This window comes from Trachurus japonicus, chromosome 24 (genome assembly GCF_045865225.1).
Source record: "Trachurus japonicus isolate A0001 chromosome 24, Traja_1.0".
NCBI lineage: Eukaryota > Metazoa > Chordata > Actinopteri > Carangiformes > Carangidae > Trachurus > Trachurus japonicus.
The window spans coordinates 1,949,776-2,018,415 of NC_140930.1; the positions used below are offsets into that span (position 1 = coordinate 1,949,776).

The 68,640-nt window shown below is 42.4% G+C and overlaps 7 protein-coding genes and 2 pseudogenes across 9 annotated transcripts in view; 4 read left to right on the forward strand and 5 right to left on the reverse strand.

Annotated features, from left to right (window-relative positions):
• Positions 1 to 895: 895 nt before the first annotated feature.
• LOC146961100 (cytochrome P450 2K1-like) lies at positions 896 to 4,327 on the forward strand. The gene is made up of 9 exons (XM_085771214.1): positions 896 to 1,174; positions 1,302 to 1,464; positions 1,578 to 1,727; positions 1,816 to 1,976; positions 2,053 to 2,232; positions 2,611 to 2,752; positions 2,840 to 3,024; positions 3,364 to 3,505; positions 3,587 to 4,327. The coding sequence occupies exons 1-9, from the start codon at positions 962 to 964 to the stop codon at positions 3,751 to 3,753; spliced, it is 1,503 nt and encodes a 500-aa protein (XP_085627340.1). The 5' UTR covers positions 896 to 961; the 3' UTR covers positions 3,754 to 4,327.
• Positions 4,328 to 4,452: 125 nt separating this feature from the next.
• LOC146961101 (cytochrome P450 2K1-like) lies at positions 4,453 to 10,584 on the reverse strand. Its single transcript, XM_085771207.1, has 9 exons — positions 10,320 to 10,584; positions 7,003 to 7,165; positions 6,621 to 6,770; positions 6,380 to 6,540; positions 6,101 to 6,280; positions 5,490 to 5,631; positions 5,237 to 5,421; positions 4,952 to 5,093; positions 4,453 to 4,864 (listed from the first exon to the last, which is right to left on the reverse strand). The coding sequence occupies exons 1-9, from the start codon at positions 10,524 to 10,526 to the stop codon at positions 4,677 to 4,679; spliced, it is 1,518 nt and encodes a 505-aa protein (XP_085627333.1). The 5' UTR covers positions 10,527 to 10,584; the 3' UTR covers positions 4,453 to 4,676.
• A 4,837-nt stretch (positions 10,585 to 15,421) lies between these two features.
• Positions 15,422 to 19,357, reverse strand: LOC146961102 (cytochrome P450 2K4-like). Its single transcript, XM_085771209.1, has 9 exons — positions 19,133 to 19,357; positions 17,929 to 18,091; positions 17,542 to 17,691; positions 17,275 to 17,435; positions 16,996 to 17,175; positions 16,406 to 16,547; positions 16,152 to 16,336; positions 15,731 to 15,872; positions 15,422 to 15,643 (listed from the first exon to the last, which is right to left on the reverse strand). The coding sequence occupies exons 1-9, from the start codon at positions 19,337 to 19,339 to the stop codon at positions 15,456 to 15,458; spliced, it is 1,518 nt and encodes a 505-aa protein (XP_085627335.1). The 5' UTR covers positions 19,340 to 19,357; the 3' UTR covers positions 15,422 to 15,455.
• Positions 19,358 to 19,991: 634 nt separating this feature from the next.
• LOC146961103 (cytochrome P450 2K1-like) lies at positions 19,992 to 24,985 on the reverse strand. Its single transcript, XM_085771213.1, has 9 exons — positions 24,715 to 24,985; positions 23,709 to 23,871; positions 23,446 to 23,595; positions 23,196 to 23,356; positions 22,925 to 23,104; positions 21,875 to 22,016; positions 21,603 to 21,787; positions 20,296 to 20,437; positions 19,992 to 20,214 (listed from the first exon to the last, which is right to left on the reverse strand). Exons 1-9 carry the CDS (start codon positions 24,919 to 24,921, stop codon positions 20,048 to 20,050), a joined length of 1,497 nt encoding a protein of 498 aa, XP_085627339.1. The 5' UTR covers positions 24,922 to 24,985; the 3' UTR covers positions 19,992 to 20,047.
• Positions 24,986 to 28,727: 3,742 nt separating this feature from the next.
• Positions 28,728 to 29,924, forward strand: LOC146961104 (cytochrome P450 2K3-like; annotated as a pseudogene). The gene is made up of 5 exons (XR_015035268.1): positions 28,728 to 28,934; positions 29,023 to 29,185; positions 29,267 to 29,416; positions 29,502 to 29,662; positions 29,743 to 29,924. The product of XR_015035268.1 is annotated as a cytochrome P450 2K3-like (transcript).
• A 362-nt stretch (positions 29,925 to 30,286) lies between these two features.
• Positions 30,287 to 31,436, forward strand: LOC146961105 (cytochrome P450 2K1-like). The gene is made up of 4 exons (XM_085771613.1): positions 30,287 to 30,428; positions 30,601 to 30,785; positions 31,014 to 31,155; positions 31,240 to 31,436. Exons 1-4 carry the CDS (start codon positions 30,404 to 30,406, stop codon positions 31,434 to 31,436), a joined length of 549 nt encoding a protein of 182 aa, XP_085627739.1. The 5' UTR covers positions 30,287 to 30,403.
• A 3,406-nt stretch (positions 31,437 to 34,842) lies between these two features.
• Positions 34,843 to 43,814, reverse strand: LOC146961106 (cytochrome P450 2K1-like). The gene is made up of 10 exons (XM_085771222.1): positions 43,595 to 43,814; positions 43,259 to 43,421; positions 42,996 to 43,145; positions 42,747 to 42,907; positions 42,476 to 42,655; positions 41,414 to 41,555; positions 41,234 to 41,326; positions 35,731 to 35,822; positions 35,137 to 35,278; positions 34,843 to 35,055 (listed from the first exon to the last, which is right to left on the reverse strand). Exons 1-10 carry the CDS (start codon positions 43,799 to 43,801, stop codon positions 34,889 to 34,891), a joined length of 1,497 nt encoding a protein of 498 aa, XP_085627348.1. The 5' UTR covers positions 43,802 to 43,814; the 3' UTR covers positions 34,843 to 34,888.
• A 9,010-nt stretch (positions 43,815 to 52,824) lies between these two features.
• Positions 52,825 to 57,684, forward strand: LOC146961107 (cytochrome P450 2K1-like). The gene is made up of 9 exons (XM_085771210.1): positions 52,825 to 53,069; positions 53,433 to 53,595; positions 54,122 to 54,271; positions 54,362 to 54,522; positions 54,649 to 54,828; positions 56,621 to 56,762; positions 56,831 to 57,015; positions 57,219 to 57,360; positions 57,440 to 57,684. Exons 1-9 carry the CDS (start codon positions 52,863 to 52,865, stop codon positions 57,625 to 57,627), a joined length of 1,518 nt encoding a protein of 505 aa, XP_085627336.1. The 5' UTR covers positions 52,825 to 52,862; the 3' UTR covers positions 57,628 to 57,684.
• Positions 57,685 to 60,008: 2,324 nt separating this feature from the next.
• LOC146961108 (cytochrome P450 2K1-like) overlaps positions 60,009 to 68,640 on the reverse strand; it is a 14,960-nt pseudogene continuing 6,328 nt past the window's right edge. Inside the window, exons 7-10 of the transcript XR_015035270.1 lie at positions 62,145 to 62,253; positions 61,519 to 61,703; positions 60,251 to 60,392; positions 60,009 to 60,169 (exon numbers count right to left, since the gene is read on the reverse strand). The product of XR_015035270.1 is annotated as a cytochrome P450 2K1-like (transcript). The remainder of the gene's footprint in view (positions 60,170 to 60,250; positions 60,393 to 61,518; positions 61,704 to 62,144; positions 62,254 to 68,640) is intronic.

Consider the following 68,640-nt stretch of genomic DNA (forward strand, 5'->3'; position numbering starts at 1 on the left):
GAATTAGTCAGTCTTAGAGAGGCTATTTTTCGTTGAACTAAACATCCTTTCTAGAAGTAAAAATGTGCCACAGAGACCATTAAGAGGAAGTTGAGATATATGTACAAAAGTTTTTATATATTGTTTGGTTTTATTTATTGTCAGGATCTGTTTGTGCTGATTGTCCTTTGTGTATTATAACTCCTGATAATCATTCTTCACTCAATCCTGGCTGAAGTTATCTAAAGACAAATTCATAAACTAGCTAATATTAAATAGAGACTATTTGAATTCAAATTCAAATTTTATTTATTTTTATGGCAACTTTCATGCTAAAAGCAACACAAAGTGCCTCACAGAGGCTAAAGACAACAAAGAAAAGAAAGAGAAAAAACAATAACTGTACCTGAAGGTAAAATTCATTCGCTAATGTGGCAAGGTGAAGAGAGCCCGGGCGGGGATTGAACCGACACCTCCCAGGTAATAGTCATGCGCGCTTGCCAGTCACCCAAAGGGACATCCCCTTGGCCAAGTAGCCAGGGCACATGATCAATTGGAGGCATAGTGACAAGAACCGTCAACTGTCACACTAACATTGGCTTGATTCTGCTACACATGATGCTATAATTATCGTTACGTTTTTTTCTGTACAACTGTGAGCTGCATCATCTCCCCATGTTGCATGGAGATGATTTCAACTGGTCTCAGCACTTGTGGGCTTTTTGTACTTGTGTGGAATTATACCAAAAATGTGGTGCACAGGAGTCTGTGTATGTTGTAAAACGTTGGCTCAGAGTTCAGAGAACATTGACCTAGTTACTAAGCAGCAGGTTACCAGGGCTTGCTTAGATTGTCCCTCCCCTTGGGCTGTGCCTATACGAAACCACAAAAGGCATCTCTGTTCACAAAAACACCCACAGGGCTCAAGACGCTAGAAAGAGACCTGCGTGGTCAAGACACTAATACCCTCAAGACAATATTTATGAAAATCATGGGAATATTGGATCCACTCCTCCAGACTTCCAGTTCTGTCTCTCTGTTTGGGACTCTACTGATCCTGCTGCTGCTCTATGTTTTGAATTTAAGCTTCAGCTCCCAGGACGACAGGAAAGAACCTCCAGGGCCCAGACCACTTCCTCTGGTGGGGAACCTGCTGCAGCTGGACCATAAGGCACCTTACAAGACATTACTGAAGGTAAAGATGTTGTGTGTGTGCATGTGTGTTTATTTTAAGTAGTGTGTAAGGTAGAGTAGGTAGAAAACTCAACTCAACTCAACTGTCCCTTTAAGAAAGTAAATTTAATGTGTGCTCCTGTTCATAGTTTGCCAAGAAATATGGATCCGTGTTCACCGTCTACATGGGTCCAAAGAAGGTGGTGGTCCTGGCAGGATACAGGACGGTGAAGGAGGCACTCGTCAACTACGCTGAAGAGTTTGGAGACAGAGAGCAAACACGTATTATGCATGAATCTAATCAGGGACATGGTAAGTAAAGAAAAAAAAATCTTTATTTACCTCAGTGATGCACTCACAGCAATGCTGACGACCTTTACCCCTCAGTTGTATAGACAACTTTGGTTTTTCCTCCTTCAACTCAGGTATCATCTGGTCCAACGGGGATTCGTGGAGAGAAATGAGGCGATTTGCTTTGACCAACCTCAAAGACTTTGGGATGGGTAAAAAGGCTTGTGAGGACAAAATCATAGAGGAGTGTAACTATCTGACCGAAGTGTTTAGGAAATGCAAAGGTGAATGATTTATGATGTAATCAGCCATATGGACGACAATCTTTCTGACATCAATCATTGACTTGTTTTGCTGTTTCCCTTGTTGCAGGAAAAACTGTTGCAACAGCTCAACCAATCAACTATGCCGTCTCTAATATCGTCTGCTCCATGGTCTATGGCAGCAGGTATGAATATGATGATCCAGAGTTTACATCTCAAGTGACCCAAGCATCCAGGCGATTACAACTTATGGTCTCTTCTTCCATTCAGGTACAATAGGACATAAAGCACTGAGAATGAATAGAAGTGAAGAAGAAAATATATGAGTTTTTTCTGTCTTTGCCAGATGTACAACATGTTCCCATGGGTCTTTAGATGGATCGCAGACAGGAAGGAATTCCATAATATAGATTCTCTCATTATGAAACGCAACTTGGAGCTGTTCCGAAATCTGGAAGACACCCTCAACCCACAGATGTGCAGAGGCTTCGTGGACGCCTTTCTCGTCCACAAGAAAAAAATGGAGGTTGGAAAAATCTCTGTGATGATGTTTTGGTTTACAGAGCTGATGGATGGTTTGGTGTCTATAACAATCCATTATTGCTTTTAATTTAAGCATATTCACATGTTTTTAATGCTGGTTGAGCCCAGTACAGAAACAGCTGTCACTAACGTGGAGGCTCTTTCTGTTCATTTTGTGTGTTGATGTTGAAATAATTGAAGTACTGAGCCAAGGTAGTTAGGGGGAAGGAATTACCTGCGAGTACCTGGTACAGCTCAGTGAGGATTAAATACCCACAATTCAAACTAGTTATTTCTCGTGTAGTGCTATTGCAATGCAGAACTTAAAGAAAAAGAGGACAAACATTTGTTTAAACAGCTGCTAACGCTTTATCACCTGCAGGAATCTGGGGTTGTCAACAGTCACTTCCACAATGAAAACCTGCTGAAATCAGTTACAAATCTTTTTTCTGCCGGCACCGAGACAACAACAACCACACTGAAACTGGGACTTCTGCTGATGGCCAAGAACCCAAATATACAGGGTAAGGACCTTCAGACATCTGCAGCTTTCACACAATAACAACAAAAACAATGTTTCATGAGAACAAAAAGAAGTTTTGATCTTCTAGCTCAGGTCCAGGAGGAGTTGAGCAGCGTCGTGGGAAGTCGTCAGGTGCAGGTTGAAGACCGGAAGAACCTGCCCTTCACCAACGCTGTCATACATGAGACACAGAGACTGGCCAACATTGCTCCACAGGGACTTCCTCACAAAACCTCCAAAGACGTCACCTTCCAGGGTCACTTCATCAGAAAGGTTCAAACAGAGGCCAAGGCTGACTCTGAAAAAAGAAATAAACCTTAAAGTTTTGGTTAAAGATCTGAAACACTTGTCCTACAGAGACAAATAAAGTTGAACTTAGAACTCTGTTGAATATGACGACCAGGGGATAATGTTTAGCCTGGTTCATGTAAACCTGGGCATCTTCTCTAATGACTCTTGAGTGCAGCTACTGTTCTCCTGCTTTTATATCATCTTCATGTCCCCAAAACCTGGTGTCTTGTCATATTAAAACATTAGTGAGCAGTTTGAGGATGTTTGTCATGTTTGTCATGTTTGTCATGTTTTGACATGTTTGTCCTGTCTTGTCCACAGGGGACCCCGGTGTTTCCTCTCCTGTCGTCCGTCCTGTTTGATGAGACTGAGTGGGAGAGACCTCACTCCTTCCATCCTGCTCACTTCCTGGACAAAGACGGAAAGTTTGTCAAGCGAGACGCCTTCCTACCTTTTTCTGCAGGTTTGGCAGCTTCAACAATTGCTTCTGTTTTTCATGTCTGGTTTTCAGATGAGCTCCAGAGTTTCTTTTGTCCTGTTGCAGGTCGTAGAGCGTGTCCAGGAGAGAGTTTGGCCAGGATGGAGCTTTTCATCTTCTTTAGCACCCTCCTGCAGCAGTTCCGTCTTTCTCTTCCACCTGGAGTTTCAGAGGATGAACTGGATAAAGTAAATTTATGCCTCACCCTCGACCCTTTACATCAAAAACTGTGAAAATGTTCCATTCACTGATGTAATCAAGAAAATCTCTGTTAAATTGTTGGACATGTCTCTTTGGCTGCTTATCCTATCGCCGGAGAGCATGAACACGTTTTCTCGTAATTTGAGATGAAAAGGAAAGATGTATGATTTTCATGTCAACAATAAACATGTCAAACTTTTCTACCACAAATTGCATTTTCACATTGAGCTGTGTGGATTCATGTCGGTGCTGTTTTCAGTCCAAGATACATGAAGTGTTTGTTTTAGCAAAGGGCGAGGTGCATTCAACAGGATCAGAATTATGTTTATTATGCTACAGCTGCTAAAACTGGATCTGAGGGTGAATCAAACTGTGCACACACATTCATACATGCAGTGTTTCCTCATAACAGTATTCCTCTGGGGGGGGTGGGTGGCTCCCGAGGGCCAGTGTTGCAACAACAGTTATAGAAGCATTTAGATCTCTCATACAGGTGCAGTACAGAAGACATGCTCACAGATGTAAAACCCTCAGGATTCTGAGGAGCAGCTTTGAAGCTCCATGCTGAAGATCCATCCAAGAATTTCAGTCCACCTTCACCTTCAGTCTGCCCCGGGATTGAGCATTTTTCCCCTAGTCTGTGCACCAGCTCTACACAAAGTTGGGTGCAATGCAACTCTGCATTTGATCTCAGTTCATTTAATTCTATATCAGAATGACCACCGGCCTCATTGGTGTCAAATAAATGTTTTATTGGTTGGACAGGTGTATTGATATGGAACATATGAGATTGTAAGGCTGAAGCCAAGTATTGTTTATTATCAGCAAATTACATCCAAATATAACATTGTCATTTTGCATCGCGTTTTACTAACTTTACAGTAGATTAGTGGTTCTGAATATTTTCACTACGCTTAAACTAATGTGGTTTTTCGTTATCAAGCCCTTCTGCTCCTCACATACGGGGGACAGCACAGAGTTTATGAGATGAAGGGCTCAGAGTGATGCCCACAGATGGAGTCAGATCCAGGTCATCCTCTGAAACTCCAGGTGGAGGAGTGAAGCGGAACTGCTGCAGGAGGGTGGTGAAGAAGAGGAAGAGCTCCATCCTGGCCAGACTCTCTCCAAGACAGACTCTACGACCTGCAGGAGAGGCAGGGAAGGAAAATGATTACGCATCATCTGTGACTAAGTTGTGGGCAATAAGAAGAAGTACTAAAGCTCACTAACCTGCAGAAAAAGGTATGAAAGCATCTCTTTTCATGAACTTTCCATCTTTGTCCAGGAAGTGAGCCGGATGGAAGGAGCGAGGTCTCTCCCACTCGTTCTCATCGTACAGGACTGACATCAGCAGAGGATACACCGTGGTTCCCTGTGGACATAAAACTTTTGTTTGAGAAGCTTTTCTCAGCCAAATATACAGATTCACCAATTGTTTTTGACATTTGTAGTTATTGTGTATCATCCTATGTGTCGGCTTCTATCCTTCACATCAGGAGCTCTGTTCAGTCTGACCTTCTTGATGAAGTGACCCTGGAAGGTGACGTCCTGACTGGTTTTGTGAGGCAGTGAAAAAGGGATGATGTTGGCCACTCTCTGAGTCTCGTGGATGACAGCGTCAGTGAAGGGCAGGTTCTTCCTGTCTTCAACCTGCACCTGACGACTTCCTATCACACTGCTGATCTCCTGCTGGACCTGGTCTGAGAGAGGGGGAACCTTTCAAGATGCAGCTTGTGATGTGAATTTCTGCACATCTGCAGCTCCTTACCTTGTATTTTGGGATATTTCGCCATTAGGAGAAGTCCCCATCTGATTGTAGTTGATGTTGTTTCAGTGCCGGCAGCAAACAAATGAAGAACTGTTATCAAAAGGTTTTCATTATGGAAGTGACTGTTGGTGATCTCAGAGTTCTGCACATATGGAGAAAAATCAAGAAAATCTTTATGTAAAACATGGTGTCAGTGATCAACTGGTGGTTAGAATGCAATAACAAAGCTGTGTTGTGCAGGATCTGGCTTCATGAACAGCTTGGAGCAGGAATCTGGTGCAGTTAAAGTCTGTTTGGAACTCTCTGTACTTCATTGTGCCATCTTGAGTGTAGGTTTTCATTGTACCATATAAACATGTGGAGACCCAATAATTTAAGAGGGAGGAGCTCACATTCACTAACATGCACACACAGGTGGAACAAAGACCAGAGAAGCTCAGATTACAACACACAGGGAGGTGTTACCTCTTTCTCTGCTGAGGACAAAACAATAGATGATTGTTCAGTCCTACTCAAGTCTTAAACATCGACATGTAAAAATCAGAGATCACACTGTCATTGGAAATGATTGACTAACATGAGCACCATAGTGAAGGCAGCTGATTACCAACCTCCAGACGTTGCTTCCTAACCAGGAAGGCGTCTATAAAACCTCTGCACATCTCTGGATTGAGGGTCTCAGTCAGACGTCTGAGCAGCTCCAAGTTCATTTTCTTATTGGCTTCGTACAGTTTGTAGAATTTCTGTCTGTTAGCGATCCATCTCCCCAGCCACGGGAACAAGTTGTACACCTGTCAAAATATAATGTAGTATAAGATTAACCAGATCCAGAACCTTGAATTCAGTTCTATGCAGTTTCAGCAGTTGCTGAACGTGTTGGATTCATAAACCTGAATTGATGGGGAGCCCATAAGTAGACCATATTTGTTTGCTCGATCCACCATGGATGTAAATTCAGGATCATCATACTCAAACCTGCTGCCATAGACCATGGAGCAGATGATGTTAGAGACTGCACAATTCACTGGTTGGGTCGCATCAAAGGCTTCTCCTGCAACCATCAAACAACAACAACTGATCTGAGATGTTGCTGATCGTGCAGGTGGTGTGAATGAAAAATTAAACCAGTACCTTTGAATTTCTTCACCACCTCAGTGAGGTAGTGAGTTTCCTCAGAGATTTTGTCCTCACAGGCCTTTTTACCCATCCCATAATCTCTCAGGTTGGTCAAAGCAAAGCGTCTCATTTCTTTCCATGAATCCCCATTGGACCATAAAACCCCTGAGATGAAGCATTTCAAATAAATATGTGATTATAAAGAGGTAAATACTAAATATTTACTAAACAGAACCATGTCCTTGACTGACTCTCACCCCGGCAACATTACCCTGTCTCTCAGATGGAAAACATTCCTACCAGGTGTTTTCCATCTGAAAGACCTTAGTCGACTATGGATAACAGGTATCATTGTGGAAACAGTGCATGGAGAAGGTCTTGTTCCTTCTTGTCTTACCGTGTCCTTGACTGACTTCTTGCATAATGAGCATTGCATCTCTTTCTCCAAACTCTTCACCGTGGTTGACGAGTGCCTCTTTCACCGTCTTGTATCCTGCCAGGACCACCACCTTCTTAGGGCCCATGTAGATGGTGAACACTGATCCATATTTCTTTGAAAACTAAAAACAACAGCATATTACATATATGTTCTTGTGTACATTTATATCATAATGACTGACCCTTGATCATAACTACTCCTTTTTTAAATTCATACTTTATATTTGTACGTACAGCGACAACAACAACAACAAAACATTGACATAATTCACTACAATATTACATAGACAGAGGATATACAGTGCATGTTCTCTTAAGCCTACCACACACATAAAGATAATCTGGTTGATTTAGCCCCGATTTTCCCCCTTCCGACCAAGGACAAAAATCGCCCGATTATCTCAGGCTCTTAAGATTATTTTATGAGATTCTCCTGTGGTGTGATGTGTTACGAGTCAAATTCTCCCGACAATCGGTTTGTAAAACGGTCGGTGCCAACGATCGTAAATATTAAACATGACCGTTTGGATCAAAATCCTGAGTCACTGACTCAGCGGATTGTGACGTGAAATTGAATGAAGCCAATAAAGAAGTGAGCTGACTGAAGAACACATAAGCTGTGTCTCAATTCAGGGGCTGCAGCCTTCGGAGGACCCAGCCTACGCGGTCTCCGGAGGCAACGGCTTCGGAGGCTCCTCCGTCGGCCGCATCAACCGTCGGTAAATAAGGTCTAGCCTTCGGAGCATTTCCTGATTGCATCCGAATGTAAACAACGGCCTAACGTAAACAACAGCGTAACGTTTAACATTTGAAAGTGGCGCCTGCAACGGCTCTTCCGCTTCTCCGCTCCTCACTTTTTTTTTTTTTTAATAAGTAGAATAAATACACAGGCAGTTATCATTAATATACTGATAAACAAACAATTGAACTGCAGCCAGGGGGCTAGGCTATTAAGTGAATAGAGAATAAAGAGCAGAGTGATATGTTTTCATAGCTTTATTATTATTTGAGTCAGATGCTTTGCCTCCACTCCTCACCTGTGCGGACAGCAGAGCCCGGCTCGGCTCAGCGGGCGACCGCGCCTCTAAGCCGGCCGCAGAGCCGGGTTACCGTGGCTACAGCACAGAGCTGCTCTGTTCGATAGCTAGCGGCTAGGTTGCTAATAACAACAACAGTGCGCAAAGCACCTTGGGATACGGGAGGCCGCGAAGGATAGTAGCGGTGCATCCTCCGAATGCAGGGGAAAGGAGGACGCATTTGCAGGCTGCATTTGGAGGAGCCTTCGAATTTAGACGAATTGGGACAGCCTTCGCGCAGCGCTGATGTAATCGGCCATCAAATGCACCCTTCGAAGGATGCAGCCCCTGAATTGAGACACAGCTATAGACGAATTCGGAGAACGTTTTGTGTATGCCGCCATCTTGCGGCGGCGCCATTGCTGCGGTGACATGTGTCAGTCATAGTAAACTGATTCTCTATGACAGCATCATAAATAGGCTGCATTTGTGATGTTTAGTGCCCCCCAGTAACTGATTAAGGTATCTTACATGAATACCGATATTAATTTAGTAATTAATCATTTGTTTGAGCGATTAGCAGGAAAGATTAGAGTAACAGGGAGATAAGAGACTGTATCATAAACGATATAACATACCGGTACGTTATGCATGCTGACGTTAGCAAGCCAGCAGCGGGATATTTAATCATGTGGACAGGCTACATGAATAAGATTATAAAAACAACAACAACTTTTGCTTTGTTTTAGATATTCAAGAATATTTTATTGACCAGCTGGCCTCTGATGATCAGAAAAAACGTCAATTACAGGTCTCTGATTTATGGTCAAAATTACCTGAGCTCCGGATGGGTCGGACATATTTTACACCGGCTTTTAGACGACCATGATCACATCATATTGAAGGGATCAGTGAGACATTCACAGACTGTCCACACGATGTGAAGGTAACGGTGAGAAGGGAGGGTAGCCAGGTTGTACAGGTCAGCTGTGACTGCATCGCTGGCGGCTGCGGCTGCTGCTGCTGCTGCTGCTGCTGCTGACACGCTGTACGTAACGTTACGGTCTAAACACGGACACTCCTCCTGAAGTAAGGGGCTGTGTTTTGCTGATATTAGAGCAGTCGAGGACGGCACATGTCCTCCCAGCCTTCCTGGACATGTTCGCAGAAGAGAAAGGGAAGAGAAAAGGTCCACTTGCATTCAAATGCCCGCTTCGCGCACAGAGCCAACAGCTGCCTGACTGTGAGTTGTCACCGCAGTAATGGCGGCCGTTCGATTTCCGGTGACGTCGCCGAATCAGTCTATAGCATAACATAGCTAACGTGTCCATGGCTACAATCAACAAAGTACATCAGAAAGATTCAAAATACACAGGGCTAGATCAGATTTCGAAACAAAACAAATCTTATAGTCCATCAAAACAATATTTGCAATGATGCAATGATTCCAGAATTTTCAGTCCTTAAAGGTGCCATATGTAAGAATGTGGCCAAAAACGGTTACTGCAGTCAAATTCAAAACACAGCGATCTCATTTTTTCTCCGAGTCGTAGCGGTAGCTCAGTGGACCAGACCGGAGGCTGAAATGCCACTGACGCCACCATGACTGGGAGAGAGGGCTAGGTGGCGCAACATTTTTTTTTCTCTAGTTTAAACCAAGGCTAAAGGTTAAACCAACTCTTGACTACGTGCTGGCCCTGTTTATCTGTCTGGTTCTCGTTTCAGCTCCGTTCCAGGGGAAGCTGGAGGCAGTCGGCCATCCTAAGCAGACCACACCTCAGGGTGTGATTTCACTTGATAAAAGGCAGCCTCAGTCATACATACATACATTCACACACAAGCACACACACACACCACTCGCACCCACACACACACTACATTTGATGCACCACACATAGTACACATGATTTTCGTTTTGGGTTTATTTACTTAAATTAATGGTTAAACATCCTCAGTGTGCTCTGTGTGCCCTCTCTCCTTTGTTCCAACCTGTAAACCAGGGTTGTAACAACTACTTCTTGCCTAATCCCAAACTTTACCTAGACCCAACTTATTCCTATGATAAAACATGTGTCCAATTCAAAAGTTCTTAATGGGAACTCTGTGTCTCCATAGGGAAGAAGGGTCCCGGCAATGTTACTGAGATTTATGTCATCACAGCCTGAGAAATACCTGAACCACACTCACACACCTGGAAGAAGCACTTTTGCCTATCGCAAGTTTCTACAGTAAAAGAAAATCACCCGGTCACATAATTTACCTTCAGTAATGTATTGTAGGGTCTCTTCAGGTCCAGCTGCAGCAGGTTCCCCAGCAGAGGAAGTGGTCTGGGACCTGGAGGCTCCTTCCTTTGGTCCTGGGAGCTGAAGCTGAAGGTTGAAACAAAGTAGAGCAGCAGCAGGATCAGTAGAGTCCCCAACAGAGAGACAGAACTGGACGTCTGCAGAAACAGATCTATTATCCCCATAGTCTTAACAAAGTGTCCAGAAGTTCAGAGTGTCCTGGATTCAAGTGAAGAAAAAGCTTAATCTAATGGGAGAGATGAGGGAGGGGGAGGGACAAAGTGTTGAAACCTGGCCCCACAGAAGAAACATGTCAGGTTAATGTTTAATAGAACCTGGGTCACTCAGTAGACAGCTGCTCTTGCAGTATAAAGCGTCTGTGTCATGTAAGGATCATCTGATATGAATTAATCTCTTTCTTTGCTAAAACATAAACTTTGCACAAATATTTGACTGAGAACAGCACTGACATGAATCCACACAGCACAATTTGTGGTAGAGACGTTTGACAGGGATCATCCCTATGTTCATATCATACCCTTTTTTAGAAAAAGGGCCCTATGTTGCCCGCTTTGGTAACACTTTACAATAAGGTACACAAAATTAGAGTAGTTAATGAGGAACTAATGAAGAACTAATGAGGAACTAATGAGTAGTTAGTGAGGAATTGAGATACACAAAATTACAGTAGTTACTGAGGAACTAAGGTACACAAAATTAGAGTAGTTACTGAGGAACAACTGATTAATTAACTATTAGTTAATGGTCAGTTCTTCAGGAACCCCTGATCAAGTTTCAGAGGAGTAGTTACTGAGGAACTAATGAGGAACTATTAATGATCAGTTCTTCATTAACTCATGATCAAATTTCATAGAAAGATAATCACAACTTGATGATTAGTGAACTCGTTACTTCATCAGTACAGAATCATTACTCAATAACCTGTCCAGTAGTTAACCTTTATGACCTAAAGTTACACATAATGAGTGGTTTTTCGTTTCTTCATCTTCATCTTTACATTAGTAGTTCCTTAAAAAAATCACAGACAGCAGGATTCTTGAGAAGATTTTATTCATTAATTTCAGACCACATACATATTAATATGACCATCCATGTTGCCTTCGAAATAAATATGATAGTTTGTCACATGTTTGGTAGGCTAAATGAATGTATCATGGGGCTGTGTGTAAAGTACTGTATACTGATCACACCGTGGTTCACAGTAAAATTGTTTGAGGTGCACAAAAGTTAGAGTAGTTATTTACTATGAAACAAACTCAATATTAGTTAATGGCGAGTTCTTCAGTAACTCCTAATCAAATTACTGAGGAACTAACTATTACTTAATCATTAGTTACCCTTTTTGTGTACCTTAAGGTAAAGTGAGACATCAAAATGACTAGGTAATGAGTACTGAATCATTACTGAATCAGTAGTTACCCTTTTTGTGTAAGGTACACAAACATTACAGTAGTTACTGATGAACTAATGAGGAACCAAAATAATAATTTGCCTGGTCCCATGTTCTCCGGCAACAGCGGGGAACATGGGACCCTTTTTTAGAAAAGGGGTCCTATGTTCCCCAGTATGTATTGCGACTGGGGAACATAGGACCCTTTTTGGGAAAAACGGGGAACATAAGACCCTTTTTCAAAAATAGGGTCCTATGTTCCCCCATTGACACAGCAATGTCAAAACGCGTTTCAGCTCTTGGCTTTCTTTTGAGCGAAAGAAAGCCCAGAATGTGGTAAGGTGAAGAGGGCCCGGGCGTGGTTGACACATTGGACATTGGTAATAAAAGGAAACAACACTGAGAATGAGCAGTAGTCGAGTTGAGGGGGGATGGGGGGGGATGGCATCCCCCCTGAAATAAAAACGATCAAAATCATCCCCCCTGTAAAAATGCCATCCCCCCTCTCCATCCCCTTTTTACATTAAATGTTGGACATAACTATAATTATATTCAGGCTGTCGCCTGGCCTGGGCTTCCCGGCTCTTAGCCCCGAACATTTCTTACATAGCCCAGGTCCAGGATGTTTTCTCAGACGGAGTTAAACAGAAGCGCACATTAACTGAGAAGGTAGTTTTGTAATTTCCCGGTCACAGTGAATGCAACACAGGCACGACGCCACGACCAATCAGAGAGAAGTGTTGTAGAAGCGAGAATCCTCCTCCGTGTTTTATTGGTTAACATCATCAGAATGGGCGCTTTGTTAAACGGAAAGGGGGAGAAGTTTCTGCAATCGTGGTGACTCGCACCAGCAGGGGCAGACCGCCCATCGGGAGTGGGCCGGTGGGTCAGTGGACCGGCCCGGTCCGGCGTGGTGCTGCAAGTGTGTGTGTTAGTGTGTTTACATTTTTCTAACGTCTATGAGTGCGAGGAGTGGTCCGCCCCCCCCCCTCGGCACCAGCCAGTGCGTCCGGTCGGATTGCCGTCCATGTTCACTTATTATGAGCCCAAAAGAACAGCCAGGCAGGCGGCCCAGTCCAGAGAGCAGAGGAACAGAGAGAGACAGCACAGCAACAGGTGTGTGTGTGCACACGCGTGTGTGCTACCTGCTAAGGGTAGGCTAATATAGGCTACTCTATCACCATAGTTGGCTGAAGATCCCAGGACAAATGTAAAGCTCATGTGGGAGCCTCCCTTCATATTTAATATCTGATAGAGATGAGAATAGGGCAGATGTGGTGGAAGAAGACAGTGTGGCCTGAAAGAGGTCCATGGTGAAGCAGAGGAAACCAGGACCAGGCCAAGATTTAACAAATGACTTTAGTTTTTGCTCTCCAGCCACAGCTCCACACTAGACCAGTTCTGAGTTCACTTTCATACACTTTAGCTATTCTTGTCATTACAATGAAAGGAACCTTAGTCAGTAGGCCTACTAAATGGGCTTTTAATTTTTTTCTTTTTTTAATCTGAAGCAATGTTGTCTTTTCCCTTTATTTTCTCCTCGGAGTACACCAGAATGCCTTATTTATGTGTTAAAAATCCAAAAAAATTTCTGGGGGAGTGCCCCCAGACCCCCCTACAGTGCTTTAGAAAGATGGCTAATCAAGTAAAGCCCAGCTGAGTTGGTACTACCCCCCCCCCCCCCCCTCCTTTTTTTTTAAGGTGAAAAAAATTGACCATCCCCCCTGAATTTTTTTTACAACTCGACTACTGAGAATGAGCCCAAGATTACAAAAAAAAAAAGGGCACCGCCAAGTGAAGCAGAAATCATCTTGTTTCAGATTCAGTGGCTTGTGAATTGTCAGTAGCCTATTTAGCATCATGTGTAGCAGCATCTAGCTAATGTTAGCTAATACATTTTACCTTAAGTTAAAGTTGTTGTTGTGGATGCTGTGTTGGTTCATTGACAGGTCAATCAGCAGGTTGTTCTAGTATCTGTAAACAAACAGTGGAGAAACAGATGATTGAACTTTGGAATATTGTATCTAAAGTAAACTGACTGAACAACCTGTACTTTTATCAGAGTCATATTCTACCAGGATAATTGGAACCACTGACACCAAAGCAAATGGGTGAGAAACTGGTGACAAAGTCTAGAGACCAGAATGATACGGCAGTAAAACTGGTCAACAACAGATCAAGGATCAGTTTAATGCTTCGGACAAGAGCTCTCCAACCATGTCCAGGTCCAACAGCAGAAAGTTGACCTCCAGACATGGGGAATAGCACATGGTTGATGTCATGGGAGTTACACTGTGTGCCAGTTTTAGAGCCATCCACAATGATCACAGCTGCAGGAAGTGTAAGGACACAATACAAGGGAACCTGAAATTGTCTCTTTCCTCACCCTCCAAAACCACAACGTAACACACAAGTGCTGACTCATAAGTATCAGGAAGTAAAACAGCAACAAGTTCAGTGAAATGGCACTAGGCCCTTCAGACAGTGTTCTGTAGGATGCACTGGATTTCTGTGCCTGATTGTCGCTGTGTGTTGGATATGCACTCCATTAAAAACTTGAAATGTAAAATTTAACATATGTGACAGTTGAGGTTCCTGTCACTATGCCTCCAATTGATCATGCGCCCTGGCTACTTGGCTAGTGGTTAGCAGGCATGACTGTAACCCGGGAGTCTGGGGTTTGAAGCCCGCCCGGGCCCTCTTCACCTTGCCACACATACAATTATTGTGCCTACACCACAGGCGGACAAACACAGGAAACACTGAGGCAGCAGGTTGGAGATGTGCTGACATCATGGGAAGTTTCATCCTGGAGCTGCTCGGAGCAGATCTTTTCTTAGTGCTGAGGCCACAGGTTCCTCCGTCAGAGAATTAAAAACCATGATGAGAAGGTGAGGGGGATATGCAGAATATGCATAACAACACGCTGCTGGGAAAACCTGCAGCGTTTCCTCATAACAATATTCCTCTGGGGGGGGAAACCAACAAAATTGTGTGAGTGGCTCCCGAGGGCCTGTGTTGCAACAACAGTTATAGAAGCATTTAGATCTCTCATACAGGTGCAGTACAGAAGGCATGCTCACAGATGTAAAACCTTCAGGTTTCTGAGGAGCAGTTTTGAAGCTCCATGCCACCAAACTCCTGCTGCTCACCATCTACAGAATCCAGTGACATCCTCAAGAAGCTCAGTCCACCTTCACCTTCAGTCTGCCCCAGGATTGAGCATTTTCCCCCTAGTCTGTGCACCAGCTCTACACAAAGTTTGGTGCAATCCAACTCGCACTTGATCTCAGTTCATTTAATTCTATATCAGAATGACCACCGGCCTCTTTGGTGTCAAATAAAGCTTTTATTGGTTGGACAGGTGTATTGGTATGGAACATATGAGATTGCTTTACTTTACAGTAGTAGTAGTAGTAGTAGTAGTTTATTCAATCTTTTACACAAAATTATTTACAGTTGAGCATCAATTACAGTCAGTCAACCTTCCATAATACCATCATTTGTTGAACTAGTTCATAAATAGATCGAAAAGGTGTAGGCTGAAGCTATCTAGCTTATAGATGCCTACCCTTTGGATTGGTTGGAAGTTAGTTTTATAGGTGTTTCCCCAAATCTCTACACAGTATGACAGATATGGTAATATGAGCGTGTTGTATAGTGTATAATAATGTGGTTTTTCGTTATCAAGCCCTTCTGCTCCTCACATACGGGGGACAGCACAGAGTTTATGAGGTGAAGGGCTGTGAGTGATGCCCACAGATGGAGTCAGATCCAGGTCATCCTCTGAAACTCCAGGTGGAGGAGTGAAGCGGAACTGCTGCAGGAGGGTGATGAAGAAGAGGAAGAGCTCCATCCTGGCCAGACTCTCTCCAAGACAGACTCTACGACCTGCAGGAGAGGCAGGGAAGGAAAATGTTTACGCATCATCTGTGACTAAGTGGAGGGCAATGAGAAGAAGTGCTAAAGCTCACTAACCTGCAGAAAAAGGTATGAAAGCATCTCTTTTCATGAACTTTCCATCTTTGTCCAGGAAGTGAGCCGGATGGAAGGAACGAGGTCTCTCCCACTCGTTCTCATCGTACAGGACCGACGTCAGCAGAGGATACACTGTGGTTCCCTTTAGACATGAAGCAGTTTGAAAAGCTTTTTCTCAGCCAAATATAGGCTACAGATATATTGAGGAGTAACAAAAAATAAAATTTGATATACATTCAAAGCATGTTAAACAATATGTTCACGTTTCTGAATATATAACCTGACAACTATTTATGGATTTCAGTGCAATTTTGTGCAGCTATCACTTCATTCACCAATTGTTTTTGACATTTGTAGTTATTGTGTATCATCCTATGTGTCGGCTTCTATCCTCCGCATCAGGAGCTCTGTTCAGTCTGACCTTCTTGATGAAGTGACCCTGGAAGGTGACGTCCTGACTGGTTTTGTGAGGCAGGGCCATGGGAACGATGTTGGCCAGTCTCTGAGTCTCGTGGATGACAGCGTCAGTGAAGGGCAGGTTCTTCCTGTCTTCAACCTGCACCTGACGACTTCCTATCACACTGCTGATCTCCTGCTGGACCTGGTCTGAGAGAGATAGGATCTGTTTATGATGCCTCTTATGATGTGAATTTCTGCACATCTGCAACTCCTTACCTTGGATTTTGGGATATTTCGCCATTAGGAGAAGTCCCCATCTGATTGTAGTTGATGTTGTTTCAGTGCCGGCAGCAAACAGATGAATAACTGTTACCAAAAGGTTTTCATTATGGAAGTGACTGTTGGTGATCTCAGAGTTCTGCACATATGGAGAAAAATCAAGAAAATCTTTATGTCAACATGGCGTCAGTGATCGACTGGTTATTAAGTAGAACATGATAAGAACATGACAGGTGTGAAGGGCTATTGTGCAGGATCTGGCTCCATGAACAGCTTGGAGCAGGAATCTGGTGCAGTTAAAGTCTGTTTGGAACTCTCTGTACTTCATTGTGCCACCTTGAGTGTAGGTTTTCATTGTACCATTATAAACATGTGGAGACCCAATAATTTAAGAGGGAGGAGCTCACATTCACTAACGTGCACACACAGGTGGAACAAAGACCAGAGAAGCTCAGATAACAACACACAGGGAGGTGTTACCTCTTTCTCTGCTGAGGACAAAACAACAGATGATTGTTCAGTCCTACTCAAGTCTTAAACATCGACATGTAAATAATCAGCGATAGTGAAGGCAGCTGATTACCAACCTCCAGACGTTGCTTCCTAACCAGGAAGGCGTCTATAAAACCTCTGCACATCTCTGGATTGAGGGTCTCAGTCAGACGTCTGAGCAGCTCCAAGTTCATTTTCTTACTGGCTATGTGCAGTTTGTAGAATTTCTGTTTGTTAGCGATCCATCTCCCCAGCCACGGGAACAAGTTGTACACCTGTCAAAATATAATGTAGTATAAGATTAACCAGATCCAGAACCTTGAATTCAGTTCTATGCAGTTTCAGCAGTTGCTGAATGTGTTGGATTCATAAACCTGTATTGATGGGGAGCCAATAAGTTGACCAATTTTATTTACTCGATCCACCATGGATGTAAATTCAGGATCATCATATTCAAACCTGCTGCCATAGACCATGGAGCAGATGATGTTAGAGACTGCACAGTTCACTGGTTGGGTCGCATCAAAGGCTTCTCCTGCAACCATCAAACAACAACAACAATTGAGAATCATGAAACATGTTTTTAAACCTGAGATGTTGCTGATCATGCAGGTGGTGTGAATGAAAAATGAAACCAGCACCTTTGAATTTCTTCACCACCTCAGTGAGGTAGTGAGCCTCCTCAGAGATTTTGTCCTCACAGGCCTTTTTACCCATCCCATAATCTCTCAGGTTGGTCAAAGCAAAGCGTCTCATTTCTTTCCATGAATCCCCATTGGACCATAAAACCCCTGAGACGAAGCATTTCAAATAAATATGTGATTATAAAGAGGTAAATACAAAATATTTAAAACAGAACCATGTCCTTGACTGACTCTCACCCTGACATAATTGCACTGTCTCTATATATATCAGTGAATATTTAACATTTCCTACCAGATGTTTTCCATCAGAAAGACCTTAGTCGACTATGGAGGCGTCATTGTGGAAACAGTGCATGGAGAAGGTCTTGTTCCTTCTTGTCTTACCGTGTCCTTGACTGACTTCTTGCATAATGAGCATTGCATCTCTTTCTCCAAACTCTTCAGCGTAGTTGACGAGTGCCTCCTTCACCGTCCTGTATCCTGCCAAGACCACCACCTTCTGCGGGCCCATGTAGATGGTGAACACTGATCCATATTTCTTTGAAAACTAAAAACAACAGCATATATTACATACGTACATGTTCTTGTGTACATTTATATCATAATGACTGACCCGTTATCATAAATACTCCTTTTTTAAATTCATACTTATAATATTTGTACCTACAACAACAAAACACTGACATAATTGGCTTCATGCACAGCTCCACTACTTCCTGATCTTAAGCCAGCTCCTTTATTTCCTGTCTTACATTATTGGACAAACTGATTAATCCAGGTGTGTCTGAACCATTGTTGTGAGGTCATCAGACACACCTGGATTAATCAGTTTGTCCAATAATGTAATACAGGAAATAAAGGAGCTGGCTAAAGTTCAGGAAGTAGTGGAGCTGTGCATAAGATTAGATTAGATTAGATTAGATTAGATTGCTTTATTTGTACCCGCAGGTACATTTGGCTCGCAGTGAGAGACATTCATACAAAAACAATACAATAAATAAGAAACAGTAAAAATACCTACACTATCATTATACCCATCATCATTCTATGCTGCCTCATAAAGTGCATGTAAAGTGGCTAACCTCAAAGTGCCCAGCATAGGTGCATAAGTGGCACACAACAACAAATCATCATCATCATCATCATCATCATCATCATCATCATCATCATCAACAACAACATATAGTTATCATCATCATCATCATCATCATCATCATCATCATCATCATCATCATCAACATCACCACCACACCTCAACCATCATCAGGATATCAACTCTTATTAAGATGTATGATGGCTGCAGGGACAAAACGAGCCCTAGCATATAGCCTATTCACTACAATATTATATAGAGGGAGGATATACAGTTCATGTTCTCTTAAGCCTACCACACACACAAAGATAATCTGGATAATCACGACCAAGGACAAAGATCGCCCGATTATCCCAGGCTCTTAAGATTATTTTATGAGATTCTCCTGTGGTGTGGTGTGTTAAGAGTCAAATTCTCCCGACAATTGGCACACACCTGGAAGAAGCACTTTTACCTATCGCAAGTTTCTACAACAAAAACAGTCACATAATTTACCTTCAGTAATGTATTGTAGGGTCTCTTCAGGTCCAGCTGCAGCAGGTTCCCCAGCAGAGGAAGTGGTCTGGGACCTGGAGGCTCCTTCCTTTGGTCCTGGGAGCTGAAGCTGAAGGTTGAAACAAAGTAGAGCAGCAGCAGGATCAGTAGAGTCCCCAACAGAGAGACAGAACTGGACGTCTGCAGAAACAGATCTAATATCCCCATAGTCTTAACAAAGTGTCCAGAAGCTCAGAGTGTCCTGGATTCAGGTGAAGAAAAGGCTTAATCTATCTAATGGGAGAGATAAGGGAGGGGGAGGGACAAAGTGTTGAAACCTGGCCCCACAGAAGAAACATCAGGTTAATGTTTAATAGAACCTGGGTCACACAGACAGCTCTTCACTGCTGTGCATAATATTTACAGTATAAAGTGTGCATGTGTGTGTTATGTAAGGATCATTGTTCATCTCTTTCTTTGCTAAAACAGAAACTTTGCACAAACATTTGACCGAAAACAGCACTGACACGAATCCACACAGCACAATTTGTGGTAGAGAAGTTTGACATGTTTATTATTGACATCAAATCATACATTTTTTCGTTTTCATCTCAAATTACAAGAAAAGCAGGGCGCAGTGGGTAGAGCAGGCGCCCGATATACAAAGGCTACAGACCTCGCTGCAGTTATTCCCCCTCTCTCTGCCTCCCCATTTCCTGTCTCTCTCAACTGAACTATGAAATAAAGGCAAAAAAGGCCAAAAAATATACTTTTAAAAAATTACAAGAAAAGGTGTTTGTGCTCTCCAGGTATAGGACGACCAGCCTACACGTCCAACTACAGAGATTTTCTTTATTACATCAGTGAATGTAACATTTTTACAAACTGTTTAACTACTTTAAAACTCTCTAATCTTCCCTTACACACAGGGTATGCTCACAGTTTTTGAGGTAAAGGGTTGAGGGTGAGGCGCAAATTAACTTCATCCAGTTCATCTTCTGAAACTCCAAGTGGAAGAGAAAAACGGAACTGCTGCAGGAGGGTGGTGAAGAAGATGAAAAGCTCCATCCTAGCCAGACTCTCTCCTGGACACGCTCTGCGACCTGCAACAGAACAAAAGAAACTCTGGAGCTCATCTGAAAACCAGACATGAAAAACAGAAGCAAGTGCTGAAGCTGCCAAACCTGCAGAAAAAGGTAGGAAGGCGTCTCGCTTGACAAACTTTCCATCTTTGTCCAGGAAGTGAGCAGGATGGAAGGAGTGAGGTCTCTCCCACTCAGTCTCATCAAACAGGACGGACGACAGGAGAGGAAACACCGTGGTCCCCTGTGGACAAGACAGGACACACATGTCCAATATGATATTCTCTCAAACTGCTCACTAATTGTTCAAGACACCAGGTAAACACTTGACACTTTCACTTTTGTTTTTGGGACATGAAGATGATTTGAAAGTAGAAGAAGAGTAGCTGCACTCAAGGGTCATTAGAGAAGATGCCCAGGTTTAAATGAACCAGACTAAACATTATCCCCTGGTCGTCATATTCAACAGTCCTAACTAGTTCACTTTATTTGTCTCTGTAAAGCTGGGGACACACGATTTTCACAGTTGTGGCCGATTTAGAAAAGACTATGAGTTCACACTAACCGACTGGCTTCAGCAGATTGTTGTGACGACTGGGGATCACACACTTAATGACTTCGCCAGATGAGGGAGCACGACTACATGATTTGTCAAACCAACTGAAGGCACCTGAACGCACCAAACTCTCACAAAAATCTTTAAGAGTGTAGTGTGTAGTGATTTCCACAGATACAGTTAGTTGAGTTAACTTGTGACTCGCTTTATTAGCGGAAGTGATTCCCCCCGTGAACGCGGCTGCTAGGCAACCATGTCAACACATTTTACAGTGTAAACAAACATGGACGGCATATGGCTCGTTGCTGCTGCGGTTTGCGCAGCTATCTTCTGTGAGAAATCCATTAAAAAGAAAAAAACGGGTCTGGATCAAGTTGTGGAGGAGTCAACGTTAAGTTCATATGCTGTTTCAATTGTCCCCCCTCCTCTTTTTCATTGGCCTTGGGTGGCGTGTTTGTGGTTGGGTCGGTAACCAGTACACACGACCCGACTGCGTCCAGAATCGGCTCAAAAAAATTAAACATGTTTGAACTGCTGCGACTGAAGTCGGACGATGTCTGTTCGCCTCACACACTTGCCGATTTGAGTCTGCACCCCATCACACACTAACAGATTTCTGCGCCAACTCAGCAGGCCGACTGTCTCCAACTAGTGCCGACTGGTGCAGACTAGACTCGACTGCGAATCGTGGGTAAAATCGGGCAAAAAATTGTGTAGTGTGTCCCCAGCTGTCTTAGGTCTTTAACCTAACCTTTATTATTATTATTATTATTATTATTATTATTATTATTATTATTATTATTATTATTATTATCTATTTTTTTGCCGAGTCAGCCTAGGCCTCTGTTTGAACCTTTCTGATGAAGTGGCCCTGGAAGGTGACGTCTTTGGAGGTTCTGTGAGGAATCCCCTGTGGAACGATGTTGGCAACTCTCTGTGTCTCATGTATGACAGCGTTGGTGAAGGGCAGGTTCTTCCGGTCTTCAACCTGCACCTGACAACTTCCCACGACGCTGCTCAACTCCTCCTGGACCTGAGCTAGAAGATCAAAACTTCTTTTTGTTCTCGTGAAACATTGTTTTTGTTGTTGCTGTGTGAAAGCTGCAGATGTCTGAAGGTCCTTACCCTGTATATTTGGGTTCTTGGCCATCAGCAGAAGTCCCTGTTTCAGTGTGGTTGCTGTTGTTTCGGTGCCAGCAGAAAAAAGATTTGTAACTGATTTCAGCAGGTTTTCATTGTGGAAGTGACTGTTGACAACCCCAGATTCCTGCAGGTGATAAAGCGTTAGCAGCTGTTTCCACTTAGTGTCTAATAAACCTCAAGTCCTGCACCATAATAGCACTATACAATTAAGTACTGGTTTGAATTGTGGGGATTTCTCATGAACTCTGTTGGGGCTTCCAGCTCCTCTAAGCCCCATTCCTTCCTGACAAGGTGTTGGAAAAACTTCCTGTTACTACCTCTGAAGGACCACCTATCACCTGCCTACCAGCCAGTCACACCTGCCACCAATCTGGCAAACATTCATATTAGTCTTTTCACTCTTGTTGTTTGCCAGATTGTGGTCCCAGTTGGCCTGCGTAAGCCTTTTAAGTATTCTACACCGGTCTGTTTTCCCTGCCAGTCTGCCTGATCCTTGTATGTTCTTTGGTTTCTCCTGTTTGCCTGTCCGACTTTTGAACCTCTGCCTGGTGGCACTCCTCGTAGATATTTGGACTTGTCTGTTTGTCTTTCTGCTCCTTAAAAACCAAGTAAAAGCTTTAAGGTATATTTCTTGTGTTCATCTGGTAATTCTGGTAAATCCTATTTGACTCATGACAGGATTTAATCCTCTCTGAGCCCCATGGCTGTGTACCAGGTACTTACAGGTAATTCCTTACTAGCTACCCTGGCTCATTACTTCATTGATATTTAACTGTCTCAACATCATCACACAAAATGAACACAAAGGACCTCCAGGTTAATGACAGTTGACTGTTTCTGCAGTGGACTGAACCGGTATTTAAAATATGTGAAGACCCTAGAGTTAAAAGCAACAACAGGTTGTTGAGAAAACTAATATTTTCCTATGTTTAAATGAGCCATGAAAAACAAAAACAAAAAAATGCTGTGTACATCTGGAGACACATTGACACAGATTCAAACCCAAAATATCACCACAGAGATTTTTCCAACCTCCAGTTTTTTCTTGTGGACCAGAAAGGCGTCCACGAGGCCTCTGCACATCTGTGGGTTGAGGGTGTCTTCCAGACGTCGGAACAGCTCCAAGTTACGTTTCGTAATGAGAGAATCTATATTATGGAATTCCTTCCTGCTTGCAATCCATCTAAAGACCCATGGGAACAGGTTGTACATCTGGCAAAGACAGAAAAATTCAGATATTTTCAACAGGAGAGTGAAAAACAAACACCTCTATTCATTCTCAGTGGTTTATGTCCTATTGTACCTGCATGGAAGGAGAGAACAGAAGCTGTAAGTGCCTGCATACTCGGTTCACGTGAGATGTAAACTGTGGATCATCACATTCATACCTGCTGCCATAGACCATGGAGCAGATGATATTAGAGACGGCATAGTTGATTGGTTGAGCTGTTGCAACAGTTTTTCCTGCAACAAGGGAAACAGCAAAACAAGTCAGTGCTTTTTGTCACAGAGAATGTCGTCCATATGGCTGATTACCATCATAAATCATTCACCTTTGCATTTCCTAAACACTTCGGTCAGATAGTTACACTCCTCAATGATTTTGTCCTCAAAAGCCTTTTTACCCATCCCAAAGTCTTTGAGGTTGGTTAAAGCAAAACGCCTCATTTCTCTCCACGAATCCCCGTTGGACCACGAGATACCTGAGTTGAAGGAGGAAACAAAATGTGTTTAATGTACAACTGAGGGGTAAAGGTTGTCAGCATTGCTGTAAGTGCATCACTGAGGTAAATAAAGATTTTTTTTCTTTACTTACCATGCCCCTGATTAGTTTCATGCATAATACGTATTGGATCTCTGTCTCCAAACTCTTCAGCGTAGTTGACGAGTGCCTCCTTCACCGTCCTGTATCCTGCCAGGACCACCACCTTCTTTGGACCCATGTAGACGGTGAAGACGGATCCATATTTCTTGGCAAACTATGAACAGGAGCACACGTTAAATTTGCTTTCTTAAAGGGACAGTTGAGATTTTCTGACCTGGTGTTGTGTGAGGTAGTTATAGAGACATGGACAAAATTGTTGGTACCCTTCTACTAAGGAAAGAAAATCCCACAATTGTCACAGAAATAACTTGAAATTGACATAAGTAATAATACATACAAATGTAATAAATAATTAATTAACGAAAATCAGACATTGCTTTTGAATTGTGGTCCAACAAAATTATTTAAAAAAAAACAAACTAATGAAACTGGCCTGGACTAAAATGATGGTACCCTTAACTTAATCTTAATTTAAAGGGATTGTACTAATGTTGCTGGCACAGAGATCATTTCATGCCGATGTAACCAGATGTAAATATTTATATATTTTGGACCTGTCAAAATGTATAAAACAATTAAACTATAAAAAAAAAATCTGAAAATTAGTTTTATTATGCACCCCTCTAGGGTTCTGTTGATGTATTATTTTTTTGAAAATTAATCATTTTGATGAAAAAGTTATAGCTATGACCTTTAATATTTGGTGATTTCTGTAACTCTCAATGAGACTTCTTCACTTGACGGCTCCTCGTGAGCAAACTGCTCAAGCTGTCTAAGGTTTGAAGTCTGCCTTCTCCAGACTGCATGTTCCAGCTCCTTCCACAGGTGTTCAACAGGATTTGAATCAGGGCTCATAGAAGGCCATACTTTAGAACAGTCCAGTGTTTTGTTCTTAGCCATTCTTGGAGCCATTCTTAGAGTAGATCTGTATATGAGTACCTCTGAACTACCTGTCTAAATAAACACACATGCACACTCATAGTCACAACATCTTTACCTTCAGTAATGTCTTGTCAGGTGCCTTATGGTCCAGCTGCAGCAGGTTCCCCAGCAGAGGAAGTGGTCTGGGCCCTGGAGGTTCTTTCCTGTCGTCCTGGGAGCTGAAGCTGAAAGTCAAAACAAAGAAGACCAGCAGCAGGATCAGTAGAGTCCCCAACAGAGAGACAGAACTGGAAGTCTGGAGGAGCAAATCTAATATTCCCATGACTTCAATAAATATTATCCCAGGGTGTCTCAACCACACAGCTTTCCTTCTAGAGTCTTGAGCTCTGTGGAAAGAAGCATTTTGTAGTTTCCTATGGAGAATAGGTCCAGCCCATGGGGAGGGGTCATCCCAGCAAGCCCTGGTAGGCTAACCTGCTGCTAAGTAACTGGAGTTCTGTTTACACTAGCAAAGTTCCTGGAGAAATTTAGTAGATGGGAACTTTACAGGGACATCTTCTCACTTGGCAATCTAGACTGTTTTGTCTCCATTGCAGAGTAGGACCAACTGAACTCTTGGGGCAATGTAATCATTGTGCAACAGTTTTTCTTTTACTTGTTGTTGTTTCCAGCAGTGTAAACGCTTTCTACTAATCGTCTTCTTTTGCTGGGTTTTAAAAATGCTGCTAATTTTTGTGCTTTCTGTCTGTGTCACATTTCACTTTGAGCATATCCAACCAGCTCTGAGTAAACCTCAAGCCCCACCTCAGGTGTTTTTTTTGGGCCACAGGGACTCATTTACCCTCAGTAAAAGTTCAGGGGAGTTGTCGTTTGTGGCTAGTTTTACGCCCTGGGCGAAACCATCCCTTGACTACAGCCTCTGAACCTCTAAAAAATACACAATTTAAAATAGTTTTTGTTTGTGAGTGTAGGGCCAGCAACATGATGATATTTTGAATATAAAGTAATGTTCCTGTCATTACTTTATATTCAAAATATCATCACTGTTCCATCTGTAGGCTAAACTAAACTCACTTCTCTGCTGAAGTCGGTGTGGTTTTGGAAACAGCGTGACGTTGCTCATTAGAAACATCATGACAGTCCAGGGTCCTTTTTAACACATGATCATGTCGCAGTTCATTCATGTTGTTTACCAGAGACCGGACATTGAAGAGGAAGAAGAGGAATATTGCTGGGCATCCCATAGCAACATTACCAAAATGAAGCCAACTTCAGGGCGAGGAGTTTAGCGCTTAACCCTCCTTTCTTTCCCCGCATGAGAGCCCTCTGGGCCGGCGGAGCATCCGACGTGAGACCTCAGCAGTCGCAAGTTGATCCCCCACGCCCCCCTCGCCTCTCCTGACACACACACAACCTGTAGTAGGCCTATGACTCTCAGCAGCAAGTTGACGTGACATAGGGGCGCCCCAGCGACCACTCCACTAACTTGACAGCGAGTTTTGTTTTGTCTTTTTTTTTTTTTTTTTTGGAGAGCGCTCGTGCGCCCTCACAAAGATTGCGCCCTGGGCCCATATTGCCCATAGCTAAAACCGGCCCTGATGGAGATGCATGCCAATGACCCGGGCCCCGACAAATTTCCTGCAGTGGAAACAAGGCTTTGGTCAATGTTCTCTTAACTCTGAGTCAAATATTTATACAGCCTACACTAAGTTCTCAATTTACCCAAACAGACGAGTAGGGTGAAGCTGCAGTACCGGAGTAACCGTAGCTGTAGGACCGACCGCAGCTCTAGGACCGCAGCTGTAGGACCCGTTCGATTTACGTCACAGCGCTTCCTACCAAGTGGAGACTGCCGTTACCTGCTGATCATTTTTAATCTCGTCTGAAGTTACTGCCGTCAGATTTATCGACTACAAATCACCTCAAACGTGCTCCTAACTACTTTCTGGACATTGGACTCTCTCTATTCTACACTCTACTGGTCTTTTTACTAAAATTAAAGCTTGAATAATGTAGAATATTTATTAAAACATTTTCAAAAATAATATTATATATATTATCATATACATGTTAGGATGGGTATATTTGTGTAGTCTTATCTGTCATAAACACGTTTACTGTCGCGGATTTCCACCGAGCTCCTTTTTTTTTTTTTTTTTCACCGTGACCGACAAGAGCAGTGACAGGGAGGCTCTGAGCGCAGGTTTGGTTTTCAGCAGCGGTGTGGAAGATGGCAGATAGCCTCCACTGTCCCTGTAACAATCTACAAGTCATTTATTATGCTGTTAAATGACGGTAAATATGAAACATAAGGTAAATATCCATAGTTCTCCTCCTCTGCTGTCCTCTGATCAGAGCGCGTCCCTAGCAACGGCCTGTTTTACCTAGCAACGGTCTGGAAATCGACTGCTGGAATTATTTTTCTGTTGTTTAATCAGCTCCTTTATTCATTGCCTAAACACAATTACACTTCTCACTTAAACTGATCTGGCCTGTCTACACTCTACCTGATCTTTTTACTAAACTTAACCAACTCCTTTCTTCGTTGCCTAACCACTCAAACTCAAAATGCGAACTTGTAATATAAAATTCAAAGCGGAATAATATAACGGTCAAGCGGTGACCGTTTCCATAGTAACGCAGCAACTTCCGAACGTTGGGGGTGTCGGGGCGCTGTGACGTAAATCGAACGGGTCCTACAGCTGCGGTCCTAGACCTGCGGTCCTACAGCTACGGTTACTCCGGTACTGCAGCTTTATACTATTGAAACAGACGCACTGACTTGGGCTGGGTTCGAGCAGAAAACATATGCAAATGACTCAAGTTGTGTCGGGCCTTGGGCATCCTTTTCTTTTTTTTTTCCTTTTCCTAGTTGTTATGTGTGTTGTTTATTGTGAAATGCACTTGCTGCTGAATCGGTGCTGTTCATCATTAAAGAAGAGTACTGGCTTCCACACGGTTCATTTCATCATCATGTCATTATGATTGGTAGATTAGAATTATTATTATTATTATTTGAGCAGGTTTGGGCAGGGTTTTGTTGCAGGTTTCAAACTTTTTTGACCGTGAACCACCGATGCACTTTCTTTGTTGCATTGTTATTTTTTTCTTAGCCTATTAAATGTATTTTTTCCCCCTGTCAGCCAGTCTTGCTGTGTATGTTATTTTGTGTATATTTGATTATGACACTGAGGCCACTGGCAATTTCATTGTATTCTTTTTTACAATGTCAATAAAGCTTCTAATCTAATCTAACCTTATCTAATCTAACTGTGCCTTAAATTACAGTTGAGCTAAATTAAATGTCAGCTCGTTTATATCTTTTCCCTTAAGCTTCAGTTGAGCTAACCAATTTTATCTACAGTAAATTTCATGTTTTTCTTGAATATAAAGATAAACAAGATGAGGCAATGTTATCTAGTTTAGTTCTTTTCTGATTTGGGACTATGGCATTATGTGTAGCACAGATTAAGCTTTTTAAGAAAAGAGTTCTTAAAAGAATCCTTTTTGGAATCTCAGTATTTTTGTTTATGGATTATGGTTTCTTTGGTTCTCTGGCTTTGATGCAAGTTTGTTTTTTCAGTGTGACGACTGCAGAGGAGAATGGGGGCAAAACTATCGGATCAACTTGCTGACTACTCCTACTGTATATGCACCACTTTTGCAGCCCTAGAACACAGAAACTGATTTCCTCTGGCCATCTCTCCATCTTCCCGAGAGTGTAAGTGCTGTCATGTGCTCTGGTGAGCACACTGCAATATGTTGAGGATTTCTTAAAACATCTCAGATATACTGGTACACTGTTGTATATTTGGGCCACTCACACGTTTGAAACACAGTTAACATAGAAAACTCTCATAACTCTGTATCTCTAAACTCTCTCTATTCTAGTTAAAGAATAAGAGCAAGATGACAAACTAATATTGACAGTCAAACAACCGTGACAGTGAAGTGACCGTGAAGAGCTGTGATCTGAAAAGACCTCAGAGTAAATATTTAACTTGTATTTTCTGGTAACTCTTTCAACATCTGGTCCCTCCCCATGAACTGAGCCTATTTTCCATCCATAGCATTAAAAGCACAGATAAATATCAAAATGCTCACAGAGCCAAATCCACTGTTGAAGTCATGGGGATATTAGACGTCTTCCTTCAGTCCTCCAGTTCTGTTCCCTTACTGGGGGCACTGGTGGTCCTGCTACTGATCTACTTTGTCTTCTCATCCAGCTTCAGCTCCCAGGGCCACAGGAAGGATCCTCCAGGACCAAGACCAGTTCCCCTGCTGGGTAACCTGCTGCAGCTGGACCTGAAGAGACCCTACAACACATTACTGGAGGTGAGGAGCTGATCTCTGAACAACAACGCTCTACATATACAGACATAAAGGGATGTAAAGTACAATGACAATAATTCTACTGTTTCAGTTTTCCAAGAAGTATGGATCAGTGTTCACGGTGCATTTAGGACCCCAGAGAGTGGTGGTTCTGGCAGGATACAGGACAGTGAAGGAGGCACTCGTCAACCATGCTGATGAGTTTGGAGAAAGAGATCCGCTGCTAATAACACGTGAAACTGATCAAGGCCATGGTGAGGAGATAAATAAAGTCTGGGTTTATTGAGTATGCCAATTATCATGTTTTAAACTATAATGAGAAACTGTTATCTCAGGAGTTTTATGGTCCAACGGTGACTCCTGGAAAGAAATGAGACGCTTTGCTTTGACCAACCTCCGAGACTTTGGGATGGGAAAGAAGGCCTGTGAGGACAAAATCATCGAAGAGTGTGACTGCTTGATTGATGTCTTTAAGAAATTCAAAGGTAAATGTCTTGATCCATTATTTAAAATCAGATATGTGCTGAGATGCCTTTGAAAGTCTGCTTCTTGTTTTTGCTCCTCTTGCAGGGGAACCCTTTGATACGACCCAACCACTGAATTATGCTGTGTCCAATATCATCTGTTCCATTGTCTACGGCAGCAGATTTGAATACGATGATCCAAAGTTTACATCCATGGTTGATCAGACAAACAAACGAATTCAACTGGCAGGTTCCCCATCAATACAGGTATCACTTTAAATACAAGACACATAACTTTCAGTAATTTGGTGTAAAAAAAAAAGAAAATCTTTCATTTTATCCTCCAGATGTACAATATGTTCCCGTGGATCAGTAGGTGGCTTGGTGACCGACAGGAGTTCCAAAGTCTTACTGCCTTCATTAGAAAACAGAACTTCGCACTGGTCAATTGAAAAAGACACTCAATCATCAGATGTGCAGAGGAGTCGTGGACACCTTTCTGGTCCGAAAGCAAAATCTGGAGGTTTGAAAACTTCTTTTCTTTTTTATTTGTCCCAGCCAAGGTAATTTCACTCATCATCTAAACTTCTCATCTTGAGGACCCCTTGAAAATGAGATGGTGCATCCCAAGGGGATTATCCTAATTATATTTCCAGATCTATCAAATATTTCTTTAAATCCAGTTAAAGCACTTCATTCAAACTTTTCCTGGAGATGAATGTGCCTTATCTCACAATCCATGCTCCATATACTGTAGGTTCTGCAGGTAATTGTCACTGCCACTAGATGTCACCCTAGACCACCTCAGACCAATACAAATGCCTGATAGCACCTCCTGAGGTTAGTCTAACACATTAATAAGTGAATGAACGAAATGAATGTTACCTGCAGGAATCTGGAATTATTAACAGTCACTTCCACAATGAAAACCTGGTGGTGACCGTCCTGAATCTCTTTGCGGCTGGCACCGACACAACAGCAACAACACTGAGGTGGGGATTTCTGCTGATGGCCAAGTATCCAGGAATACAGGGTGAGGATCAGCAGAAGTGTCATGTCTGTTCACAAACACAAGAGGATCTGAACCTGATGTATTAGCATACTCACGCTGCTCACACATGTAGTGTTCACATGACTTTGATGTGCTGTTGGCACTGTATAATCAAATACAAATAGGATTATTTTGTTATGTTTTTTTTTCCCAGACCAGGTCCAGCAGGAGATCAGCAGTGTGATAGGAAGTCGTCAGGTGCAGGTTGAAGGCAGGAAGAACCTGCCCTTCACTGACGCTGTCATCCACGAGACACAGAGACTGGCCAACATCGTCCCCATGAACCTGCCTCACAAAACCAGTCAGGACGTCACCTTCCAGGGTCACTTCATCAAGAAGGTCAGACATGTTCTATAGTCATAAACACTGGTTCCCGTTTCCTCAGTCAGACAGATTTTCTGAAATGTTTGTTCTCTGTCAGAGCTTCAGAACCAGGGTTAGTCCAACCATGTAAATTTGGTCCATAATATAGAATGAAGAAGCTAATTTCTGGATTCCTCACATGTGGAAAAATGAAGCTGCTTCTTAGAATAAAGAAAACTCAGTCACATTCAGTGTTGTCCACAGGGAACCACAGTGTATCCTCTGCTGACGTCGGTCCTGTACGATGAGAACGAGTGGGAGAGACCTCGTTCCTTCCATCCTGCTCACTTCCTGGGCAAAGATGGAAAGTTCATGAAGAGAGAGGCCTTCATGCCGTTTTCTGCAGGTTAGTGACCTCAACTACCTGAACGTCTTCTCGTTCGTCGATGATGCGTAGCCTAAACATTTTCCTTCCCTGCCTCTCCTGCAGGTCGTAGAGTCTGTCTTGGAGAGAGTCTGGCCAGGATGGAGCTCTTCCTCTTCTTCACCACCCTCCTGCAGCAGTTCCGCTTCACTCCTCCACCTGGAGTTTCAGAGGATGACCTGGACCTGACTCCATCTGTGGGCTTCGTCCTCGCCCCTTCACACCATAAACTCTGTGCTGTGTCTTGTACGTTAGGCCTGTAAATGCTGCTTAAGCTTATTAGAGTTACATTATACCAACATTTTACTTTACTTTATGACTTCAGCAGCAGTGAAGCTGTTCAGGTCTCACTGCGGCTTAAGTTACCCTCATATCAGTATTGACACATAATAGAGACACAGTCATTTCATGTTGATTGATTTTTTCTACTGTTTTGGACTAGAACTTCAATACAATCTCTTTCACTTCTGAAGTAGCCTGCTCTCGATTTAAAGTCTGCAGTCGAGTTGACCCTTCACAACTCATGATTCTTCTGCCTCATTTTAACTTTTAGTCTGAAAGTCTAGAATTAAAGAAAAACTCTGCGCCTTTAAAAATGTCTCACGACCACAATCCATCACTGTCTGAACAAAAACATGAAATAAATAAATCACTGTCCAAGTTGAGAAAACACATCAAGCTCTGAAATGGTTCATAAATAAAGTTAAAGACGCAACATGAGGCTGAAGTTAAACTGTAAAAGTCTGGATCCAGCTCCAGCAGCTTCTACTTCTCACTGACTCATGTCCATTGGCTGAGAGTTGGTTGCTAGGAAAACCACAAGGTGGCGCTGTCATTCCTCTCAGTAACAGACACTGTTAAAGGGGACCTATTATGCTTTTCCAGCTTTTCAGACTTTTATATATGTTTAAAATGTTGGATAATGGTTCTAGAGGCCGTGGAAGTGTCATATCCTGAGGTTAATGCATTTGGAGGTAAACCCTGCTAGATAATTGGGATTTCTCTGCACACCTGTTACACTCGGTTGCGCTGAGTTTTTTTTCACATGAGCTCGCGTCTACGTCGATGCGTGCCGGACTCCCCTACATGGCCATGCCGAGGTCTCTGCTCCAGCCGGCCCCGCCTCCCCCCGTGCTGCTCTGTTGTGGCTGGTGTCACAGCGGAGAGCGGAGCGGACTACTTCCTGCTTCTTCCCTGCATGTTTTAGCGCTGTAGCGTCACTTTACTAAGTTTTATTTAGAAGTTTACGCCGACGTTTCATGTAAGTGAAGCTGTACCTGTGTGAGGAGCGACGTACCGCCGGGGCGACGTTGTTCGCCGGACCGACGTAACGCTGGACCGCCGGAGCACCGGAGCTCTGGAGCTGCAGCGGCTCCTCACACAGGCAGAGCCCGTCTGCAGGCCTCCTTGGCCGGGCAGGCGTCCGTGCTCATCGCGGTAGAGAAAACCATCGCTAATAAACATACCCGCAGGTTTTTTAGACGTTTACCGCTGTGTGGTTAGTCTATTTAGCAGAATGTTGGTCTCATTGATGAAATCTTGTGGCAGTTGAATTAGTTTGAATGAAAAGTGAAGCTGTGAGAAGGAGGAGGAGAGGAGCAGTGCTGCGGAGCTCTGTAGTCTATGTGCACAAATCACCACATTTACATCAATAAATAACTGTTTTATTATGAACTGACCAGTCTGCATATATTTTTAATTTATTTTATATATTTATTTTTGCATTTTTATATTACATGTTACATGGTTACAGTAGCCTACATGGCAAAGACTACTCTATACCATCTTTGGTTAGGGTGAGACTAGGTCATGGGTGCATTTCATTACACAATGTAGACTGGTCAGATGCAGACTGGAGATCTGGCAATTTGCCTACTGCAGATTTAGCTTTTGTTTGCATACTGCATTTTGGCCAAATCAGTAGGTACTAGTAGTAGACATCGTCATGGTAACACAATGCTGAGGGAGTGGTTCATTTGCATTTAAAGGGAGGGGCCACTGAAACAGACCGTTTTGCAGAGCCCTGTTTTTGAGAGTGCTGTGATGTTTGATCTTTGGGGTATTTTGACCGAAGCACATCACAGACATGTCTATAAGACACCCAGGAACTATTTTAGTTTGTGCAAAAAGGAGCATAATAGGTCCCCTTTAAAGTGTGAAAGTGTAGTTTTATCAGGTTGATGATCAGTGACGTTGACCTGTGGTGGAAAAGTTTACATTTACAATTTATATTTAGAAGTTTACATTAAACTCCAATAAACACTTGAAGAAGACAATAAGAGCACTGATCTTCAAAGTTAGAAGAACATGAAAGGTGAAAGATGAAGATGAAAAACAGCATTTTGTCTCCCCTCCGGGCCAGACTCTGGAGATGAGCTGTGTAACAGGCAAGAGACATCCACTATACAGCTGAGACTGATCTGACTCCATCGTCCTCTGGTGACATCTGGTGGCAGCAATGAGTGCTTACACGTCAACAACATTTAAGAGACAGCCTTCAGTCACTGGAGAAGGATGTTTTTATTGTTGTGTTTCCAGACAGATACAGAAGTTTCTCCAACATTAATTTCCCAGTCCATGTTGGACCGGTTCTGTCCATTATTTTTATGAACAGAATTTCTAGGCACAGCCAGCGGCCAGAGGGGGTCCGGTTCAGGAGCCACTGGATTTCATCTTTGCTTTTTGCAGATGATGTAGTCCTGTTGGCTCCTTAGAGCCAGGTGTTTCAGCATGTACTGGGGTGGTTTGCAGCTCAGTGTGAAGCAGCTGGGATGAGAATCAGCACCAACAAGTCCGAGGCCATGCTTCTCGACCAGAAAAGGGGAAGGGTTAGGGTTACTGGGTTAGGGTTAGCCCCTCCAGGTCGGAGGAGAGCTCCTGCCTCAAGTGGAGGAGTTTAAGTATCTTGGTATCTCTCCCTTAGAGAAAGAATGAGAAGCTCTTCTGTAACTCAGGAGGACTTTGACTGAAAACAGCACTGACATGAATCCACACAGCACAATGTCAACATGTAATTTTCTGGTAGCCAAGTTTGACATGTTTATTGTTGACTTCAAATCATACGTTTTTCCTTTTCATCTCAAATTACAGGAAAACATGTTTATGTTGTCCAGGAATGACAAGTAGCAAAAGAGACATGTCCAACTACAGATGAAATTTAGCTAGTAGCTAATTCTGGTATGACTGAGAGCCATGCACTGTCTCTTTTATAAACAAATAAATAAATAAACAATTGAACAGAGATTTTCTTTACTACATCAGTGAATGTAACATTCTCACAAATTGTTTTTGTCAGGGATTGAGGGAAGCAGGAGGACCCAAATGCAGACTAAACAAAAACTCCCTTAATCTCACCAGGGGAACAGGTACACACGTGGAGCCAGGGTGAACACTTGGATAGACATGGGTTGACACTCAGGTAGACACATGGGTAGACAATGACGCGACAAGAGACAATGGAAACACAGAGGTTATATACACACGAGGGAACGAGACACAGGTGGTGCAATCAAACACAGGTGAGACACATGAGGGATTCAAACGGGCGGGAAACTTAACAGGAAGACAGGAATCAGACACAGACCTACACAGGACAAGACGGTGACAAACTCCAAAACCCAAACTGAAAGCCAAGCCACAACATGGCGGCGAACTCGTGGCATGACAGTTTTAATACTTTTACACTCTCTAATCCTCCCTCACACACAGGGGATGCTCACAGTTTTTGAGGTAAAGGGTCGAGGGTGAGGCGCAAATTGACTTCATCCAGTTCATCCTCTGAAACTCCAGGTGGAAGAGAAAGACGGAACTGCTGCAGGAGGGTGGTGAAGAAGATGAAAAGCTCCATCCTAGCCAGACTCTCTCCTGGACACGCTCTACGACCTGCAACAGAACAAAGGAAACTCTGGAGCTCATCTGAAAACCCAACCTGAAAAACAGAAGCAATTGCTGAAGCTGCCAAACCTGCAGAAAAAGGTAGGAAGGCATCTCGCTTGACAAACTTTCCGTCTTTGTCCAGGAAGTGAGCAGGATGGAAGGAGTGAGGTCTCTCCCACTCAGTCTCATCAAACAGGACGGACGACAGGAGAGGAAACACCGTGGTCCCCTGTGGACAACACAGGACAAACATGTCCTGTATGATATTCTCCTCATTATGCTCAGTAATGTTTTAAGACACCAAGTTTTGGGGACATGAAGATGATATAAAAGTAGAAGAACATAGCTGCACTCAAGGGTCATTAGAGAAGATGCCCAGGTTTACATGAACCAGACTAAACATTATCCCCTGGTCGTCATATTCAACAGAGTTCTAAGTTCAACTTCATTTGTCTCTGTAGGACAATATTGCATGCAACATTGTGGAGTTTCACCAGTGATCCGACCCACGCAGGAAAGTTACATAGTGCAGTTTCAGCCGGCGCGACCTGGCTCAGGCTGCAGCGGCAGCACCATTCATCCTATTAACCATTTTTCTACCATTGCAATGAGTTTGGAAACATTATTTTAAGGCCGATAAACTCCGCAATGTTGCTTTAAGTCAGACTTGGCTTCTTGAACCTTTCTGATGAAGTGGCCCTGGAAGGTGACATCTTTGGAGGTTCTGTGAGGAATCCCCTGTGGAACGATGTTGGCAACTCTCTGTGTCTCATGTCAACACGTTCTCACTCCCAGTGCGTCAACCCCCTGACGAACGGTCACTGTCCCTCCTCGTCACATGCCTGACTCATTAGGTACCCGTTTTTCGTCATGAGGTGACGAGCGGGGATTTCAATTCATTCCAATGCAACCCCCTTCGCGGCGATTCTCGTCATGAGGTGACGAGCGGGGATTTCAATTCATTCCAATGCAACCCCCTTCGCGGCGATATGTGACGCTCAGAGTAAAGTGATCCAGCCGACCGGACGCGGCGCTGAACGACGCACTGAGCTGGAAAACTTTTTTTCCCCTTTGAAGCTTTATTGAACCTGGTGTGTCTGACATAGCTTTCATCCAAGCCGTCATTTTGGTTATTATTTATTTACTGATCTTGGCGTTGGTGCAGAATAATAAATAAACAAACAAACAAACAAATATATAAATTACATCCTTGTCGGAAGACCAGACGGGGTGGGGGTGTGTAATAAATAAATAAATAAATAAATATTTTTGTCCCGTGCGTAATTGTCAGGATCCGCATTTCGATTAAACTCGCCTTTCTTCTTTTGTACGAGTTGTTGGACGACTGCATTTTCATTTTATTTACTTATTTCCCTGTCCTAAGTCATGTTTATGGATACACAGTTGAACATATTGTCATTTTACCCTCGGCATTTTCCCCTCACTTTGCTGAATATCTGTTGATTCATGTCATAAACACGTTTTGTTCATTAAAAATATGTGGTGTTTATTAAAAATATGTTGTTCATTCAAATCGGTTGTTGTTCATTGCAGAACAATAGAATATTAATACGGTGATTTATATACAGATATTGATCGCGCAGTGTGACCACAATCACTACGCACGGTGGCGTGAGGGACATTTGAAACAGCTGCAGCGACTACTGACACTTCAACCTGTTTTGGCTCTAAACTTCAAAACTATGACATTGCATAGTTTAGGACCTGTTTATGTACGAATTCATCTGTTGTTAGGTCATATTATTATTGCATGAAACACACAATACAACTTTTGATCACAAAAAAACTACCGCACGTAACATTTTACTTTCCGTAGTAAAAAAAACAGGTTCGCGCTAATAACTTTTGAATGGCGTGACGTAATTTCACAAGCTTTCCCAGGATTGGTCGGTGTTGAGTGCTGAACTAGAGGATGTGACGTCATTGCAACGGCGCCACCGGTCGCGACCATAGACTGCGACACTGCCATCTACGGCGTCTGGACGGAACTACAACACCTTAACAGTGTGTTTGTGATCATGAGGAGTGGAAATTAAGCCATGTTGATTTAATTCAACAGCATGTGAATAAACAGTGAGGAATCAGAACAGTTAGACAGCTCTTTTTCAACAAAGTCCAAATAATTCAAGTAACTCAAGTCATATAGGCCTTTTTTTTTTTAATTGCAGAAAACAACATTTCTCCCCCCTTCTCCCTCCTCCCGCCCAGGAACCTTAGTTTATAATATAGTGTAGAATGAACCCGTCCACTGTAGTAATGTTTATGCACAACTGCACCACTTTAGCCAGCTCCTTTATTTCTGGTTTTACATTGGACAAACTGATTAAGGCTCCATTTTCAGGAGACACAGCTATTCTTTAATAACTTCCACATTCGTTGGGTTACGTTCAGAGGTTTATCAGGGCAGGGCCTAGGGTCATCCAGTGTTAGCAATTACAGACCCATCTGACCTTCACAGGGTCACAGGTCAACTTTTCATGTGAAATTTGACGATTTTTGCTATCAATTCAGGCATAAAACACCAATACTTGGAGCTGGGAAGCTGAAATCTTTAGATTCTAGTCCAGACCTTGGAGCAGATTGACGGTGCCAAATATCAGAGCTCTGCTCCACTCGGAAGTGTCCAAAATGGCCAAAAAGCAGTGTTCATTTCTAATCCCCCATTGTGTACAAGACTAAATTCAACAGATAGTCTTTAATAACTTCCACATGCTTTGAGCTGGAAGTCTGAAAGTTTCAGGGTTTTGTCAGGGGCCTAGGGCCACCCATTATCTGTAATTTCAGACCAATCCCACATTCAGAAGGGGTCAAAGGTCAAGGTTTAGTGTGAAATTTGACGATTTTTGCTATCAATTCAGGCATAAAACACCAATACTTTGAGCTGGGAAGCTGAAATCTTTAGATTCTAGTCCAGACCTTGGAGCAGATTGAAGATCAGAGCTGTGCTCCACTCAGAAGTGTCCAAAATGGCCATGGTAAGTGTCAAAGGTCACAGGGGTCAAACATCAAAGTTAATCCTAACAAAACACACACGCTTTAAGTAATCATCATGAAATTTAGATGCGTTGTATATCAGAGAGTCCTCTATCATTATATTGTATTCCCATTGCTCTGGGGGCCACGGGGGGCCCCTGGGGGCCACTTCGCTTTCCCATGCTCTCACAGATTTGGGTGTCGGGTCAGTGGATAAGGGCCTCACAATGAGTCCACAGGCCAAGTTTCAAGTGATTCGGTTGGTTTCTATGGAAACAGCGGCCTCCTGGAGACAGAGGAATGCGGCTGTTTGAAGCCCCGCCTCTCGAAAAGTAATGGCTCAATCAGGACCGAACGCACATCAACGCGTTCGTCTTGGGCCCCCGGAACCACTGATATCAAATTCAGAACTGTACGACTTTTAGAAATATATTTCATCCATTTCAGCTTTTCAGATTCAGAGCCTCTCAGACTTAATGCCTGAGAGACCTGAGTCAGAAAAGCTGAAATGGATGAAATATATTTCTAAAAGTCATACAGTTCTGAATTTGATATCAGTGGTTCCGGGGGCCCAAGACGAACGCGTTGATGTGCGTTCGGTCCTGATTGAGCCATTACTTTTCGAGAGGCGGGGCTTCAAACAGCCGCATTCCTCTGTCTCCAGGAGGCCGCTGTTTCCATAGAAACCAACCGAATCACTTGAAACTTGGCCTGTGGACTCATTGTGAGGCCCTTATCCACTGACCCGACACCCAAATCTGTGAGAGCATGGGAAAGCGAAGTGGCCCCCAGGGGCCCCCCGTGGCCCCCAGAGCAATGGGAATACAATATAATGATAGAGGACTCTCTGATATACAACTCATCTAAATTTCATGATGATTACTTAAAGCGTGTGTGTTTTGTTAGGATTAACTTTGATGTTTGACCCCTGTGACCTTTGACACTTACCATGGCCATTTTGGACACTTCTGAGTGGAGCACAGCTCTGATCCTCAATCTGCTCCAAGGTCTGGACTAGAATCTAAAGATTTCAGCTTCCCAGCTCAAAGTATTGGTGTTTTATGCCTGAATTGATAGCAAAAATCGTCAAATTTCACACTAAACCTTGACCTTTGACCCCTTCTGAATGTGGGATTGGTCTGAAATTGCAGATAATGGGTGGCCCTAGGCCCCTGACAAAACCCTGAAACTTTCAGACTTCCAGCTCAAAGCATGTGGAAGTTATTAAAGACTATCTGTTGAATTTAGTCTTGTACACAATGGGGGATTAGAAATGAACACTGCTTTTTGGCCATTTTGGACACTTCCGAGTGGAGCAGAGCTCTGATATTTGGCACCGTCAATCTGCTCCAAGGTCTGGACTAGAATCTAAAGATTTCAGCTTCCCAGCTCCAAGTATTGGTGTTTTATGCCTGAATTGATAGCAAAAATCGTCAAATTTCACATGAAAAGTTGACCTGTGACCCCTGTGAAGGTCAGATGGGTCTGTAATTGCTAACACTGGATGACCCTAGGCCCTGCCCTGATAAACCTCTGAACGTAACCCAACGAATGTGGAAGTTATTAAAGAATAGCTGTGTCTCCTGAAAATGGAGCCTTAATCAGTTTGTCCAATGTAAAACCAGAAATAAAGGAGCTGGCTAAAGTGGTGCAGTTGTGCATAAACATTACTACAGTGGACGGGTTCATTCTACACTATATTATAAACTAAGGTTCCTGGGCGGGAGGAGGGAGAAGGGGGGAGAAATGTTGTTTTCTGCAATTAAAAAAAAAAAGGCCTATATGACTTGAGTTACTTGAATTATTTGGACTTTGTTGAAAAAGAGCTGTCTAACTGTTCTGATTCCTCACTGTTTATTCACATGCTGTTGAATTAAATCAACATGGCTTAATTTCCACTCCTCATGATCACAAACACACTGTTAAGGTGTTGTAGTTCCGTCCAGACGCCGTAGATGGCAGTGTCGCAGTCTATGGTCGCGACCGGTGGCGCCGTTGCAATGACGTCACATCCTCTAGTTCAGCACTCAACACCGACCAATCCTGGGAAAGCTTGTGAAATTACGTCACGCCATTCAAAAGTTATTAGCGCGAACCTGTTTTTTTTACTACGGAAAGTAAAATGTTACGTGCGGTAGTTTTTTTGTGATCAAAAGTTGTATTGTGTGTTTCATGCAATAATAATATGACCTAACAACAGATGAATTCGTACATAAACAGGTCCTAAACTATGCAATGTCATAGTTTTGAAGTTTAGAGCCAAAACAGGTTGAAGTGTCAGTAGTCGCTGCAGGGACGATTGATACAGCTGTTTCAAATGTCCCTCACGCCACCGTGCGTAGTGATTGTGGTCACACTGCGCGATCAATATCTGTATATAAATCACCGTATTAATATTCTATTGTTCTGCAATGAACAACAACCGATTTGAATGAACAACATATTTTTAATAAACACCACATATTTTTAATGAACAAAACGTGTTTATGACATGAATCAACAGATATTCAGCAAAGTGAGGGGAAAATGCCGAGGGTAAAATGACAATATGTTCAACTGTGTATCCATAAACATGACTTAGGACAGGGAAATAAGTAAATAAAATGAAAATGCAGTCGTCCAACAACTCGTACAAAAGAAGAAAGGCGAGTTTAATCGAAATGCGGATCTTGACAATTACGCACGGGACAAAAATATTTATTTATTTATTTATTTATTACACACCCCCACCCCGTCTGGTCTTCCGACAAGGATGTAATTTATTTATTTGTTTGTTTGTTTGTTTATTTATTATTCTGCACCAACGCCAAGATCAGTAAATAAATAATAACCAAAATGACGGCTTGGATGAAAGCTATGTCAGACACACCAGGTTCAATAAAGCTTCAAAGGGGAAAAAAAGTTTTCCAGCTCAGTGCGTCGTTCAGCGCCGCGTCCGGTCGGCTGGATCACTTTACTCTGAGCGTCACATATCGCCGCGAAGGGGGTTGCATTGGAATGAATTGAAATCCCCGCTCGTCACCTCATGACGAGAATCGCCGCGAAGGGGGTTGCATTGGAATGAATTGAAATCCCCGCTCGTCACCTCATGACGAAAAACGGGTACCTAATGAGTCAGGCATGTGACGAGGAGGGACAGTGACCGTTCGTCAGGGGGTTGACGCACTGGGAGTGAGAACGTGTTGCTCATGTATGACAGCGTTGGTGAAGGGCAGGTTCTTCCGGTCTTCAACCTGCACCTGACGACTTCCCACGACGCTGCTCAACTCCTCCTGGACCTGAGCTAGAAGATCAAAACTTCTTTTTGTTCTCATGAAACATTGTTTTTGTTGTTGCTGTGTGAAAGCTGCAGATCTCTGAAGGTCCTTACCCTGTATATTTGGGTTCTTGGCCATCAGCAGAAGTCCCTGTTTCAGTGTGGTTGCTGTTGTTTCGGTGCCAGCAGAAAAAAGATTTGTAACTGATTTCAGCAGGTTTTCATTGTGGAAGTGACTGTTGACAACCCCAGATTCCTGCAGGTGATAAAGCGTTAGCAGCTGTTTCCACTTAGTGTCTAATAAACCTCAAGTCCTGCACCATAATAGCACTATACAATTAAGTAGGCTACTGGTTTGAATTGTGATGATTTCTCATGAACTCTGTTGGGGCTTCCAGCTCCTCTAAGCACCATTCCTTCCTGACAAGGTGTTGGAAAAACTTCCTGTTACTACCTCTGAAGGACCACCTATCACCTGCCTACCAGCCAGTCACACCTGCCACCAATCTGGCAATCATTCATATTAGTCTTTTCACTCTTGTTGTTTGCCAGATTGTGGTCCCAGTTGGCCTGCGTAAGCCTTTTAAGTATTCTACACCGGTCTGTTTTCCCTGCCAGTCTGCCTGATCCTTGTATGTTTTTTGGTTTCTCCTATTTGTCTGTCCGACTTTTGCACCTCTGCCTGGTGGCACTCCTCGTAGATATTTGGACATTAGTCTGTTTGTCTTTCTGCTCCTTCCAAACCAGGTAAAAGCTTTACAGCATATTCCTTGTGTTCTGGTAATTCTGGTAAGTCCTATCTGACTCATGACAGGATTTATTCCTCTCTGAGCCCCATGGCTGTGTACCAGGTACTTACAGGTAATTCCTTCCCCCTAACTACCTTGGCTGATTACTTCATTGATATTTAACCGTCTCAACATCATCACACAAAATGAACAGAAAGAGCCTCCAGATTAATGGCAGTTGACTGTTTCTGCACTGGACTGAACTGGTATTTAAATTATGTGAAGACCCTAGAGTTAAAAGCAACAACAGGTTGTCATGTTGAGAAAACTAAAATAATATTTTCCCATGTTTAAATGAGCCATGAAAAACAAAAAAAATGCTGTGTACTTCTGGAGACACATTAACACAGATTCAAACCCAAAATATCACCACAGAGATTTTTCCAACCTCCAGTTTTTTCTTGTGGACCAGAAAGGCGTCCACGAGGCCTCTGCACATCTGTGGGTTGAGGGTGTCTTCCAGATTTCGGAACAGCTCCAAGTTGCGTTTCGTAATGAGAGAATCTATATTATGGAATTCCTTCCTGCTTGCGATCCATCTAAAGACCCATGGGAACATGTTGTACATCTGGCAAAGACAGAAAAATTCAGATATTTTCAACAGGAGAGTGAAAAACAAACACTTCTATTCATTCTCAGTGGTTTATGTCCTATTGTACCTGAATGGAAGGAGAGAACAGAAGCTGTAAGTGCCTGCATACTCGGTTCACGTGAGATGTAAACTGTGGATCATCACATTCATACCTGCTGCCATATACAATGGAGCAGATGATATTAGAGACGGCATAGTTGATGGGTTGAGCTGTTGCAATAGTTTTTCCTGCAACAAGGGAAACAGCAAAACAAGTCAGTGTTTTTTGTCACAGAGAATGTCGTCCATATGGCTGATTACATCATAAATCATTCACCTTTGCATTTCCTAAACACTTCGGTCAGATAGTTACACTCCTCAATGATTTTGTCCTCACAAGCCTTTTTACCCATCCCGAAGTCTTTGAGCTTGGTTAAAGCAAAACGCCTCATTTCTCTCCACGAATCCCCGTTGGACCACGAGATACCTGAGTTGAAGGAGGAAACAAACTGTGTTTAATGTACAACTGAGGGGTAAAGGTTGTCAGCATTGCTGTAAGTGCATCACTGAGGTAAATAAAGATTTTTTGTCTTTACTTACCATGCCCCTGATTAGTTTCATGCATAATACGTATTGGATCTCTGTCTCCAAACTCTTCAGCGTAGTTGACGAGTGCCTCCTTCACCGTCCTGTATCCTGCCAGGACCACCACCTTCTGCGGGCCCATGTAGACGGTGAACACGGATCCATATTTCTTGGCAAACTATGAACAGGAGCACACGTTAAATTTGCTTTCTTAAAGGGACAGTTGAGATTTTCTGACCTGGTGTTGTGTGAGGTAGTTATATAGAGACAGTAAGTTACCTGGAGTAGAGTTGATCTGTATATTACTACCTCACACACACTCACATGCACACACAGTCACAATATCTTTACCTTCAGTAATGTCTTGTCAGGTGCCTTATGGTCCAGCTGCAGCAGGTTCCCCAGCAGAGGAAGTGGTCTGGGCCCTGGAGGTTCTTTCCTGTCGTCCTTGGAGCTGAAGCTGAAGGTCAAGACAAAGAAGACCAGCAGCAGGATCAGTAGAGTCCCCAACAGAGAGACAGAACTGGAAGTTTCGAGGAGCGGATCCAATATTCCCATGACTTCAATAAATATTATCCCAGGGTGTCTCAACCATACAGGTTTCCTTCTAGAATCTTGAGCTCTGTGGACGTGTATGTAAACAAAGAAGCATTTTGTAGTTTCCTATGGAGAATAGGTCCAGCCCATGGGGAGGGTCATCCCAGCAAGCCCTGGTAGGCTAACCTGCTGCTAATTAACTGGAGTTCTGAAGAAGAAACTGTTGAAATATTGCATGTGTAACAGTTGAAGAGTTTGAAGAAAGAAAGAAAGAAAGAAAGAAAGAAAGAAAGAAAGAAAGAAAGAAAGAAAGAAAGAAAGAAAGAAAGAAAGAAAGAAAGAAAGAGAGGGGTAGAAAGAAAGAAAAAACGAATGAAAGGGACAGAGAGAGAGGTAGTAAGGAAGAAAGAAGTAAACCCGGTACTGACCTGGTCATGATCTGGTTCTAGTCGCTACAGCGACTGATACAAAGAGCAATGAGGTGTCTATGGTCTCAGGTGCATTCTAACAGGTGTGTTCTGTCCTGACATTTTGAGGACTGTTCCAATGCATTTCCTATGGGGCAAAAAAATCTGAAAAAGTTTAATATTTGAAAAAAAGTATAAAGAGTATTAAAAGAAAGAATGTCCAGTAGAAGCTGCACAATTTGATGTTTTAATTGTTGAAGTAGCAGAAAGTATACAGGACTAGTTGGACTGCAAAAAATGCCGGAGGATGTGAGAATTACTAGAAAGAGCATTTCCATAAGGAAAATGCGTGTGAATGCTGAAAGCCATAGCTGAAGCCATGCTGAATTAGAAGAAGAAATTGACAAAGAGAGGAAATGTAGGAATGAAGGTCAGCGTCAGAAGCAGTGGAGACGTTGTGGATACTCGTGAATGGAGTGAGGATGACGCTACTGTTTTCTCTTCTTCTACTATTTATTTTCCTTTTTCTATTTTGATTTACCAGTGCAAACATGTGGACATGGAGACGCATGTTAACGCCAGGTGTAACTGATTCCGGGTCAGTTTGTCAGCAGCTGTCTCACCTTTTTTTTTTTTTTTTTTTTTCTTTATTTAAGTGTTCAAAGTGTACAAAAAGTGTCAAACACCGACACACAACACAACACGAGAGCTGCTCCACATTCAGAAAGACAATGGATAAAACAAATAAATACAGCAAGGATCTCACTCAAATAAGTAGAAAATGAAGAAAATTAGACAAACAGAAACAAAACAAAAATAAATAAATATTGTCATGTCAATACATAGGTGTGTAATAATCACTGTTAACAAATTTCATTAAATGTCAGGAAGTACAATAAATACCTTTTCATAGTTTTCTAAAAAAGTTGTGTTCTTCTTATTTTTAACTAAGGCTAGGGACTTATAGAGAGAATTGAATTCAATTAAAAAATGAGAAAAGGTTGGTTTGGAGGTTGCAAACTTTTGCTTATGAATAAAGTATTTACCAAATAAAATGAAAAAATTAACTAAATACTGAAGACTCCTGTTCTTCTTATTTTCATAATAACATATAACATCTTTAAGGGAGAAGCAGTATGACATGTTTACATGGGAGAAAATATAAGAACACAAGTCTGACCAAAATTTCATTGTTACATTACATTCAAAAAACAGATGATTTAAAGTTTCTTCAGTATGGCCACAGAAAACACAGGAGCTGTCCAAATCTATAAATTTTGAAATGAGGGAGTTAACAGGATATATTTTGTGGAGAATTTTAAAATTAGTTTCTTTAACTTTATTATGAATACAGTATTTGTGAGGCAAAAGCCATGCTTTTTCCCAGTCTATGTCTTCTATATGAGAGCGCCAATAAAACTTTCCTCGTGGAGAAAGCCTCTTTTTACCATGAAAAACATTTCTTATATGCTTATTGTTACATTTCTTGTCTTTTATGTTGATACCATTCACAAGCAAAACAGATTTACCCTCTGGTCTAATTTCTTCACAAAAAGATAAGTGACTTTTCATTAAACTAAGTAAGCCAGAGGGGATTGCTCTTATCACAGAGTTGTATTCTTTGAAAGGTATAGGGAAATTATGACGCAATAAAAAACTCTCATAGGAGAGGACAAGACCATGTTCATCCAAAACAGACAAAATATTATTTATACCTCTCTCAAACCATTTGGAATAAAAAAGAGACTTATTTCTAATAGTAATACATTCATTGTTCCATAACAAAGTTTTGTGAGGAGAAAAATTGTGACTGAAACATAGTTTCCCAGAGAGAAGTGATTGCTTATGAAATTTGGACAGCGTGACCGGAAGCTTGTCAGGTGAGTAGTTGCAGGTTAAAATGAAAGCAAGTCCACCCATTTTTCCAAAAATATGATTGGGGATGAAGAACCACAATGAATTTTGATGTGCCAAACATCTTTTTAACCAGTTCATTTTAAAAGTATTTATAATATCAATGAAATTCAGCATTTCAAGACCACCTTCCGCTCTGCTGTTAGATAGAACTGCATTTTTAAGTTTGTGTGTTTTGTTTCTCCAGACAAAGTTCAGAAAAAGCTTGTTAATTTCATTAGCAGTGGCATCATTCACAAACAGAGAAAGAGATGGATAAACAAAATGAGAGACACCTTCAGCCTTTGACAAAAGGACCCTGCCGTATAATGTTAAGTCCCTCTGAAGCCAGAGGTTAAAGATATCTCTAGTTTTTTTAATTCTTCCAGAAAAATTCAGATGCTGCCTTGCTATCAAATTTTTTGTTATATGAATGCCCAAATACTTGACCGAGGCTTTTACTGGGATATTATCTATGAAAGTATCATCACAGTTCTGTATGGGCAACAGTTCACATTTAGATACATGAAGTTTCAGGCCTGATGCTAATGAAAACTGTTTAACTAAATCAATAGCTTTGACCAACTGTTCTTTGTCTTTCAAGAAAAGAGTTGTATCGTCCGCCAGTTGAGAGATTCTTATTTCTCTATTAAATATAGAGATGCCCTTGAAATCTGTATCATGTACTATGTTTAATGACAATAGTTCAACAACTAAAACAAATAGAAAAGGTGAAATCGGGCACCCTTGCCTAACACCACGGTTTATATCAAATCTATTAGAGGTACTGTGGTTGATAATCACTGAGCTATTAATTCCTTTATAAAACATTTCAATAGTATCTATAAATGCATTTCCAAAACCAAACAATTTAAGACATTCTGTAAGAAACTTATGTTCAATGGTGTCGAAAGCTTTATAAAAGTCTAAAAAAAGAATGAAAGCTTCCGAGTGTATTGAATCTGCATAGTCCAGTAGATCCAAAATAAGTCTGATGTTATTACTTATGTGTCTATCTTTAATGAAACCTGATTGTGTTTCAGCAACGATGTGAGAAAGACCTGTTTTTAATCTAGCTGCATAAACTGATGCCAGAATCTTGTAATCAATAGTAAGAAGAGTGATAGGTCGCCAGTTTTCTATCAATAGTTTATCTTTATCTGGTTTCGGAATTAGCGATATAACACCTTGTTTCATAGTTGTACTCATCTCTCCCTGACCAACACATTCACAGTACATGTAAAATAAAGGTTCCTGAATGATATCCCAAAATTGAACATAAAATTCGACTGAAAGCCCATCTACTCCTGGGGATTTACCTTTTTTCATTGAGAACAGAGCCGTTTTGATTTCCTCTCTGGTCAGGTTAGAGTCACAAGTCTTTTTTAAGTCCTCATCAACTGTGACTATGTGTTTTCTAATCTTACTAATAAACATTTCACAAGAGGGGTTGTTGAATTCTGATTTGTACAAGTTGCTATAAAAGGAAAAAACAGAATCAGATATTAGTTTTTGATCTGTACATTTACTACCATTAATATTGAGCATACTTAGTGACTTTCTTTGACCATTTCTTTTCTCCAAAGCAAAAAAATAGCTGGAGTTTGTTTCCCCCTCTTCCAGCCACTTGGCTCTTGATCTCACAAATGCACCTTTTGCTAACTCAATATAAATCTGATCTATTTTTAACTGCATCTCCTTTACTTCTAACTCCTCTTCAGAAGATAAGTTGGATTTAGATAAGAGGAGACCAATTTTGTTCAGCAATTCAGCTTCTGTTTTATTTTTAAGGGCTTTTAACTCTTTACCTCTCTTTATGGCAATACTTCTTGTCATAAATTTGAAGTACTCCCATTTTTGAGTATGTTCATTGACGGCAATTTCATTAAAAATGTCATTAGCTAGATTTTTTATATTGTCATTAAAGCACTTGTCTTTAAGAAGGGCGTTATTAAATTTCCAGTATCCTCTTAATTTAGATGTATTCTGTGAGCTCCCTAAATTCAGTGTGATTTTCTTGTGATCTGACAATGGAGCAAAAGAATGAGAGACATCTTTAACATACTGAAGAGCAGAGGAAGAAACTAAAAAAAGGTCAATTCTGGATCTAGATGAAAGGTTACTCTTAGACCATGTAAAATCCTGTATATCTGGGTTAAAAAAACGCCATGTATCTGTCAGGGAGAGATCTGAGCAAAGTTTTGAAACAATATTGCTGTTTATAAGAGATTGACACAACTTTGGGGGGAATCTATCTATTGCATCATCGGGGCACTCATTAAAATCACCGCCTAAAATTACATAAGAGTTAGGGTATTTGTGTGATAGTTCATTTATTTTAGAGGTTATCTGACTGAAAAGTATCTTATTGGATGGATGAGAGTTATGTCCATAAATATTACATACTATAAAATTTGAATTATCATGCTTAAAACTTAGGATAATCCATCTACCATCATGTGAAGACATCACCTCTGAGATTTCCCCTTTAAATCTATGCAACAAAATAGAGACTCCGGCAGAACGGTTAGTACCATGACTACAGTAAATCTTATTTCCCCACTGCCCTTTCCAGAACTTTACATCTGACTCACTTGAATGTGTTTCTTGTAAAAATATTAAGTCAGCTTCGCTATTTTTACAAAATAAAAAAGTGGCTTTTCTTTTCAACAAATCGCGTATACCTCTGACATTCAATGACATAACAGTTAAAGAATCAAACTTAAAATCCATCAAGAACAAACAAACAAACAAACAAAATAAATAAATAAAGGAATTAAGTAGCTCTCACAAATAGATAACAAGTAGAACTTTAAAGTGTGTTTTAAACTCCTTAAACGAGGTAGTGATAGACAGCCAAAACATTTTGTGACTATAGAAAAATATAGTGCTGGTACCATAAACACTGTTAGTTTAAGTTGATTTCATCAATAACTAAACACCTTGGGTTAGACCCAGAATACTGCCTTTCAGACAGAACGTATTTTCCTTCAGATTGTTTTTAACTGTAAGTTATATAAACTAAATATGATGAACATATTTCGCTTCTCAAAAAATATTATTGCTTGAATAGTTAAGCAACTTTGTAATGCAAACTATGAATGAACAATGAATTGTTATCAGAGAAAAAAAGAAAAAAGTTTAATTAACCATTTATCTTCCTTACCCTTTGTAACAAATAATACTTTTCTGTATAAGGGTGTGGGATTAATCCAAAGAATGTAATGTAAATGTAACTGCTGGTGTCTTTAACGGACCTTCTTCTACAAGTTGTTTCTTAATATCAATAGTTTGGAAACATAGCAATCTTCCTCTGTCACCTCCGATCTATGCATAGTTATAATATCCCTGGAGACAGCATTCTTCATCAGTCGTCTTCAAAAATTAATAGTTCATAGTCAATAAGTCTATGCATAGGCTAGTTATTTTATAACCGTCCTGGAGACGTGAAGGTTTGGGATGTTTACCAAACATATCCAGCTGTGTGACTCACCTCTTCATTTGCCAGGGGAAAAGGCTTTAATCAATATCTAAATGGTCAATCTTCTTTCCTTCTATCAGAGCATAAGGCCCAAGGAAGGACGCCTTTTTACCTTCTTTCCTTGCTTTTTCCACAAGGGGCCAGAGTTTTTCTCTGGCCGCTCGATCCTCTGGGGAAAGTGCCTCGGTGAGACGCAGCTTGTTGTTCCGCAGGAACTTGCAGCCCTTGGCACTTTTCCAAACAGCATCACGGATACGGCGCAGCGCGAAGAGGATGATGAGGGACCGGTGAGATCCGTCCTTTCTCTTTGGACCCAGGCGGTGCGCGATGTCGATACCCTCCTGTAGATATTCCTGAAGTCCCGGGGCCACTTTCCCAAGGATGTCAATCACCACTGCTCTCACGTCCTCGTTCATTTCCTCCCTTACTCCGTGTAGTTTCAGTGTCCATCTGTAACTGTAGCGTTTGTTTTCAGCAACTCCTGCTCTCAGAATCCGGCTCTCTTTTTTCAGTTGTTCAATTTCGATCTCGTTCTGCTTCAAAATGTCTTTGTGGTGATTAATATCAACCACAAGTTGCTGAACTGTACAAGAGAGTTTTTCAATATGTTGAGACGTTGTTTCTGTTGTGGATTCAATCACTGAAATCTTGCGGAATGTCTCGTCGTGTTTATTTGAGAGCTCTTGGATAGCTGCCAAAATGTCGGCACTGACATTTGCACTGTCACCGTTACCGTTAGAGTCCCGCTTCTTCCGTTTGTTGATATGTTTAGCTTCAGCTTCACAAGACTGGGCAGAAAGTGTGTCCATGTTGTCTTCAGGTGTATCTTCGTTGCATTTTTCCCCTGGTGCACTCACCTCCACCGACTCCCCAGAGTCACCCACGGCAGCAATGGAAGTCATCCTCCCCTCCCTCTCCGACGCCAATGTTCGAAGGTGCGTAATTAAGCTAGGTTAGCTTGCGTCCAAACTTCCTCCGAATTTTTTTTTTTTTTTTTTTCTTTTTTCTTTTCTTCTCTCCACGGTACACCCGCCTTGGCGCCAATACACCAATGTGTCAAAGTCACTTTTTCATTAGAACGTAAAAGTTACCACATCTTTGGTCTGTCTCTTCACGAATCCTCAATTTGTTTGACGGAGAAATTTCGCGCCCGGCTTCCTACGCCATCGCCATCTTGGCTCCCCAGCAGCTGTCTCACCTGCTCTGAGCCTCGTGGCCGTGATGACATCACCTGCCTCCTTTGGTCCTGGAGCTCAACACCTGGCAGCACAAGGCCCCACCCCCTAAACCCAGCCAGTCCAAAGTCGAGTGCCTCCTTCACCGTCCTGTATTGTTTGCCAGATTGTGGTCCCAGTTTGCCTGTGTAAGCTTTTTAAATATTCTTCACCGGTTTGTTTTCCCTGCCTGTCTGCCTGATCCTTGTATGTTTTTTGGTTTCTCCTATTTGCCTGTCCGACTTTTGCACCTCTGCCTGGTGGCACTCCTCGTAGATATTTGGACATGTATGTCTGTCTTTCTGCTCCTTCCAAACCAAGTAAACGCTTTAAAGCATATTCCTTGTGTTCATCTGGTAATTCTTCTTTGAGTCCTATCTGACTCATGACAGGATTTAATCCTCACTGAGCCCTATGGCTGTACCAGGTACTTACAGGTAATTCCTTCCCCCTAACTACCTTCGCTAATATCTTTATTGATATTTAACTGTCCAACATCACCACACAAAATGAACAGAAAGAGCCTCCAGGTTAATGACAGCTGACTGTTTCTGTACTGGACTGAACTGGTAGCCTATTTAAAATATGTAAAGAAAGTTAAAACCAACAACAGGTTGTCATGTTCAGAAAAGACTAAAATAATCTGTTCCCACATTTAAATGAGCTATGCAAAACAAAAGAAATGTTGTGTACATCTGGGCACAGATTCAAACTGTAACCCAAAATATCACCACAGAGATTTTTCAAACCTCCAGGTTTTTCTTGTGGACCAGAAAGGCATCCACAAGTGAAAGCAGCAACAAACGATTAGCCTAAGACAGCATGATATACTCCACTAGTGAAAACTGCACCAAATTAACTGATGTTATCACACTTCCTGCCAAACCTTATCATCAAACATTATATTTTTGCCTGGCACTGAACAGGAACAGCACGAGGCAGTATGATTCTGGCCCAGATTAGATGGGGGGCATTGACCTACTGTACATGCTTAACTCTTTTGCGACCACACTAATTGCTCATCACATCCGCTCCGGACCACATGTTTTTGGCTATTTGTTTACCTTTTTTCTCACGTCAAACCGAACTCTGTACATCACCGAGAAACAAACGGTTTTCACGTGGTTGAAGAGTAACTTTCCAACATGCTCCTTGAAAAAACAGCGAGCTTTTCCACCGTTTCGTTTGTGAGTACGAAGGAGAAGAAGAGAGCTTGGTTTCTCCAAAAACGGAGCTCCCGCTCTACTTTCAGAGAAAAATGCACTTTTGTGTCAAGTGGCAATCCGCTCATTTTACCGGTAGGCTACTCTGCAGTGTGGCGTGTCCCAAATCATTTCTATGGCTAAATAAATATTTTTGTAGACAAAACTGGGCAGCGTGGAGTGCAGCAGTGCGGGTCTCTGGCTGCAGCGGAGCAGCTCCGTGACACTCCTGTGTGACTGGCCACCGGTGAGTGCTTTGGGACGGGGCAGACGGCTCACAGCGCCCTCTGCACGTTGAAAACAGCAGTGATAACGGGCTTTCAGGTCAGAATCTTCAAACAAGAAACGTTTGTAACAGCACCGGAATAAGTCGCTAGATTTGTCGCTAGTCGCTTTTGACAAAAAGAAGTCGCCAAGAGGGTTTGGAAAGTCGCCAGATTTAGCGAGAAAGTCGCCAAGTTGGCAGCACGGTGAAGCCGACAGGCGTACAGCACGCTACACTTTGTCCCCAGAGCAGCATTCAAGGAGACTGATTACTCACAGATCACAGTTTATAAAAACCATTATGTTTTGATTGTAGTTTGAAATAGTTTTTACATATCAGAGGACTACCATATTCACACACAGGGTACCTGAGAGGGTCTATAAAACAAACAAAAAAACGGTTTTGACTTTAATAGTTGACTCGTCAATGGTTGCGAAAGAGTAACAGGAGTTAACTAAAGCTTGTAGGCTCAGTTTTCCGCAGTCAGCCCCTCCCCTTTGGGCTGTGCCTATTCTCCAGGAACAAAAACTACATTGCTCTTTGCAAGAACAGGACTCTAAAAGAGGCTCTGAACAGAAACCATTTGTCAGGACACTAACAGCATCAAGACTTCTTCCAACATGGAGATATTGGAGACACTCCTCCAGTCCTCCAGCTCTGTCTCTCTGTTGGGGACTCTCCTGATCTTGGTGCTGGTCTACCTTGCTTCAACCTTCAGCTTCACATCCCAGGATGATAGGAAAGAACCTCCAGGTCCCGGACCTCTTCCTCTGCTTGGTAACCTGCTGCAGATGGACCTGAAGAGACCCTATAAGTCTTTTATGAAGGTATCCACTTCCTCCTTCTGACTAACGCTGCCTTTGAGGACTAATTTCAGACTAAATCCCAGTTAACTGTTGAGAAAACCCTGAATATGCTGATATGTGTGTTTGAGGTTGAAGTTGGGGTTCCTGCAGTTCTACAGGATATTAATGCATGTGCATATCTCTGTGGATTTTCCAATGTGTTTGTGTGCATTTGAATCAGGCTCCATCTAAACTGTCTGACAAAGAAATAGGAAAAGCAGCTGTTTATGTAAATGTGGACACATGAACAGACTTGTGTGATTCATGTTTTCATGTTCTTTTAATGAGTGTTTGTGTGTGTTTTACCTAACAATATATATTTAGAATATGTGCTGCTGTTCTTAGTTTTCCAAGATATATGGATCAGTGTTCACCATCTACATGGGCCCAAAGAAGGTGGTGGTCCTGGCAGGATACAAGACGGTGAAGGAGGCACTTGTCAACTACGCTGAAGAGTTTGGAGACAGAGATCCAATGCTCATTATGCGAGAAATTAGTCGAGGACATGGTAAGACAAGAATGGAAGTATGGAATCAGCTTCCAGGGGACATTCATACAGCAACTTTCACACAAAGAAAGAGTTATTTTAAGAGAAAGCTGCAGAAGTGTTTACTGGGATTGGTCAAATGAGTCCTTTCTAAGTATTTTTTACTGTTGTTGTTATCTGCCTGTTGTTATTTGTATTATTTGACTTTCAACTTTGTACCAATTACTGTAACTCAAGGACCCCAGGAAGACTAGCTGGATGTCCATAACATCAGCTAATGGGGCTCCTGTAATAAATAAAAATAATAACCCACACAAAGAAACAAGGCCTGTCCTCTCAGTATGTGTGTCAGAGAGGTCAGGTTACATCTCAGGGAAACAATGAGGACAAAATGTTTCTATAAATATCTGACATTGTTTTGTTCCTGCTGTGTTTGTAAGGATGGTGTGGAGTGCACACACTATCTCTCTATGAATGGTTAAAGGAGCATTTCATCAATAGAGATGAATTTCCCTCACACATATTTTGTTGAAATGCTTCATCTCAGGGGTTATATGGTCCAATGGTGATTCATGGAGAGAAATGAGGCGCTTTGCTTTGACCAACCTGAGAGATTATGGGATGGGTAAAAAGGCCTGTGTGGACAAAATCTCTGAGGAAACTCACTACCTCACTGAGGTGTTCAGGAATTTCAAAGGTACGTGTCTTAACCGGCTGCATGATAAGCAACAGGTCTGAGAAGAATTACATGTTATTTTGATTGTTGTTGTTTGTTTGGTGGTTGCAGGAGAAGCCTTTGATACGACCCAACCAGTGAACTATTCAATCTCTAACATCATCTGCTCCCTGGTCTATGGCAGCAGGTTTGAATATGATGATCCTGAATTTACATCCTTGGTGGATCGGACAACTAGAAATATTCAACTAGTTGGCACTCCATCAATACAGGTAAGACTTTCATTTCTGTGATTTAAATACAAGTAAATTTACTCTTGAGACTAAATCAAACTGGATTTATCTGTTAACATCTTTAGATTATTTCAAATACTGATATGTATACAAATATTTTGACAGGTGTACAACTTGTTCCCGTGGCTGGGGAGATGGATCACTAACAGAGAGAAATTCTACAAACTGTACAAAGCCAATAGGAAAATGAACTTGGAGCTGCTCAGACGTCTCAAAGAGAACCTAAATCCAGAGATGTGCAGAGGTTTTATAGATGCCTTCCTGGTCCACAAACAACATCTGGAGGTTGGTAATCACCTGCCTATCATAACTGCTATAGTGCAATGATTGTTGATTTCACAAGTAGACATTAAATCCTTGTGTAGGCCTGCACAGGTCCTCTAATGATCGCTGTCAATACCCATAGACATTCCTGTTAAAATGTCTTTGGTGAAACCTTGCAGCCAATAAACATGTTCACAGTTTGATGCAAAAAAAAAAGAAACAACTCACCTGACAACATTTTATTACAGCTGAAAATTATGCATCAAAGTTGTTAAGGTAAAGATTGGTGCTGTCAATTTTTAATGCAATTATCACACAATTAATATAGCTCCACTTGATCCAAACACGATTTGCTGTGTTTCCAAGTTAGAGTCAAGTGCATCAAATGAAAACTAGATTTATTACAACTTGAGTTTTATCTTCTTAGCTTGAAACGTTGCAACTTTAACAGTTTGATCTGAGAGATGAGCGCATGCCATAGCTGGTCAGTCTGCCTGTGCAACAAATGGATAGACCCACTGCCCCACTGTGGGACCCAATTCCCATGCAACAAGAGCACAGTGCCCTTGCACAGTGCATCTGGGGGAGGTAAGCATGCCATTCATCCTGCAGCGTCACCACTCAATTTGGCCACATACAGGAAATTATTTTCCCGCATGCCACTGGGACCCCCATCCACAAGCTTGCGGGGGTATGCAAATTCTGCCATTGAGATAGTGGGCACCCTTGACCTGCCTGTCCGCTATGGTACGACGCACCTTCCCTCCTTCCCTTTTCATGTGGCACAGCGGGGAACCAACCTTCTTGGCCTTGATCTCTTCATTGCACTGGAATTCTTTCTGATGGACAATAGTGGAAGGGCTATAATGCAGGTCTCCCCAACAATGCACCAGCATTGGCCAGCGCAGTTCGACGGCCTGGGCCACTTGACAGCATTCACTCATCGACCACTGGTTGACCCTGCCGTGACACCAGTTATTCAGCCCCTCAGGTGCCTGCCACTCACCTTCCGGGAGGGCACCTTGGATCTCAAACCTGGTGGTCGCACAGAAAAAGTCAGGGGGTCTCCGGGTCTGTGTGGATCTGCGACAAGTCAACAAAGCCGTCATTCCAGATAAATACCCTCTACCTACAGCAGAGGAGCTCACCTCTCTTTTACATGGATCAACAGTCTTAGTCAAAGTTGGATTTACGCCAGGGCAACCTGCAAGTTCCCCTTCACCAAGGCAGCTGGGACCTCACGGCATTTGCGACACACGCTGGGGTGTTCAGGTACACGCGCATGCTGTTTGGTCTTAGCTCTGCCCCCAGCTGCTTCCAAAAGGTCATGTCCACAATTCTCGCTGGGGTCCCGGGGACAGCAGTTTACCTGGACGACATTGTGGTGCATGACTATGAAAGCAACACAAAAGCAACCACTACTGTGCACTGGTCGTCTCCTGTCTCTTGCTGACAGTGTCAACATGTGAGCATACCATATATGAGGGAGGTCAACACAGTGCCTGCAATTGGTTCTTTTTTTTTCAAACAAGTCAATCAGAAACAGAGTAATAAACAGTCCAAAGGGGTTCATTATGTCTGTGTTTTAATAGTTAAATGTAAGTTCTTATATACAAGACACAGAAAAAGACACGTCACATCAACATCAGGTGACACTTCTGAAGAAGACGGAAGAATACCGTTGAAACATGTCAAGGTACTGCTAAACCTTTTTCTATGTCTTGTATATGAGAACAAGAACAAACCTAATCTTCACTGAGGTCAGATAAAGGCCTACCATAAAGATTTTCTTGATTTTTCTCTCTATGTGCAGAACTCTGAGATCACCAACAGTCACTTCCATAATGAAAACCTTTTGATGACAGTCATTCATCTGTTTGCTGCCGGCACTGAAACAACATCAACTACAATCAGATGGGGACTTCTGTTAATGGCGAAATATCCAAAAATCCAAGGTAAGGAGCTGCAGATGCACAAAGATTAACATCACAAGCTGCATCTTGAAAGGTTCCCCCTCTCTCAGACCAGGTCCAGCAGGAGATCAGCAGTGTGATAGGAAGTCGTCAGGTGCAGGTTGAAGACAGGAAGAACCTGCCCTTCACTGACGCTGTCATCCACGAGATTCAGAGAGTGGCCAACATTGTTCCTTTTTCACTGCCTCACAAAACCAGTCAGGACGTCACCTTCCAGGGTCACTTCATCAAGAAGGTCAGACTGAACAGAGCTCCTGATGTGGAGGATAGAAGCCGACACATAGGATGATACACAATAAATACAAATGTGAACAATTACTGGTAGATGAACACATTTAATAATGTGGGATGGTAGTGTGCTGATTGTCAGCCATGTTGATCTAGTTCTTCCTGTCTGTGTTGTGTTTAATTTGATCTCAAATCTTCTGTTTTCCACAGGGAACCACAGTGTTTCCTCTGCTGATGTCTGTGCTGTGTGACGAGAACGAGTGGGAGAAACCTCACTCCTTCCATCCTGCTCACTTCCTGGAGAAAGACGGAAAGTTTGTCAAGCGAGACGCCTTCATGCCCTTTTCTGCAGGTTCGTGAGTTGAGCCCTTACGACATGTCCACTCTCTGTGTTCCTGATGACCTGAGGTGTTTCTTGTTCTCTCCTGCAGGTCGTAGAGTCTGTCTTGGAGAGAGTCTGGCCAGGATGGAGCTCTTCCTCTTCTTCACCACCCTCCTGCAGCAGTTCCGCTTCACTCCTCCACCTGGAGTTTCAGAGGATGACCTGGATCTGACTCCACGTGTGGGCTTCACTCTGTGCCCTTCTGACCATAAACTCTGTGCTGTCCCCATTATGTGAGGATGCATTCATGTGTAGTTCCCACAGCTGAACAAAGTCTTTGAACTTGGCAATGTATAGCTGCTTTATCCATATTGTCAATTATGGGGCATGCATAAAAGTGTAGTGGCTCTTCTGCCGTCAGCAAGTTTGGTTGAGGTCAAGTCTGTTGAATATATTCTAAAAACTTTTGAAGACATTTTCATATCATACAATTTCTACAAACATCAGGAACATTAGAAGACACACGATAAAACTTGAGAGGAATTATGTATATTCTCATTAACAATTGTACTTAAAGGGATAGTTCAACATTTTGGCAAATTGGCCCATTACCATTATCCCTATAGACCCTAGACTAGTTTTAGGAGTAAGTTCGTTACCTTTATTTGTCGGTACAAGGTATTTTTAGAATTTTTAGATTTTTAGAGCCGAGCCACAAGCTGGTCAGAAATACGCTATAGGCTAATGGGATGTCTTGGTTTCCCTCGTCAAACTCATCAAATACACAATCCAAAAACTCCAAAACGCTCTCATGGACAAGTTTTGACCTGCACATTCACCACGCTATGAGATAATAACACAACGTTACCAGACAGAGTTGTTTTAGAGGTAAATTCATGCAAAACCGCAGATGCGCGTTGCCTTCAGGGACAGTTTTTCATCAACAGTCTCTGCATTTGCCTCTAAAACAACTCTGTCTGGTAACGTTCTGTTATCTCATAGCGTGGTGAATGTGCAGATCACAACTCGTCCACCAGAGCATTGTGGAGTTGTTGGATTGTGTATTTGATGAGTTTGATGAACCAAGAAATCCCATGAGCCTCCGTAGCGTAGCTCTGAGCAGCTCACAGCTCTGCTCCGCCGTTCTAAAAAATAGCTTGCACTGACAATTAAAGGTAACGAACCTACTGCTATGACTATAGGGATTATGGCAATGGGTCAATTTTGCATGTCTTATATAGTGCTTTTAAAATATTCCAGACTGCCTTGTTGTTGCGTATATCAATTTATCAGGCATGATTCACGTGATGATTCAGTACTACAGTATATTATTAGTACTACATATTAGCAATATAATTATAATATTTTGAATGAATATTAATGTGGCACTTCTCTTAACCAACTTACCATGGTAGCAGTTTAATGGGGAACACATTCAGTGCTTATTGCATTAACCAAAAAAGTTGTATAATTTGTGATGCAGAATGTTGATGAATTTTTCCATAATAAATAATGCTGCATGAATTATTCAGTCTTTGAGAGGCTATTTTTCCTTGAACCAAACATGCTTTCCAGAAGTAAAAATGTGTCACACAGAGGCCATAAAGAGGGAGTTGAGATATACGGACAAACGTTTTTATATATTGTTTGGTTTTATTTGTTGTCAGAAGGCAAATTCATAAACTAGCTAATATTAAATAGATGCTATTTACTTCACCTTGTGCTTCATATCATGCACAAAGTGAAAATTTTCACAAACTGTTTCACTACTTTTAAACTCTCTAATCCTTCCTCAGACACAGTGGATGCTCACGTTACCGGCCTCAAGCCTAGGGGTACTCGGGCTGGTAGCTATTTTGCTACACAGCAGTGAAATGACTGTGGAACAGTAAGAAACAAACACGGTTTCAGCAGTGTGCGACTTCCTCAAGCACCATTTTATTCTGCTTCATATGTAAAATGTCAAGCATCTCATTTCACATTCAATGGCGAATTATCAGCCTTAATATCAGACAAATGCTTGAGTTTATTACTCCAACACATATAAATAATAACAAAAAAATGACAGTATATTGTGGCTGCATACACCAAAATCATCAAAAGATTCTAACCACATTCAAAAATCACATAACTTTAACAACATGTCTACATGTAGGCTATTTCATTGACCCCTGACACAATATCTCCATTTGCATGAACCAGTATTATGTGGTGGCGACTATTACAACAACTACAGTGCCATAAACCACCACAAACTTGTTAGAATCATGTTAGCTTGCTACATAACATAAACATAAACATGAATTAGGTTCAAACTCGGTTTTCGAGCACTTTTAAACCTCATGAACGTGACCAAATTTTTTTCCAATGTCTAGGCAGTGTACCAACCAATTATTAAGCTGCTTTTTCACGTTTTACATACCTGTGGACAAGAAACAAACACGGTTTCAGCAGTGTGCGACTTCCTCAAGCACCATTTTATGGCTTGAGTTAGGAGCTTCTCACTGAACCTGGTATCACAGTGCCACCTATGGTCACAAAGTGGAAGTACAACAAAATGACCTGTATCTAAGTCTAACTTAGAATGTAACTGAAATAAATGAAAATAAAGAGAAAGAAGAAAAAAAAATTAAGGGGTGCGTCTAATACATATACTAATGAGAGGCTCTTTACCTCTCTCACAGTTTTTGCGGTAAAGGGTTGAGGGTGAGGCGTAAATTGACTTCATCATCCTCTGAAACTCCAGGTGGAAGAGAAAAACGGAACTGCTGCAGGAGGGTGGTGAAGAAGAGGAAAAGCTCCATCCTAGCCAGACTCTCTCCTGGACAAACCCTGCGACCTGCAACAGAACAAAAGAAACTCTGGAGCTCATCTTAAACCCCAACATAAAAAACAGAAGCAAGTGCTGAAGCTGCCAAACCTGCAGAAAAAGGTAGGAAGGCGTCTTGCTTGACAAACTTTCCATCTTTGTCCAGGAAGTGAGCAGGATGGAAGGAGTGAGGTTTCTCCCACTCAGTCTCATCAAACAGGACGGACGCCATGAGAGGATACACTGTGGTCCCCTGTGGACAACACAGGACAAACATGTCCAATATGATATTCTCTCAAACTGCTCACTAATGTTTCAAGTGACCAGGTAAACACTTGACACTTTCACTTTTGGTTTTGGGACATTAAGATGATATAAAAGTAGAAGAAGAGTAGCTGCACTCAAGGGTCATTAGAGAAGATGCCCAGGTTTACATGAACCAGACTAAACATTATCCCCTGGTCGTCATATTCAACAGTCCTAACTAGTTCACTTTATTTGTCTCTGTAAAGCTGGGGACACACGATTTTCACAGTTGTGGCCGATTTAGAAAAGACTATGAGTTCACACTAACCGACTGGCTTCAGCAGATTGTTGTGACGACTGGGGATCACACACTTAATGACTTCGCCAGATGAGGGAGCACGACTACATGATTTGTCAAACCAACTGAAGGCACCTGAACGCACCAAACTCTCACAAAAATCTTTAAGAGTGTAGTGTGTAGTGATTTCCACAGATACAGTTAGTTGAGTTAACTTGTGACTCGCTTTATTAGCGGAAGTGATTCCCCCCGTGAACGCGGCTGCTAGGCAACCATGTCAACACATTTTACAGTGTAAACAAACATGGACGACATACGGCTCGTTGCTGCTGCGGTTTGCGCAGCTATCTTCTGTGAGAAATCCATTAAAAAGAAAAAAACGGGTCTGGATCAAGTTGTGGAGGAGTCAACGTTAAGTTCATATGCTGTTTCAATTGTCCCCCCTCCTCTTTTTCATTGGCCTTGGGTGGCGTGTTTGTGGTTGGGTCGGTAACCAGTACACACGACCCGACTGCGTCCAGAATCGGCTCAAAAAAATTAAACATGTTTGAACTGCTGCGACTGAAGTCAGACGATGTCTGTTCGCCTCACACACTTGCCGATTTGAGTCTGCACCCCATCACACACTGACAGATTTCTGCGCCAACTCAGCAGGCCGACTGTCCCCAACTAGTGCCGACTGGTGCAGACTAGACTCAACTGCGAATCGTGGGTAAAATCAGGCAAAAAATTGTGTAGTGTGTCCCCAGCTGTCTTAGGTCTTTAACCAAACCTTTATTATTATTATTATTATTATCTATTTTTTTGCCGAGTCAGCCTAGGCCTCTGTTTGAACCTTTCTGATGAAGTGGCCCTGGAAGGTGACGTCTTTGGAGGTTCTGTGAGGAAGTCCCTGTGGAGCAATGTTGGCCAGTCTCTGCGTCTCATGTATGACGGCGTTGGTGAAGGGCAGGTTCTTCCGGTCTTCAACCTGCACCTGACAACTTCCCACGACGCTGCTCAGCTCCTCCTGGACCTGAGCTAGAAGATCAGAACTCCTTTTTGTTCTCATGAAACATTGTTTTTGTTATTGCTGTGTGAAAGCTGCAGATGTCTTAAAGCTGGGGTAGGCAGGATATATTTTAAAAAAAAATTTAAAGAAAATTGTGTTTTCCCGTTAAGCTGTCAGTAAGGAAAGGTCTGTCTGTTTGGGGAGATCACAGTGTTTCTCTATGTCTCTGTATGCAGCAGACTGAAAATCTACAACTCCCAGTATCTTTGAACAATCAAATCTATTTTGGTCTAGGGATTCCTGATTGGTTCAAGGGCAGGCCCTACTCTGTCCTCCCGATTTGTTAGGACAGAGTAGGGCCAGACCAATCAGGAACCCCCAGACCAGAGTAGATTTGATTGTTCAAAGATACCGGGAACTGTGCTTGTTTTCAAAACCAATCCTGCCTACCCCTGCTTCAAGATCCTTACCCTGTATATTTGGGTTCTTGGCCATCAGCAGAAGTCCTATAGAAAAAAGATTTGTAACTGATTTCAACAGGTTTTTATCGTGGAAGTGACTGTTGGCAACCCCAGATTCCTGCAGGTGATAAAAGCATTAGCAGCTATTTAAATAATTTGTGTCTAATTAATCTATGTTAAGTTATGCATCGTAATAGCACTACCCAAGAAAATTACTAGTTTGAATTGTGGGGATATGTCATGAACTGGGGCTTCCAGTTCCTCTAAGCACCATACCTTCCTGACAAGGTGTTGGACACACTTCCTGTTACTACTTCCAAAGGACTACCTGCCACCTGCCTACCAGCCAGTCACACCTGCCACCAATCTGGCAATCATTCATATCAGTCTTTTCAGTCTTGTTGTTTGTCAGATTGTGGTCCCAGTTTGCCTGCGTAATTTAAAATCATGGAATTGGTCAACTGGTCTCTCAACGCAATTGACAGAATTTTCTCGACGAGAAGCTGTCTGCCCTGATGGAAAGTTCACCGCTGGTTACATGATTGACTCGTGGGAGAAGTGGAGGGTCATGTGCCTAGCGATTCTTTCCGTTGAGGACATCAAGGATCTCTACATATTCTGAACCATGATAACAGGCTATCTGCTGACTGGATTAAGCATTGCCCTGGTGTATCACAAAATTTGGAAGAGAGTGACAGCAGTCGATTTGGAGACCAGAATGGACAAACAGAGTAAGTCAAGGATCAGCCAAGGCCGCTGCTGAAACAACTCCCCCAGGAGATCGCTGCAGTAAGACGCTCTGTATTCCTATTCCTCCCTCCCTTCTTCACGGACACCTGTTGATTGTTGACTCTTATCTGGGACTCGATCAAAGACATCTCCATGGCAACCTGTTACCTCCCCTCTCCTCTTGTTTCTTACCTTTTTTAATTTTAGGCCAAAAAAGGGGTCAACGTTTTTTTTGGATGGATGTGGCTATCTTGAAAAATTGCAATCATCTTGAAATTTAAAGTGATTTCTTGTCGGTTGACCGATGGGGTCGACTCATTCCAATTTTCATGCTGGTACCACGACAGCACCTTTATACATGTGCCGTCAAAACGGTGGAATTTATGCAAATTTATGCAAATTTGCTCATGTTAACAAAGAATTTCAAAAAACTTGTAATACATTATTTTTTTTGTCTTAATGTAAGTAATCAACTCAGTAATGGAGATATCTAAAGGATAAAAATTTTACCCTATTCACATGAGAAAAATAATTAATAGGCGTATAAATGGGATATATTTGGGTCTTTTTCGAAACTTTCCCCTAATGGGATTCTTCTGGGCTTTTTTTCCCTCACTCAGGACATGTTGAGGATACAAAATTAGTTGAGTTTGCTTCTGTTGCAATTTGTTCAACCTTTTTTCTGTCTGTTTTATTGTATGTATTGTATGCTGTATATGTACGGACGTGTTGATTGCTGTAATTTCGCTGTACTTCTGTATAGTGACAATAAAGGCTGATTCTGATTCTGGTTCTGATTCCAAGCCTTTTAAGTATTCTACACCGGTCTGTTTTCAAACAAACTTCTTGGTGCATGTTTGAGTAGCCATCTGACACTGTCTGTGTAAAAAAAATGTTTACTTCAAGCAAGTCAAGAGTTGATGTAGCATACCCTCCGAAAGATTTAGGACTCGACTGGTGGTTTTCAACATTTATTTCCATAAACCATTCCGTAACCAACTCGTTGAATACCAACTCGTTGAATACCAACGTGAGAACTGATGAGACACAAAGATACACCAGTTACATTTATGTTTTCATTATGTGCAAAACAGTTAGCATAGCTTTAGCTTTCTGATACAAATCATCAACACAAGTACCGTAAACACTACAAATTGCTAACCTTGTGCCTCCTCGGGGGGTTGCTATTTCCAGTCCTTTATTGTTCATTTACCGCAACTCTTTCATTGCCTCTTTTTCCTTTGTTTACCTTAACTTATTACTTTGCCGTTAACTCGTTCCGTATCACCTTTGTTTTTACCGGAAGACACAACATAGCCAGGAAGTGACATAGTAGGTTAGCGATCTCTTCAAAATAAAAGCTCATTACAAATATAACCTTCAAAAACGGACAATATGCATTTAAAAACCAGATGAATGACATTTTTCTATCATGCACTCCAATCACGAAATATATTTATGTAACGAAATCATGTCACAATGCATTTAAAGTAACTTAACTATTAGTTTTTAAAGATTTTAACTTATTTAACCATTTTAGCAGTACAAGGCTGCCCTCTTGTGGACAAAATGAGTAACAGCAATACATACAACCAAAAAGTGGTCTGCTACACTCCCACCAAAATTATTTGTGTTCCACATTGAATACTGTGAGTGTGAACTAAGAATAATTTTCTCAATAAGAGTGTCATTGTCTTTGTGTAGCCACATCTTAAGAAGCTTCAAAAAGCAGAACTAACTTCTGCACTGGGCGTTCCAATATTGAAGGTTTGGCAAGACGCTCACCCTTCTTGCTCAGATTCTTATCTCCTACTGAGATTTTCACTCTTCTTACAAGTCCATCCTTGCCACTGACAGTCTCTATGACTCTTGCGAGTCTCCATTCACCTCTGGGTAACAGTTCATCTTTGTCCATCACTATATCACCCACCATTAGATTTCTTTTTGGCGTGTGCCACCGCTGCCTTGTGGTGATATTGTGGAGATATTCTCGTTTCCATCTACTCCAAAACTGTTCCAATAAAAACTGCACACGACGCCATCTCTTTGCTCCGTACAGGTCCTCTCTAGGGAATGTGCCTGGTGGAGGAAGTGCTGTACTGGACTTCATGTTGAGGAGATGATTGGGGGTGAGAGGTTCAAGGCTGTCAGGGCAGTTCAAGTTATCAACAGTGAGAGGTCGGCTGTTGACTATGGCCATGGCTTCGTACAGTACAGTCCTTAATGAAGCATCATTGAGTCTGCCTTGAGAAAGAGACAGGGTAGAGCTCAGAACACTTCTGACAGTCTTTATCTGGCGCTCCCACACGCCCCCAGCGTGACTGGAGTGAGGTGCATTCATGATGAAATCACACTGTTTCTGTGACAGGAAAGTGTTCAGTCTCAGTCAAATTCTTGTAAAGCTGTTTTGAATTCATTCTTGGCACCAACAAAATTGGTGCCCTGATCACACTGAATTTGACGGACTGCACCACGGAGAGCAATGAAACATCGCAGGGCGTTGATGAAGGTGTCCGTGGACATATCCTCTAACATCTCGATGTGAATGGCTCGTGAGCAAAAACAAGTAAAGAGCAGGCCGTATCGTTTATGCTGTTTTCTTCCCTGTGTTGTCATGAAAGGGCCAAAGCAATCCATACCACAGTGTGTGAAAGGAGGGGAGGGTTCGACGCGTTCAACAGGTAAGTCACTCATTCTTTGACCCTCTGCAGCTCTCCTGAGTTTACGACAGATCACACACTGATGGATGTATGATGTTACTGCTCTGCTCATTCCAGGAATCCAATATCCACTGGCTCTGATTTCATTTATTGTGAATCCTTTTCCTTGATGTTTTGTCTTTTCATGGTTGTGAGCTATTATTAACTTTGTCACATGGTGCTCTTTAGGAATGACAATTGGATGCTTGAAGGAGTCAGTGAGTGACGAGTGGCGGAGTCGTCCTCCCACCTTGAGGAGACCGTCTGTGTCGAGGAAAGCATCAAGGTGGTGTAATTTGTTGCCACGCTGTAGTTGATTACCTTTGCTCAATGATTTGATTTCCTCTTCATATGCTTGTCTTTGCAGATCCAGGATTATGACACGCTCAGCACTTTCTCTTTCACTCACTGTTGAAAGAGTATGTGATGTGATCTTTTTGACTCGTCGAAGCAGGCGGGCTACAGCTCTGGTAGCTCGGGACCATGATGAGAACTTGGACAGGCGGTCGACAAGACTCATTATTTCTGTAGTTTTTGTTTGCAGGGCTTGTGCCTTTTTGACTTCTGGATCCCCTATGGACAGGTCTGGCACTGCATCATTTTCCGTGGGTAACTCCTTCTCCCAGAGGAACATGGGGCCGGTAAACCAATCAGATGCAAGTAGTTCAGTTACAGTTTTACCTCGGGATGCTCCATCTGCTGGATTCTCATCCGTAGGGACGTAGCGCCATTGCTGTGGGTCTGTATAGTGGCGGATCTTCTGGACCCGGTTGGCTACAAAAGTGTGAAATCGCCGTGCATCGTTATTTATGTAGCCTAACACCACCTTTGAATCAGTCCAAAAGTATTCTTTTCCATCAACAATTCTCAATTCTTCTCGGAGCATGTTACTGATGGAGACTGAAACCACTGCTGCAGTTAATTCAAGCCGTGGTATTGTGGTCACTTTTGTTGGAGAAACACGGGCCTTTCCTATCACCAGTGAGCAGTGAATCTCTCCTTTCTTGTTCTTGACTCTCAGATAAGAGCATTGCCCGTATCCGCTTGTGCTCGCATCTGAGAAGTGGTGTAATTCAGTCTGTACAACTTCTCCAAAGTCAGCAGGTAAGTAACAGCGATTGATGTTTATTTTCTGTAGGTTGGTGAAATCACGTTGCCAACTCTCCCACCGTGGTTTTAACCTCTCTGGCAGGGGTTCATCCCAACCAGTGCCCTGGTTGCACATCTCTTGGAGGATTCTCTTTCCATTGAGGACATATGGTGCGAGGAAGCCGAGAGGATCATATATGGAAGCGACAGTAGATAATATGCCTCTCCGTGTGGCTGGTTGGTCCTTTAAGGTGTTGTTGAATCTGAAGCTGTCCTCTTTTATGCTCCATTGAATTCCTAAAGCTCGTTCCAGTGTGTCATTGAATGTTAAGTCCTTTGTGTTTGTCTCTGTTGCACACTCTGATGGGGGCAGGCTCTGCAATACAGCATGGTTATTTGACACAAATTTGTGGAGACGGAGACCACCTTTGCTGCATATCTCCCTTGCCTCCTGTGCCAACTGAATGGCTCTTTTCACATTGTCTGTACTTGTCACTCCGTCGTCTACATAAAAGTCTTTTGCAACAAATTGTGCTCCTACTGGGTGTGAGTGGCTGTGTTCTTTAGCTAAGTATTTAAGTCCATAATTTGCACACCCAGGGGATGACACCGCACCGAAGAGGTGTACTTTCATGCGGTACTCCTGAGGTTGTGTTGTTGTATCTCCATCCTTCCACCAGAGGAACCGGAGGTAGTTGCGGTCTTCCTCTTGGACATGAAATTGGTGAAACATTTTCTCTATGTCACATAGAAGAGCAATGGGATGCCGTCTGAACCTTATAAGAATACCTGTCAGGTTATTGATCATGTCTGGTCCTGGGAGCAGGTGTTCATTTAAGCTTGTGCCACAGTATTTTGCAGAGCAGTCGAACACAACACGCAATTTGTCAGGCTTCTGAGGATGATATATGCCATGATGTGGAATATACCACCGCTCACCTTCAGTTCCATCTGTGGGCACTTCTTCCACGTCACCTCTTTCTATGATTTCCTTCATGTATGTTGTGTAGTCTCTTTTGTATTTTTCATCCCTGCTGAACTTGCGTTGAAGATGACTGAGCCTGATTTCAGTGAGCCTTTTGTTGTCAGGTAAGGAGGGCCGTTTTCTGAATGGAAGAGGCATCTTGTAATGTTCCTGGGCATTTTTCTTTATACCATCCTTGAGTGTGCTCAGGAACATGAGGTCCTCTTGTGAGACAGTTTTGTCATCTCCTTTCGTGTCCTTAAAGTCTGACTCCAGGACGCTGATCACATCCATCGGCGTTACTGGAGGAAGTTCCTTTACCGTGACTCTGTGACACAGGCTGGACTGTCTTTCATTAAAGCCAGGTGTAGAGCAGCCCACAATGCTCCACCCCAAGTCTGTGAGGACGGCGTAGGGCTCATTGTCTGCTCCATCAATCAGTTGTCTGGGTTTTATAGCTCTTGGACAGTTATACCCAATGAGGAGTCCGACATCACAGCTGAGGAGAGGGGGTATCTGATCTGTGATTGCTGCTAGGTGAGGCCATTGTCTTGCTGTTTGATGGGTAGGTATGTTATCACGGTTCATGGGGATACAGTCTTTTGTGTATGAAGGAGGGAGATCAATGTAAATGCCTGAATTGTAGCCTCTGACACGAAGTCCTTCCACTCTTTCACTTTTCATTATCATGCTCTCTCCTAGCATAGTAGTGAGTTTCAGTTGTACAGGGAAAGTGTTTGGTTGTAATTCATCACTTACTTCTCTCTCTATGAAGGTGCTGTCGCTCTGGGTGTCCAGCAGTGCATAGACGAGCTGTTCTTTGGACGGCTGGGTGGCAGAGGAGATCCACACAGGGACAATGGGAGGTGCTGTATGACTGACCCTCTTTAGTGACACAGAGTGGGCTAGCTGTCACAATTTCATTTGAACAGTTTGAAGCTGTGTTCACATTTGCTGTAATTTTCCTTCTTTCCATGCTTACAGGTCTGTCTTTCTCCTCATACCCTTTGTAATGTTCATCATG

Bases quoted from the DNA above. Each gene is read 5' to 3' on its own strand.
- LOC146961100 (XM_085771214.1), top strand. From the start codon at position 962: ATGAAAATCATGGGAATATTGGATCCACTCCTCCAGACTTCCAGTTCT. The intron at 1,175-1,301 runs GTAAAGATGTTG...TCCTGTTCATAG, and splicing joins CTTACAAGACATTACTGAAG to TTTGCCAAGAAATATGGATC. The intron at 1,728-1,815 runs GTGAATGATTTA...CCCTTGTTGCAG, and splicing joins AGTGTTTAGGAAATGCAAAG to GAAAAACTGTTGCAACAGCT.
- LOC146961101 (XM_085771207.1), bottom strand. From the start codon at position 10,526: ATGGGGATAATAGATCTGTTTCTGCAGACGTCCAGTTCTGTCTCTCTG. The intron at 6,541-6,620 runs GTACTGGTTTAA...TGATGGTTGCAG, and splicing joins GGTGGTGAAGAAATTCAAAG to GAGAAGCCTTTGATGCGACC. The intron at 6,281-6,379 runs GTTTATGAATCC...ATATTTTGACAG, and splicing joins TGGGCTCCCCATCAATTCAG to GTGTACAACTTGTTCCCGTG.
- LOC146961102 (XM_085771209.1), bottom strand. From the start codon at position 19,339: ATGGGGATATTAGATCTGTTTCTGCAGACGTCCAGTTCTGTCTCTCTG. The intron at 16,548-16,995 runs GTTGGTAATCAG...CCATATGTGCAG, and splicing joins TTAGGAAGCAACGTCTGGAG to AACTCTGAGATCACCAACAG. The intron at 15,873-16,151 runs GTCAGACTGAAC...TCATGTCTAAAG, and splicing joins AGGGTCACTTCATCAAGAAG to GGAACCACAGTGTATCCTCT.
- LOC146961103 (XM_085771213.1), bottom strand. From the start codon at position 24,921: ATGGGAATATTAGATTTGCTCCTCCAGACTTCCAGTTCTGTCTCTCTG. The intron at 22,017-22,924 runs GTTGGAAAAATC...TATCACCTGCAG, and splicing joins TCCACAAGAAAAAACTGGAG to GAATCTGGGGTTGTCAACAG. The intron at 21,788-21,874 runs GTAAGGACCTTC...TTGATCTTCTAG, and splicing joins CAAGAACCCAAATATACAGG to CTCAGGTCCAGGAGGAGTTG.
- LOC146961105 (XM_085771613.1), top strand. From the start codon at position 30,404: ATGGCCAAGTATCCAGGAATACAGG. The intron at 30,786-31,013 runs GTCAGACATGTT...TGTTGTCCACAG, and splicing joins AGGGTCACTTCATCAAGAAG to GGAACCACAGTGTATCCTCT. The intron at 31,156-31,239 runs GTTAGTGACCTC...CCTCTCCTGCAG, and splicing joins CTTCATGCCGTTTTCTGCAG to GTCGTAGAGTCTGTCTTGGA.
- LOC146961106 (XM_085771222.1), bottom strand. From the start codon at position 43,801: ATGGGAATATTGGATCCGCTCCTCGAAACTTCCAGTTCTGTCTCTCTG. The intron at 43,422-43,594 runs GTAAAGATATTG...TCCTGTTCATAG, and splicing joins CTGACAAGACATTACTGAAG to TTTGCCAAGAAATATGGATC. The intron at 35,823-41,233 runs ATGAGCAACACG...GAACGTGTTGAC, and splicing joins CTTCACCAACGCTGTCATAC to ATGAGACACAGAGAGTTGCC.
- LOC146961107 (XM_085771210.1), top strand. From the start codon at position 52,863: ATGGAGATATTGGAGACACTCCTCCAGTCCTCCAGCTCTGTCTCTCTG. The intron at 54,272-54,361 runs GTACGTGTCTTA...TGGTGGTTGCAG, and splicing joins GGTGTTCAGGAATTTCAAAG to GAGAAGCCTTTGATACGACC. The intron at 56,763-56,830 runs GTAAGGAGCTGC...CCCCTCTCTCAG, and splicing joins GAAATATCCAAAAATCCAAG to ACCAGGTCCAGCAGGAGATC.